General features: G+C 47.6%; 2 protein-coding genes across 2 annotated transcripts; one reads left to right on the top strand and one right to left on the bottom strand.

The window, feature by feature from the left end:
* The first annotated feature begins 26,662 nt into the window (after positions 1–26,662).
* LOC127019750 (rho GTPase-activating protein 20-like) lies at positions 26,663–57,841 on the top strand. Its single transcript, XM_050901954.1, has 15 exons — positions 26,663–26,696; positions 41,626–41,708; positions 44,766–44,936; positions 45,532–45,681; positions 47,268–47,309; positions 48,065–48,149; positions 49,056–49,133; positions 49,866–49,932; positions 50,658–50,846; positions 51,299–51,474; positions 51,997–52,158; positions 53,362–53,471; positions 54,407–54,596; positions 55,237–55,354; positions 55,939–57,841. Exons 2-15 carry the CDS (start codon positions 41,629–41,631, stop codon positions 57,678–57,680), a joined length of 3,360 nt encoding a protein of 1,119 aa, XP_050757911.1. The 5' UTR covers positions 26,663–26,696; positions 41,626–41,628; the 3' UTR covers positions 57,681–57,841.
* Positions 57,842–62,901: 5,060 nt separating this feature from the next.
* Positions 62,902–70,085, bottom strand: LOC127019619 (adrenodoxin-like). Its single transcript, XM_050901761.1, has 4 exons — positions 69,894–70,085; positions 64,511–64,635; positions 63,936–64,065; positions 62,902–63,679 (listed from the first exon to the last, which is right to left on the bottom strand). Exons 1-4 carry the CDS (start codon positions 70,070–70,072, stop codon positions 63,559–63,561), a joined length of 555 nt encoding a protein of 184 aa, XP_050757718.1. The 5' UTR covers positions 70,073–70,085; the 3' UTR covers positions 62,902–63,558.
* Between the last annotated feature and the right edge of the window lie 658 nt (positions 70,086–70,743).

The following is a 70,743-nucleotide window of genomic DNA, read 5'->3' as shown; positions in this document are numbered from 1 at the left end:
ATTTTCTTCTTTCAGCCTTTAAGCAGGTTTCATCTGCCCCCGTGGAAGTCAGTCCAACAAGGCCAACACCCATTTTCTCTCCAAACTGTACCTCTGCATGGGATTTTTTACTCAAGCAATGACGCAGCTGAACGGAAAATAATCGTGGAGCCAACAGTTTTCAACACTGAGCAAAGCCTATGCTGCTGCTGGAATCTAAATTGGACAGCTTGAGGCTTTGGGGCTTTGCAGCAAGGACTCTTTAAATTAGGAATGTGTAAAGACTTTCCTGTGGTTTGGCACATGGGCAGCATTCCATAAATGCACCACAGAAATTAAATATAGAAAAGACCTGCTGATAGGTCTAATCCATGTTGCTTGGACAGCACAGAAGTGGTTCCTATGGGACAGTTTGCATTGTTTGCTCAAGAAAAGTTTAAAATTTCCTAGGTGATGAAGCTTCCACCAATTCTTTTCAGGAAACAATTAACAGCCTAACACATCTCAGTGTCAAGGATTTTTTCTGAGAGTCTTCCTACTTTTTTTTATTTTTGCAACATACAGCTCCTAGATATGTCCTACTGGACTGTTACAAATAATTTCCTTTCCACCTGAGTGCTTACACTTTCAAATTTTTCTGGTGTGCTGCATGAACTGGGCAGAGGACAGGATTATATGTATTGTGATCTCCCAGTTCAACCCTTTTTTATTCCTTCACATAAGCTTTTCCCTTAAAATCCCCAATCAGCAAATTTTTCTTTTCTAGATCCTCCCCAGTTAGATCACTGCTTTTTCAGCAAAATGGTGAAATGGATGGATGAAAGTCTCACAAGCACAGGACACAGCATACACTCTTCAGCATTTTGCCTTCCTTAAAATGAGTGTGCTGTAGGAGTTTTTCACGGGCTGCAATACCCCATGTTCCTGAGCTGTCAGTCATTTTGGCATTTGTTTTATCTTTGACCACAAGTGCAGTTTTTAGTATTGGAAAGTATGCCAAGGCTTTAGCAACCAGGGCACAAGCTCCTCTTCAGTACTTGTTTTGTTCAAGTTCAATGCATAATGTAGGTCTCATCTCGGTGTTTGTGGAAAGCTTACTCACGACATTTAGCCACTCTTTAATTTGGCACGGTGGATAAAAGTTAGCACTGTAGCTCTGGAACGAGGTATGTTGGCAGAAGTGCTGGGTCTGGATCTCGAAACAGAGCAGCAGTTAAGTGCCACAGCTGAAGAGAGGAGGTGAGCCAGGACCTGAGATTACAATGCTGTTGACCAGGACCGCGTCCATCGGTGGGGCTTGCAGCTGAGATAGCGTGGCACCATTTAAACACGGCTGTGCGAGCAGTCAGGGCTGCAGTCAGAGCACGAATGAGTTGAGAACGGCTCTGGTGCAGAAAGGCTCTGGTGGAGAGCACTTGGAAATTTTTACCTTTCAGGGGAAGACTTTGTGATACCTCAAAGGCACTCTCGTCCATCTTTTCTCTCAAGACAGGGCACTCGTCCAGCTTCTCACTTGTACAATGCAAACTGAGGTGTACTCCGTTCTTTGTTAAGTGCTGTGATCTGCAAATGAAAAGTGCTATTTAATTTGGAAAATCAAATACTATTTGCATGTATGTAAATAAAATGCAAAAATGCTATTTCTGAGAAAATAATTTAAGATTAAAAACACCACTAAAGGAAGTCTGTTGCCTTTTGTTCCCTCACCGAACACGAGTGGAACAGAGAAAGTGATTATTCAGTTCCACTCGGGTCTGCTGCTGCTGCATCTGATTACGGGTGCTAAAGTACTGTACAGTGAAGTTAGGTGAATTTGCCTGATGGGGGCAGTTTTTCTATCTTCTGAGAATAAACTTTGTCCTCTCCCAAATTCCTCCGGTCTGGCATCCCCTTCCATGGGCAGTTTGCAGGAAGGGACAAACAGGAATAAAGCAGGACTCACGGGACTGCAGTTCGGTGCAGCCCTGACACCCAGATATTCAGGTGCGTGAGAAGTGATAAACGAGCCCAAGACTGACTGCAGCCCAGAACATATACATTGAGTCTGTTTAACATTTTCTGTGCCCTCTTTACTGATTTGTTTAGCCTGACATATCTTTATTATGTGTACAGGACAATCTGAGGCTTCTCCAGTAGGATTCATGTCACTTCACTAGAAGTTTATAAACGTTTTGACAGTTTTCATACAATTAAGGTTGGTTTTATATTCATACAGTGAACGACACTTGTATATACTTTCAAGTGCTAAAGATTTATTCATTCTCCTTTGCACTTCCTAGAAATGCAGTAGCAATTCCTAAACTGGCCGGATTGCTCTGGGCTCTGGAACAAAGTTTTTCTCTTTCACACAGATACTAAAACTGGTTCAACCCTAAGCTGGAAACCCATATGCTCAGCTTCTACCTTGGTCTGTTAACATAAGCCTTTCCATCAGGAAGACAGTCCAAAATCATGGCTGCTATTGCATTCCCTCATTTCTGAGGAGTTTTTAGTATCCTTTTTTGTTTATTTATGTTTTTGATGAATGGAATCATAGTGGAAAATGATTGATTCAACTGGAGAAGAAACTGTAGCCTCTGCAGACTGCATCTTTTCCTGTCACTCCTAGAGATGCTCCCACCATGCTCCAAGCTCAGGAAACCTTGCTGGGGCTTTCATAGAAAAGATCAGCACTGGGCGCTTCCCAGTAGCAAAGTCTGCAGGGTAAACGGTAGAGAATGGATGTGCTGGCTGCCCACAAACTGGTGGCCATGGTTCCTTCTTCCAGATGAAGCAGTGAACAACCTCCCGTCTCATTTTTTGAGACTGATAGTGATGTGAATCATCCTTCGAGCGGGCAGGCGAATGCAGGCGTGGAAATAGGCAGACGAGTGCATTCCCCAAGGTCAGGCGCAAACCACAGGCAGGAGCTGCAGAAGAGCCCAGGACGCCTGTCTCTCTCAGGCGACCAGTGAGGACGAGGCAGCGCAATGTGCACCTCGTGCCTTTGCTGCCTGCAGCCTGTCAGGCTGCGTGCCGTCGTTAACACCAGCGCATCGTCAGCAGGCGCAGGCAGCCTGGAAACAGACGGTTTCTTCAGGAGGGCTTTGCAGAACTGGCTCCAGTAAAACATGTTTTTCACGCATATTTTGGAGCACGTGAGAAACTGCTCTTTGTCGCAGAGAGCAGGTACCTTGTCCTCAGAGGCATATCAATGCTGACAGCGTGACTGCAGGACCGTTCAGCAGGGGTGGGATCCCACTGACCCCCTTGTGAATAAGCCGCTCTGGGAGCTCCCTGCTGGGAGAGGGCCTGGATATGGCCCCCACCATCTTTCTGGAGGTTGTTGAGAGAGCAAAACCAGGAGGCAGAAAGCTGGGTCCCGCAGCAGTGTGCAGTTTCTCACAACCGCTCCCCCAACACCGTCCTGCTCCCATCCTCTCACCACAACCCCCCCGTCCATGTCGTTCTCCAAGCCCGTATTCCCCTCCATTGTTCCCCAGCAACTCCTTGGGCAATACTGTCTCCCTTCCCAGCGTTGTAGGCAGTCTTGGCCATCCAGTGTGAACTGATGGATGGGCTTGAAACAACAGAACGGAATAAACATTTGCTTCTCCTCAGAAGTTTCCCCCTCCCCAGTGTCCCCACACCCATGCACACGCTGCAGTCAGATGTCTTTCTTCCTACACCCATCGACTCGGGGATGGAGGGTGGGAGGGTTTCAGAGAGGTTCTCTTGTCCCTCGAACAAACCGTGCTCCTGTTAGAGCTGTCATGCAGCCCGGCTCAGCGCTGAGCTCCTGGGCTCTACTCTCCCCCTCCTCACCATTTCTTTCCAAGCATTAGATGTGAGCTACATTTGCCAAGGTTCGGAGCATCTCCAGCCGAAGTCCCAAAGGCCAAATGGAAGCCAAAGTCCTTGGAGTTTATGTCTCTTTTCTCCTCTGTTTTCCTCCTTTATCAGCAAACATCGGTTTGCCAGTGAAGACAGGCAGAAGGAATCAGCAATCCTGAGCAAACTAGGAACGCTTGTTCAGACCAAATGTGCCCAATATTTCCAGCAACCAAAGCCATCTGTATCCTATTTATTTATCCAGAAAACCTGAAAAACTGTGAGAAATCAAAAGATGGTCGTTTTTTATTTTGTAATAGTTTAATTTCAAGCTACCTAAGGTTAACTTGAAAAAAATAGAAACATACAATAGGGGGGGGGTGTTTGTTTTTAACTGTAAGCAAACCAGAAGAAAAAGAAGTTTGGTTTGGTTTCATTTCATTTTGTTTCATTTCTGAAATGATTTGGCCTTGGTGCAAAAAAGTAAGAAAACAGAAACAAGTATGTTATTGTTTTTGTTAATTTGTCATGGGAGCCACAAAAATCCATTGCCGAGATTGTTTTATTCCTAACTAATGTCTATTAACTCTACAGCGTCCCACAACGATCCCATAAAATCCTTGGGAATACGGACAGCAGAAGAGCTGCTCGTTCTATCCAAATGCCGATGTGACGAGGAAGGGTGTCAACACGACCGTCTTGCCACAATCTCAGTTACATTGCTCATTAGCCCTGATGCTCTTACCTGTCTGATAAGCATACTCTGTGCCCCAAGACTTGCGCCGGCATGGACCTTTATTTCCTAATAGTGCAACGGGCCTCACTGCTCAAGGAGGGATGATGGCAATCATTTGTATGTGGGCATTTCCGCATCTTTGCAGAAATCTTCTGGGGATTTCTGGCTTCCTGGAGAGCTCTCAAAGCTACTCCACCTTTGGGAGCATGCAGGACAATGGTGTTAGAGGGCGAGATTAAAATCTTGGAACTCTTCCACGCTCCTTTACAGAGTGAGTGAGGTCACAGGCAAATTAGCAGGTTGTTGGAAGGACTGTTTCTAAACATCTATCCTACGAGGGGTTTTTACCACCCCAATAAGCGACTGTCCAAGGCAGGAGCCGGTGGAGGGAAACACTTTGATCACACTTTGGCCAATCCGGTCCCCAGTGATGCCTCTAAGGGTGAGCCAGCTTTGCAGAACTCCTCCACCCAATTCAAAGCACTGTGACTAACTCTCCTGCATACAGCCCATTTCCTCAAAACAGCAATCACAGGCTGCAGACAGCAGACAAAACCTTCCAACAGGAGACTGGTCATGCCCCAGTGATGTCCTCAGAACAACCAGTTCAGTACAGCATGGCGAAAGGAGCGTTAACATGGGTGTGATACCCTGCCGAGGAATTCCAGTGTCACTAAGTAATTATTTGTAATAACTCAGAGTAACAATTTCCATATGTAGGACCCAAAAACAAGAACTACAGGTCAGGAGATGCCTTCTCCAGCTTGTTAGATGAGAGCAGGATTTCCATCTCCTCTAAAATAAGATCTATCCTGTGTTCTATTCTGGTCTCCATCACTCCACCAAAATAAAATCAGCTGAAGACAGACATGTCAGTGAGCAGAGCTGGAATTTTTGCTCAAGATTTGGGGTGAGGAGGGGTTGGCATGGACTGAGCTCTCAACACCACGATCATATTTTACCAATTAAGGAGCCTGGACAGATGCACCTTTCACTTCCAGTTTAGATGAAAACCTTGACTGTCTCCTCCAGGACGGCGAGTTTGGTGTTCAGGCTTTTTCAGGACTGTCCAGAATGTGGAAATTCATAAACAGAGTGAAACCAGGGGGCGGACACAAACTAAGAAAGTGGGACTGAGGGCTTAGTAAGAACTTCCATCCAAAGAGGTCTGTGTGCTTCCCCGCATGGAGGAATGGGATTTTCCTTTACCCATCCCTCAGAGAGCTCCTTTGTCCAGCTGGGCAGAAAAAGCCAGGAAGGTAAGGGTTAACGCCAACGAGGTTATTTAGCTGAATGGTGTCTTTTTTCCCTCCTCCACCCGCCATCCCACCCCCCCCCACGCACACACACAGCGTCTCGCACACATACACATCCTGAAGCAAGAGGAAAGGAATTCCCTGTGCAGCCGGACGGCAGGACATGGGCCAGGACCTCCGGTGACACCACAAGCCGGTGCGTCCTTCTCCCGCCGTGCCCCCGCGCCAGCACCACCTTCAGCCCTCCCCAGCCGCACTGAGAGCCAGGTCACCGGGACCATGCACAAATGTTTTTCTGTTCCTCGGTCCACAGCGTCATCCTGGCTGTAGCCGGCACAAATCCTCTGGCTCCCGGCCAGGCCACAGGGGTTTTTTTCCCCCCTCTCTCTGCCAAACCAAATTGACTTCTGACACCTTCCCTTATGCTTTCATCCTTTAAAGGGTGGAAGGCTGAAAACCTGGCTTCGCTGTGTTCACTTCCACGCCTTCTCTGTACTCTCCCGCCTGGATGTTAAATAAGCTCTTTCAGGGAGGACTGGGCTAGCCGCTTGCAGGCAGGGCAGCACGCAGCGTGCACGTGCACGCGTGTGTGCCTGCGTGCTGAGGACCGCAGCTGAGCGCCTGCCGGGGTGCCTTCCCTGCAGCCCAAGGAAAGCAGCGCTGCCCTGGGAGCGTGCCCCTGGCTTCCTTTGCAACCACCCCCCAGCATTCCAGCTCCCTGGGCCTTAGCCACCCTGCTCTGTGAAGCGCGGGTAACAATTCTTGCCTCCTGCTCGAACGTTTGGTGAAAAGTGCTGTTTGGGGCCCAGGTGTTACAAGTAAGTGCCCAAAGCTGACAATAAGCAATATTTTGATAATTACTTAGCATTTATTCCTGCAAGAATCCATCCCCACCACTCCTCTAGCAAAACAGATCTTGGAAAGCCGTTCTGGAAGGATCCATTAATCATATTGAACGGGCACAGGACCAAAATATTTCCCCTCTCTGCCTTTAAACCTTCCTGATGCTTTTTTCATGTTGCTTCCTTGTCATCTCAAAAAAACCTGGAAATTCTTAGAAATGCGAATCTATCTCCAGACTTAAACTGTCCAAAAATGCACAGTGTGGGAGTACTCAGGCCTCCCGGGTTGATCCTGGCCAGTCTCTGCAGTGCCAATTCAGTAATTCTTCCAGCAGCTGGGAAAAAAAACCTGTTCAGGACCCCTTTTACCCACCAGTAAAAGGCGCTGAGCTGGGAGGAACAGACCAGTTAAGTGTGCAGTGACTGCACACCCCAGCTCAGCTCCAGGAGGAAGAGCTGTTCCGTACGGGGTTGAATTCCCAGGCAAGGACTGTGGGGCCAAAGTCTGCACCAACAAGCTGTCACCGAAGGCGCTGATGTTGCTGCCCTGGGACTTGCAAAGGTGTCGTGTGATCAGGATGAACCAAAGGCCTGCATCACAAATGTCATTCAAATGATTGACTTCATTCTGACTTGCTGCACTTACGCTTTTTGCTTCAACGGTGCTATTTTCCCCTAGAATATTGTCACATTCCAGCCATTTGACATACCCATAAAAACATCATTTTAGCCTTCTCAACTCATTAACCCTCTAGACTGTAAGCTGGCTGAATTCACAGACTTAAGAGATCTAGAGGATGCTTTTTATCCTAGCCATCACTTGCCTCTCTTTCCTGGAAGAGACTGCTGGACAGCTGTGAAATTACTTTTTCATGGGCCTCCATGCCAGCAGGTTTCCAGCTGGAATCAATGACAAAGCTTGGAAATAAATTGCTGACTGCTTAGAGCAAGAGGATCAGGAAACGCAGCGCAGTTCTGAGCTAGAAAAACAACAGAAACCACCACCACCAGCCACCACGCCGCATACCTCTCGCATCTGTGCGCTTCCCGCAGCCTGTTCTCCTGACTGTTCACAGGGTCGCACATTTTGTTCTGCAGGTGCAGAACAGACATTGTCCATCTCAGTGCCATCTCAGAAATTATCCAAAAGAGGATGAGATTGTTGGCTGTTGAGCAAGGAATGATCAGGGCTTTTAGCATGTGGAAGGCTTGGGAGGTACAGGAGAGTCCTTGCAATAAGGAATCACCTGAGTCATTTAGTGACCCAGAGGGACGTGTATGTCTCTTTCTGTTTTGCAGGCTACACTTGATTAGAAAATTTGTTGTAGGCTTGTACAAAGCTTGCAAACCAGCAGCCCTATTACCATTTGCCTGATGTTCCACAATGGTGGTTGTTACTGATTGAAATTCAGGCTTGATGAACTTGTAATGAGTGTGCTGGGCAGTGATGGCTCAGTCAGTAGGGCCCCGTGATGAATCTGCACATGCAAGGGCAGAACACAGCTGGGCAGTTGGCACTGGAAAGCATTTGGTGGTGGAGTTGGGCTTCAGAGACCATCCTTAGGTGATCATACATGTGAGGTGCTACAGGCATTGCAGCACAGTACCCCAATCGTTACTAGCAGCAGTCTGATGTCGCAAAAGATCTGTACCACGTGAAAGGCAGAGAGCATCAATAGTGTCACTCCAAGAGTACACCAGACCATTGCAGCTGTATTCTGAGAATCATTCACCAGCAGTGTGAACTTCCCCAGTTGGGAGAAAAACACTGGCTATTGGGAGATATGAAAGATGCCTATTAAGCAGTTATTGCTGCTAATACTAACGTGTTCATTTCCAGGACAACTTTTTCAACAGCTTGAATGGCAAATGAATAGTAAGAAAGGCTTTTGCATTTAGACTTTGAACATTTTTAACGATTAATTTTTGGCAGCACTGTGTTTCTTTAGCTTCTAAACCAATAGTATTGAATCTCACTGTGCCCTTTCATGGGAGACAGAAGAACTCAAAAGGAAAAAAATATATCCCAAGATCTTAGCCCTGTGGTAGATACAGGCATGATCATTAATCTCAGTCAGATTTGTTCCATAGTCTGCATTTTCAGTCTTCGACACATAAGAAGACATGTCCTGACAGATCCTTCCACTGTAACTGCTGCATGAGTGCCAGGAAGAGCCTTAGCATCTTCAGAGCTTATATAGAAATACATTACAAGTAACAAATTCCCTTTGTAACACTGGAACGATAATCCAGATCATTTCAAATAAATGTCACACTACCTGCATCACAGGTACAGGCCAAGTAGGACTCTCTAGAAAGTGCTGCTTTTATATCTGCTTGGTGAACAGCACTTCATGATCTTTATCTGTCCCTGAATTTGAATATGGAAAAGTGCCATTCACTGCGTAAATAAGCTCACTAGCTGTCTGCCATTTCAAAGCAGTTTGCTTATCTATGGTGATGTGTCCGTCTGGTCCAGGTTTGAGGACCACATAGCTTGTTCTTAGGTAACTGATCACCAGTGTCAGCACTGGCCTTCCCACCCAACTCCTGCACCACATCAGTTTACGTAGACCTGTGTCTCATGGTAGCAGCAAGAACGAGACGTGAGGAGGAAGGTGACTTAAGTCTGCATATGCTATCTTTCCACCGGGGTTTGAGTGGTTTCCAGTTCTTGTGCTTGGGCTTTTTGTGGCAAACCAGCTATGATGGGCATGAATACAGACCCTGACTGACAAAGCCACGTCGGCAATAACTGTCGAACCGATTGCACTTGCAAAGATGCATCAGTTTCACCATGCCAGCAATATACTGTAGTATAGCCTATACAGTATCTACTCTCGGAGCGCTTAAGCAGTAAAGAAGATCAGGCTTCTCATAGAGATTAAATGCTCCGAAATTGTAGTACATCATAAAACATGGCCAAAAACTATAAATTGAATATTCTCTCTCCATGGGTCTTACTCCTAGGGAAACTTCAGTAAGAGCTAGATGAAAGAAACCAGCGGAGAACTATTTCATGCCGAGACACCTAACAGACATCCCACAGAGTTTGTCTTTTTTGAGTGGTAAAGGGGATCTAGTCCACTGTTCCTTAGATACTTCAAATGTATTCTTAGCTTTGTTTTCTAGTAAAACAAAGCTTTTACTATAAACCCAAATATGTTAATTTTTTCTTAAGCTTTGGAAAAGTTTCAGCCAGCCTTTTCTGGAGTTTTGTCATTTTAAGGTAATGAAGTTTCTACAGGTTCTGAAAACATGAGGACCTGGGTTGAACAGGGAGATCTTAATGCTGTTTTCGTTTCAGAAAAGGATGTAATCTAGTTCATCCCTTATTTGACATAACAGAAAACACAGCAGATTGTGACTGAAAGAGAAACAAGAATTCTCTTGCCCTGTGGATCATGGATCTCATTGTCCTCTTAAAAAAAAAGTATTTATAACAATACTTTACAATCATCTCAGACAAGACCTTGTGCTGACAAGTGGATACCTTCTCCTGTTGCCTTCACATTAGCAGAAACCTAATCTGCTTTATATACTCCAGCAAAACTCACATTCTTGATCTTATACCGTTTGCAGCAATTTTTCCAAAAAGAATAAGAACAGAAAAGGATTGTCCATGAACCGAATGAACTCCGCCTCTTCTACTCCTCCTCTTTGTCTTGCATGAGATTAGGAGGGACCATCTCTTGCTTCGTGCTTATGTAAAATTTAACTCTGTGGTATTATAACAATCCAATTAGTAATAAACTGATTAATAATAAAGGTGATGTCAAATCCAGATGGGATCATCTGACAGTTTGTTTAGCTAACAAGGGCACAAAGGACCAAGTCCAATGTCCACTGGAAGGCAGCTGTGAACATATAAGCAGTCCAATGAACTTGACCTTAACCAACCTTGAGTCCATTAGCTTTGCCATAACTGTAACCAAGATGCATATTACCTGACCTAATGCACAGACGACTAGAAAAGCACTCCGTGACAGACTAGTGCAAGAAAAGTGCCTTGCCAGAATCTGTTCTTCCTTTGTTCCTGGTGCAACTTGTTCTATTGCCAAAGCGGTAATTAACAAGACATTCCTTAGCTGCACACTGCTATGGTGAGGACATCTCATCCCAGTTTGTAATAAGTTCAGATCCTAGAGGTAGAAGTGCCACAAAACGTCAGAATGTGCCATCTGGCCTTGGAAACTGGGAAACAAAGAGGTTATAAATATGCAGGGACCTCCATGTGTTCGTGGGACCACAGAGCAAGAAGACAGAGAAACTCAAACATATATGGAGAGGAATGTCTCCCCTCCTCCCTTTGCATGTGCTTCAGTCAGGATGTTTGCATAAGAAGAAAGTCAGTTGAACAATAAAACCCATATGTCAGATGTTGAAGGGAAGTCTGGAGTCAAACGCCAAAAGAAAAGATTGAGACCAGTTCATCCTTATGATAAGATACCCACTCAAATATGCACATCACAGCATCCTTGTTAGCGGGCCAAACTGATAATAGTAGCAGTGTGGTACTGTACTTTGAACAGCACTTTACAATAAATCCTAAATATATCTTTATGTGAGATGGGAGGGGCTGTAAAGAGATAGCTTTGCTTATTTTGAGCATGAAAAACACACAGTTCCATTACAACACAAAAGAGAAGCTCTAATTCACCTGGAAATTCTGTTTTTAATGAATTTTAATAGAATTATACCCAGTCAGACTCCCAGGCCAGCGGACCTGCATGTCTTCACACTTAAAAAGAGCGTTCCTGTGACCTTTTGTAGTTACATGTTTAGTACTAAAGATGATATTAAAAAATGGACACAAGAGTCCCCACTTCAATAAGCATTTCATTATTTATGCAAAGTGGAACAGCTCTCAGCAAAGCTGAGAGGTCCTCCTAGATAAGGGACAAAGCAATAGCCCCAGAGAGGGCTTTTGAAGACTGAGTTGAATCCCAGGGCCAGAGGGAGCTTTATCTGAAGATGGAGCTACTCCATGGCCAACTCCAGACCTTCACAAAGATGCGAGTGTGAAGAACTGGACAAAAAAGCTCATGAAGGTCAAACGCTCTGCCGTGAGTTCTTGAAGTTTTCCTGCTGTTACTATGGCCGGAAGCGCTGCGAGAGCAACTTTTCTTAACACTTTCTTTGTTCAGGGCTACATTTATTCACCACTCAAATAATGGAGCGGGAAGGAAGGTGTTGTGGACCAAGTGTGGCAAGCAATAATTTGAAACGAGGTCTAGGTACTGGGAGGTTTTACATCTGAGTACTTGAAAATGTTCATCAAATTTTCATCAGATTCATTAGTTTTGGCTGGACAAATGTTGGCCTCTCATCCGTCTGTGTGGGAAAAGTCCTTGCTAATGGGGTTTCTTTTAACATGTGACCCAGAAGTAATTAAGCTCCTAATTAATTAAACTTGGAAGGAAGTTCTGGCAATGGCAGTCCCTGGCAAAGAGAGTCAGCAGTCCTAACTGGACTGGGGTTGTCAGGCATTTCCAGAAAACAGCATCAAGCATCTCTCAAAGTTCACGACCACTCCTCCTGCTCCTTCTGCCCTCCCCACCACCCACCAGCCCCTTTTCATCTTTCATTGCTGTAGGCAGCTCAAAGAGATGTTAATGTCCCAGAAGTGATCCTGACGCCAAGTTTCTGTATTAAAACCATCTCCAGGCAACAATCAGGTTTGCCACATGCCTATTGTCCTCATCACTCTCAGGCAGTCACAGCATATCAAGGACTGGGGCTGGTTTCATTCTATGCCTTTTGCTCCTGCTGCTGCTGTCCCCAAGTTCAGGAAGGGCTGTAAACAATGAAGGGAAGATGAAGGGGTGGGGGGTGCATCTTTCTTTATCTCATCTGGCAGTTAATCCCTTGCCAAATGTATCAAGCCAAATAAGGGGGGGAAGAGGATGGTGAGACAGACATGTGGCGTCTTCAGATTCTGTGGCTTCCCTGCTGCATTTATTTTTCTTCTGTATTTCTATAGCAAGCTTGAGTGAGTGACTATGGCCCTGGATGAGGAGCTAGCAGCAAGGGCTGTTACACTCCCAGCCTTGGCACTGACCACCAGAGGGTTTTGGCTCCCATCCCACCCTTTGCCTGTATTTTCATAGTCTCTTTAAACTGGCATAAGCTAGCTTCACCGCCAGAAGAAGCAGTCCCGATACAGGGTTTGCATGGTGCTCCCAGTGGGGGATCTTATCCCAGCTCAACTTAACCCAGAAAAAAAGCATATAGATTTTACCCTGAGATCAGGCGTGTAAGTGGCTGTGTAAGCCAGCTGACTGTGACTGTGCTACCAGGGCATCTTTTGGTCTTACCATGCTAGAATCTGAACTCTTTGGGATAGGGACTATGTTTCACTAACTGTGTCTGCAGCCCCTACGATGGTGAAGCATTGATTTCAGTGGCTCCTTGGACCCTGTACAGCATCACCGATCCTTCAACGGCAAGGTGCACCTCGCTAATAAAATACACCAACACTAAAGGTAAAGCAAGGACCACTGGGTCTTAAGTGCTTTGTAACACATTCACTTGGGCTCTGTGTGCAGCTGGCACTGCAGTGGCGAGGTCTGGGGCCATGGGGGGTGAGGAGGAGTAAGGGAAAATGCGGATCTGCTGTGAGAGGGCTGAGGAGCTCTGTTATAAATAGTGGTCCCCAATTTGTGTTTGCCTTCTCATGAGTGGACAGTGGTGGAGTGGACAGTGTTCCCGGCTGATGACTGGCCCAGGAGCTCTTCATGGGGGAGTCCTGAGGAAAGAGATCAGAGACACTGCTGGAAAAGTCTTCCAGTCCAGGATGGTTCTGTAGGCTGCACCTTATCATAATACAGAAATGCTCTGTGCTCCAAATCTGCTTTTCTAAGGAAGAGATGGCTTATATGGGCAGTGCCCTGCTTATGATCTTATTTGGGGGGGGGGGGTGTCATCTAGCCCCCCCTAAGATTTGCTTTTTTGGGGTCAGTTCCTTGGCTTGCACAAGCTGGTGTTATTTCTTTGACTGTACTGAAGCTGTTCTGCCTGTGACCTGTGTAACATAAGCTGGTGGTCTCGGATGGTCTCCTTCACTACTGGTCTTCTCCAGCCCTTTTGCCATCACCCTCAACATGGAGACCAAGTGCTTTACCATCCATGAAGACACTCCCTTGTTGTTCTGTTCCCCTCCACGCTCATGCGTTTTTGCAGACAAGGTGGATGTCACAGGAAAGTGTGTGCTGGAAAACTCATTGTTGAAGCTGCCTGTGCCAGATTTGTTCTGGCAAAGAAGAGAAGGGCTTTGAGACCATTTTCACAGTCCTTGGGCAGCAAAGGACATCTTGCCACCACACCTCCCAAGCCTGAGCGTGCCTCTTCCTCTGGGTGCAAGGGCAGGAAGCAGTAGTCTACAAGTAGGAGCAATTTTGGGCGAAGACTTGGCTCTCCTGCGTTGTCTGTGTGGCTGCGCTCAGCAGGACTACTTCCACCCTAAATGTGTTATTGCAGTGAATAAACGGGAGATGGGTGGGGTTGCAGGGGCTGTATGGACAATAAAAGGAAATGCCTCTGCTCTGCATATGCTCTGGAGACGGAGGGTGTCTGTGTGTCGGGCAAGAGGGGATGTTGTGCGAGACAGGGTACGGAGGGGAGGCGTCTGCATGAAAACCAGAGAAGAAAGTATTTGAGAGAGAGTGGGTGGGTGGGTGGTGGCAAGGGAGTGGGAACAGGACGAAAGAGGCTGCGTATGGCTGTGAAGAGAGAGTCTGCTTGAAAAGGACTGGGAGCAGAGGGTGTGTGTGAGCGGATTGCAAAGAGGAGATGTGAGGCAGAATGTCTGTGGGTGGCACAGGGATGGATGCAGCGCCTGCACCACGCTGCCAAACAGAACGCTCCATCCTGGATGCTCTGACTGCCTTTTCCAGTCCCATGGACTACATCTCTGTTTTACCCTGTTAACACTCTATATCCAGTGTCCTTTTCTGAAGCAGAAAAGCTGTGGTATTACAGCCTGGGGAGGGTGCCAAGGTTCAGCAAGAGCTGTCCATTCCTTCAAACAAACAAACATTGCATGTTTTCAAAGCTCTCTTGAGCGAACAGAGAGACTTCAGCGTCGCTGTAGTGCTGATTGATTGAGGATCATTATGGAATAATCTCTCCAGAAATGTTTCTACCGATTTTTGAGTCAATGAGCCATCTTCTTCTTACCAGATGTATTCACGTGTATCAGTGTTACCACAGGGAAAACAAAAGCTTCCTCCTTCATTGCAGTAGCCTTCCAACCGCATTCTTCCATATGACTTTGACACTTTGCAGTTCAAGGCTTTGTTTATTCTGGTTTCAAAAAAAAAAGAAATTGGCTTAGTTTGGAGACTGCCCCGGCCCGCATGGCTTGGACCAGGATGCAACTGACCTCCAACACCCTAGGGTGCTAACATCTGATGTTTAAGATTGGACCGCTCTCTAAGCCGGGTTCCTGAACAACAGTTGGCATGTGCCAAGTAGATTGATAAATAAAATTAACTCATTTGAAGCCAAATAGAGAAAAAAATCAAGCTTGCTCATAAATATTCGGCAGAGAGTGAAAACATAGAAATAGTGACCTAGTAGGAGGCTGTACTCCAAATTCCAGGGGATTGTGGTAATCTGATATTTACACTGACTTCATGAGTTTGGAGTCCTTCCGAAAAATCAGACCACAGCAACACACACTTTGTCTTAGCCCCTGTATGCAATCTCCATGCCTAGCTGTTACAGCTCTGGTTTGCAAAGGGTTTCTGTTTGTTCCCTTGGTGGATTGTAATTGCCCTGGATCAGCTTCAAATAGGAGGGAAAATGTTGAAAAAACACAAAAGGAGTATTCAAAGGTCCTGAACATTATGCCTAGGTGGTGATCTCATGGCAGCAATGATCTCAGAGGTGTGTTTGGCTTGGTTCAAATTCACAGAACTGCCTCTTGCCAAAGATATTTTAAAAGTGGGCCAAAAACATCTGTAAACACACCCGTCCAAAAACACACACCGCATACAGTCGCAAACACGCATCATGTGTCTCCTGTAAACTCACATATGCTCCTCACAGAAAATATGGGGTTTGCAGTCATAGTCAACCTGTCGTTGCTATTTATCATACCGCTCAGGTGCCCCAACACCCAGCTCAAGTGCGAATGAGCTCAGAGAGTACAAGCTCATCAGCCCGTAACCCATGCTGTGCAGTACAGCTGTCTCCTGTGTAGTCCATGGCCCTGGATCCCAGACGGGGGACTATTCCCAGTTTTTATTTCTCTTATTTCAGGTTAAACTCAGTTCTGGGTAAGCCATCTGAACTTTGCCATGCTCCTCACAATTAATCCACTTCCAACAAGAAGGAAGGTGTTCCTGGGGGTCCAGTTTTCCAGGTTGACCATAGATTCTGAGGTCCACAGGCCTTGCCCGGCTCACCTGCTCCCACCTATCCTCAGACAGTATAGGAAAGAGAAACACACGCTGAAAGCTACGTGTCTGTACTTACAGGCGACTTCTGTTCATTGAGCAGAAGGCAAACCAAACTTGAAGTTAAAATCTTAGTCCTCTTCAGACAAAACGGTGCTCCAACAGCCAGTCTTAGTATGTAATATTCATGCTGCAGTAAAGATTGCTGACCCCATTCACTGTTTTGTCCCTGTTGTACCAAGCGTGGCAGACACAGGGACTAGTAACAGCTATGTCCGCATATTTCCAGGATCACATTTACACACTTCTAAGCATGAACATGAACCGAAATGATTGCTTTGTGCATCCCCAAATTGTGAGGAATGCAGATATCCAGATCTGTATTCCCCATCTGACTTCTGTGTTTGTAGCTCAGCAAGTTTGAAAGGGCCACACACTTAAGAGCAAGCAATCCTACAGAAGCCCAAACTGTCATCTAGTACCAATGGGAGAAATAGGACAAATGGTGAGGCTCAGAAAATGCAGTACTCAACAGAAGCTAAATCTCTGGATAAACACTAGGAGCTGATCCTGTAGATTCAGTATGAAATATTGGCACAGTGTCACAGAACCACAGAATAATTTAGGTCGTTAGGGACCTCCAGAGGTCATCTAGTCCAGTCTGCCCCTCAAAGTAGATGCAGCTGGATCAGGTTGCTGAGGGCCTTGTTCAGTCAAGCTTTGAATATCTCCAAGGATGGAGACTCCGCAACCTCTTTGGGTAACGTTGTCTGTGTTTGACTTATCCTCACAGTGAAAAAAAATATTCTTTATGTCTAATCAGAGTTTTATGTTTGGCAGCTCGAATCTGTTGCCTGGCATCCTACCACTCTGCACCTCTGAGAACAGCCTGACTGCCTTCTCTATACCTTCTCCTTAGATACCATAATATTGAGGCATTTCTGCCCTACAGGTGACAAAATATGGAACTGAAACTGCAGCAGTGTGAAAACAGCAAAGGGAGGAGCTGGAAGGAAGGTAATCAGAGCCTCAGAAGAATCTGATCCTAGACACTGACAAAGAGTGGAAGGAAAAGAATGGAAATCCTAGGTTTTTTCTCAACATTGTGCTCCTCACAGCCATGACTATTTGATGGTGGTTGCTCAGAACTGCTCCCAGCAATGACTGCAAGGAAAGCACAGGTTGGTCCCACAGGGAGCCCTCAGTGCTGTGCCTGCCTGCCATTCTTGGTGTTCAACACGTGCAACAAATCATTTTCACAAGCTGCTGTGCATTCCTCTCCAAACACACACAGGATGCGCCGATCGTCTCTTCTTTTCCAAAGGCTAAATCATGTACGCAGGGCCAAGACTGGAAGCTGGCAAGAACAGCCCTGTCTGCGTGGGCAGAGTGCTACCATGGCAAAAGCTCATACTCTCAAAAGCACATATTTTCCCATAAATGGCCAGTCACTAAGAACCAGTCACCACGAACTGATACGGGCATAGGGAGGAGCTCTAATGTCCATTAACGATGAGGGAGCAGCTCTGTGACATGTTTGGACCGCAGGATAAAATTGTAGGTGGCTTCACAGCCGCTGAAATGCACACAGATGGTGCTTGGGGCACTGCAGCCAGCACGCGGGGCTTGAGACTTCCACTTCCCCGGCGTCCCTCGAAGGACACGGAGCAACCAAACCACAGCCATCGCTGCCGCCGGCACTGTTCCCTCTGTGTGCCAGTCCTGCTCGCTGAGCCAATGTGCGCCGAGGCACGGCAAATGAATTTGGGTATCACCAGCTCCTGTGGGAACAGGAGCCCGTGGGCACCACCATGCTTCTCCCCCCGGGTGGGGAGCACAGAGGAGCCAGGACAGCTTGGCTTTAGAGGCCCTTTTTAGCACATGGAGGTTTGCAGCAGCTCCCTGCATGTCCAGACCAAGCAGTGCACACCTCTGACTCCAGCCTCTCTTGGGCACTGACAGCATGTGGTGGTATCCCCCGAATTAAACAAACCCCCTTTAAGTAGATAGAACATACCAGCATACTCTAACAACCATAGCAGCTCCTTTCTAAACTATTTTAGAAAATGCATAGCTTTAATCACCTGTTTAAATTCTTTTTCAAAAGCTCTGGCGCATAGTGAGTGTTGAAAAGGCCCCCTTAGCTTTCTAACATTCATCATATTTTCTCTCAAAGTGACACGTATTTCAGTGTGCTAGTAGGGCAGATACCAGCCACCACCAAGGTAAGGTTGCACAACATCATCTGCTGTCATCCTAAGTTTGCTTAGGATGCCTCCACTGATTATTTGACCTCACGTTTCCCATGCTTGGTCTCTCTTAAGAAAGGTTGTTTTGTTTCAAAACTGGGAACAAAATCCCAGTAGGTATTTTCAAGTTCAAGGAAAGTGAAAAGAAACGAACCCGAACCCCCAGTGTGCAATCCTCCCCTCTGTAAAAATATTGAGGCTGTACTTTTTTCAACAGGCCTCTAGCAAGGAGAGATGAAAGGCAGAGCTCAGGACCAGGTCTGGAAACAGGACTTAATCCAAGGCCACTTAATCTCTGGCTGCAATGTATGTTACATTACACTGACACAGGAGGAGGGTGGAACCTGAAGTGAAATTATTACCAGTGCTTGAAAATTCCCCCTGAGTGTGCTTTGGGGCATCTGTTAGAGTTTTGTAATGGACCTTAACAAAGCTTACTCTCCTCTGTCTTATGGGCCAAGTCATTGCTGCTTCACGGTTTCTGCTGGGACAGTTTGCATGAAGAAGACTTTAACGTCAGCTTCACAAAGCAGAATCCTCAGAAGACCTGTCCTTTATTTAGGAATCCAAGAAATTCAGGGGTCTCCCAGCATCTAGGGAACTCCTGCATTTCAGCTGCACTCAACAAGAAACAGTGTGTGAGAACAGAGTGCTGGAGAGATGCTCATTTCAGTTGGGAATCAAGCCCTGAGTTTTCATCTTTTATTCTACCTGAGACAAAGCAGTCACAATGTAAATAGACATATTCCTGCCCTTTCAAACCACCTTTGTGTCAAGCTGTTTCCAGACAGGCAATAACAAGAACAGGCATGGAAAGAGAGCCTTCCTCATGCCATCAGTATTAAAGATCTAAAGACTTGTTCTCCAGTTCTTTCCCTTTCCGGTCTCTTCCACATCTCTGCAAAACTGTTTAGAAAATACAGCTTTTCTAATCTGGTGGCTTTCTCCTCTGAGTCTGCAGGACTCTAAGTATGAAATAGAAAAAAGGCAAAACCTAGCTAATCACATTGCTTAAAATCATGGCCCAAATCTCACTGGGTTTACTCATGTGATTAATGTTTCATTGAAACAGAGGAACAGGGAGCAACAGATGAGTTATCCCACTGATTTCAGCAGGTCGTGGATTTTTGCATGGGCATTTCCAGCTACTCTTACAGCTAAATGAAGGTTTAATCACACTGGAACTGGCTAGTCTAGTGTGCATAGAAATGCAAATGATGAGATTCCAAAAGCAACACCACCTTGGCCAAATAGCACGAGTGAGGTGTTTTCTAATCCTGTTTGCTTGATTAACGGCGTGGCAAGACACACTGCGTGTTTATATTGCAAACAGGAGCACAACTCCAAGTTAGAGGTGGTTTTAAAAGATCTTTATATTGCCCGATTGTGTTCACGCTAGGAAGGGGTAGGGGTGGGGTACCTGTGGGAGAACGTTACATATGTTGTAAACACATTTTTCTCCTGGCCTAGCAGCAAAACTATGTGACACCCCACTCTAATGAATACTAGCCAAGCAGCAAGGGAACCTGTTGCTAATTGGGCAAAAAACCTTTCACAAAGCAGCAAGTCAGTCATGAGAGCTAAGGCTCATCAGGCTGAGGGTAAGAAAGGGCAATGACTGGAAACTGCATGGGAAATGCATACCTGAAGTGGTGGTGAAGAGGACTGTGGCAAGAAGGGCTGTTATAAAACTGACTTTTTGCCCTGAGGAAGGAAAGAAAAAGGAGTATCTGCCATTTGGAAACATATTGCTTTTAGTAGCCTTCATGCTCTTCAGACATGCCAAATCATTGTACAGACATCCTTATGGTATTTTCAGCCCAGAATGAAGCTACAGCAGACAAAGGAACCAGGCAAACAGGATGCCAGTGAGCCCTGCTAAAGGAAACACGATGTAAATCAGGGAGAGGAGTACACAATGCCTATAGGATGTATTATTTCTATAGCAGGGGCCAGCTCAACCTTTGGCTTGAGAACAAGATCCAGCCCAGGGAACCATGTTAAGTGACATTGTGTAGGGAGGATATGATGGGCTAGTCTTCACACATCAAAGGTTATCATCAAAATTCACGGCACAGGAACACAGATTTTTGTACAGATCTGATCCATGCCCTGGCTAACCCGATTTCCTGCTCTCAGCCCCAGCCTATGACTTAATGCTTGGAGGGAAGGAGGAACTTCCCTGGGTTTCAGCTCACTGACAGTGCAGGGCTAGACATGGAAAAGTTTCTTAGCTGAGCTCTGCACTTGTTCAGCAAACGTCTAACAGGACCGCTGGACATCGGTGCATTACAAACGTAGGTAGCAATGTCAGCAGCATGGCAAACCATGAGTCATGTAGTACTTCTGCAGCACGGTGGTATGGAAAGGAAACCCAGGAGCACAGTGAACATATTTGTTGATCCTGTGTGTTGGCAGACTCTTTCAAACAGTTTCTCTGCACTATCAAATAACTACGCCAAAAAGTTAAAACAAAATATTCCTGTCTGTTGAGAAATTTACTGCTGTTCAGCACTGGCCTGTCTCTGGGTCACTCCTGTCAGACACAGACCTCATCACTGCTGCTCATGCAACAGGGTCAAGGAGATCTGACAGCAGCAGAGCAAAGTTTTCAGCCCTGTCCCATAAACAAGGGAAGTATTCCAAGCCCTTCCCTGCCTGCACAGGAGGATGAGGACTGGACTGCACTGTTTTGAAACAAATCCATAACCAGCAAAGGAAACAACTGCATTGGAGCGGAATCCCTTGGCTGATTCTTTATTTTCTAATGTAGATGGGGCCAGAGGTGTGGAATTGGGTCCGTCTGAGATGCCTCCCATGTGATAATGTACAGTTTGCATCTTTCCAAAGCACAATGATTTGGAATAACAGTTGTCAAGGAATTTATCTGGAATGCCCTTTTGAAAACAAATTCCCAACTGTTGGGGTTTTATTTTTGGGGGGGTGTTGGGTCCTTTTTTTTTTAAGGACTCTCTAAAAACTTACTCTAAGGGCTACAGTTGGAACAAGCTGGTTTTGATCTGTTTGCAAATGGGCTTCCCTGCTAGAAAAGGCTGTTTCAGTGGAGCACTGACATGCAGCGCCCCTTTGAAAGACACCAGGGACCTAAAGACCATCGATGCTGTCCGATTTCCAGGACTGAATTCCTCCCTATAATACCCAGGCTTGCAGCCAATTTGACTGTGTATCTTTAAAAAATGCTTGATGTGTATTCACATTTCAAAAAGGAAAAAAGCCCCAACATTGTAGAGTGATTCAGAAAGATAGGCAGATGATGGAGCGGAGCAACAAAGTCACAAGCAAAGACAACCCAAGCAGAGACGACCTTCCTAAATTCCGTATCACTAATTCTGCTCCTTGGAGAGAGAGCCTCAGCATTGGTACCCTAGCAGGGGGTTTCCTTTCTCCATATGTGATTCTCTATATGGCTGCTGTGATATCATAAAACAAACTAGTTTGAGAAAACAGCAGACTATTTCTGAGCCCTTTCTTATGAATATTAACTGCTCTTCAGAAAATGATCATTCATGGATGTTTCTTGGGCAGGAGGTAAAGAGGAGGGAAGGGGATCTTCTGTCTAAGTTTGCTCAAAAATTTAGGAGAAATGTTGTCTTGGTTATTGACGCGTTTTGCCGATCTATAAAACACAGATATCCTGAAACCCTATGCCCATGCAATGGAGATAAAGAAACATAGCTGAACTCCATCAAGCTACCAGTGGGAGTGTAATAAGCTTAGAGGCTCTAAAGCATTTTTAATTAATATAGTGAGTGTTGTTAAACTCAGAATTCAAAGGAACTTGCAACTGCAAAGGAAACTTTTTCTGCTCGCTAGATTAGGAAGGAGGTGCTTCGGAAAGAAAAGCTCAAGAAATTTTATCTGGAGAGCTCCTTTGGAAAAGGCTGTGCCATTTTACTCATAGTATTGTTGCTATAACAAGACAGTGGGCAGAGCCGTATCAGGATTGTGGATCCGCTTCACCAAACATGGAAAAATATGAATGAAAAGCACTAATAAGCACTAGTATTGTTTGCAATCTTAGATTTGTCTGGCCCATTTGTACCTTTTTGCTTAGAGGAAATGCCTCCTGAGGTACTTTCCAGGAGAATGAGAGCTGATGGGGAGGGACTGCATGGTTTGTAATCCTCCATGAATGTATGCTGGGGGAGGCTGGCTGCTTTATTTTGTCTTTTTAAAGACAAACCACATACACATTTGGGGGGACACATGGCTATTATTTCATTTTCCAGAAGTATCTCTTATGTATCTTATGTTCAAAAATATTTGTAAGGCTTGTTTAGAGACAGAGGAGATGTCATTACCGAAAAATCGCAACTTTTCAAATGTTGTATGCACAGAGAAAACAAAGATCAGACCACAGTGTACCAGGTGGCACATAAAGCATTCCTCATATTTCTTTACTGTTTTTAAAAATCACTTGACTTTCCAAGACTGTGTGACTATGTGGTGCGCTTTTCTTTTTTAAATGCTTCAGTTTATTTAATGCTTTAAGTGCTTGTTTGCAGGACTGAACCTATAACGTGAAACAGATCAAAATATCTTAGCATAGAGTACATTCTCCCCATTTAATGTATTCTTTTCAGCACATCTCCAGAGAGGATTTTATAGCACAGATAGTTCTCAAAGTGACAGAACTGTGAAAGCAGCTGCCCTTCATACGTGGTTCCCTTGGAATAGTCTCTCAAGTGGCTTCTTTCTCAACACAAATAGACTTCCCCACAGAGACAAAATTTCCCTGCCATGCCCATAGAAAACTTTCTAAAGGAAACTTCCTACACAACAAAAAAAAAAAAAAAGAGGGAGCAGGGAGGGAATACCCTTGGCCCCTATTGCTTTTCCTGTCTTCTCAATGATAAATGGTCCCAGATAGTTCAGCCTGTGAGACAGCCACCCAGGCAGATCCCACTTTAAGCAGCGCCAGTGATGGAGGACAGCAAGGAGTTTGGGCTAGTCTCTGAGGGCATTTACATACCTCTCAACTCTGTTTATGATGGCAAAACATTCCCATGACAGGAGCTTTAAAAATCTTGGAGTGAGAACTTAATGGAGTGCCTACTGGCTTTGGCTGCCCAGTTACTCTTAACTTTCAGTGGGACTTAAGCCCCTACTTAGCAGGCTCTTTCAAAAAATTTCAGCCCTGTACATTATAGTAACACTAACAAATAATTTCATGACAGAATCTACTAGCACAATCGCCATTAACTGGCTTCCTTGCAGAAAGATCAAGGAAGAGGTCAAACCAATATAGTAAGGATGGTAAGCAAGCCTTTCCCAAAATGAGATAGCGACTCTCCTCCTACGGTCAAGCATTAAAGGGGGATGATACAGGAGAAGCCCACCTATTTGACCTGCATTGTGGGTGCATTGCAAGTTCTCCTTGCAAGTTCACCTGTCTGCTACCTTCCATGATGCAGGAAGAGTTGCTTAAAATTAAAAAAAAAAAAAAAAAAAAAAGTAGAAAAGAGATTAAGGTTAAAACCTCATAGTAAATAAGTGACAAAATGTTCAAAGCAGATATTTAATAAGAGAAGAGGGATACAAAGGGGAACAATACAGGCTTTGTCAGGGCTCACAAAAAGAGCTGAAAGATCTAGCAAAACTGGTGATAAAAGATGGCTTCCCACAAATATTCACCTCGTACTAACTAGAAAGGAAAAAGCAATAGGCTAATCTGGAAATCAAGAATCTGCATTACTAATCGTCTTTTCTCTTTTACTAATACTCCCTTGAAGACCCACTGTGTTTCTTTTCCATCAGCTCTATCACAGTGTTGTGAACTTGGCACACGCATTTTCTTCAGGTAGCAGGGAGGGCAAATGCGTACCAAGTTCTCCATGAAAGGCACAGAAGAGTGGAAAGTTGGGTGACTGCCGCAGCAGGTTATTTGTGATCCCACGAAATGTGCTGCAATCATGGGTTTTGTCAATACAGGGGGAGTTGTAGGAATAATTTCAGAGAGGAATGTACCTTGTCAGTGCATGCTTTAATTGCTTTCCATAGCAATTTCTGTCCAGCAATCATGGTAGAATTATGGAATTAATGTCCAGAATGTCTACCCGGCCAGGAAGCCAAGGACACTGAATAGCAGCAGCACCTGGTTAATCTGGCAGCAGTGGCTCTGGCAGTATTTATGTCCATTTCTGCAAGCCATCAGGACTCCCAGCACAGAGACAAGCCCCTCCTGGAGACCTGGTTGTCACAGACCCTTAGTCTCCCAACCCAGACGCCAGACATCAGATGCCTTCCTTGAAAGTAGGAGCCCCACTCGCGAGGCCTCCAGCGTCTGACCAGCCCCCAGATAACCGACCTGGCCTGTACTCACAGGCTCTCGAAAAACAAGGTTTTCAGCTGAGAAGCTGAGCTGAGCTGCATTGGCAGCAAACCAGTCCATGCCAAGGCCTTCCTGCAGTGGGCTTTGGCCTGAGTTCCATCAGAAGATTTGCCAGGTTTCCCCCAAATGTGAGCCGTTCAGCTCTTTCCACCGGGGAAAAAAATAGTTCCATTGGAAAATTTCTCACCATCATTTTTGTGTTTGTATTGCAATGGATTGTAGTCAGAATTCTGAGTAGGTTGTGGTCTCTCCCCCAAACAGCGGCAGTCTAGTTGGAGAAAAGATGCAGAAAAAGGGGGAAGTTTGAAATGAAGGAGGTGAGAAAGCTGGAAGGAGGAAGAGTGAGGATCAGGAAAAGATCACAACATGTAGAGGAAATGGCTGCAGTTTGATGGTCCCAAATACTCTGATGTGTACCACTCAGCTGTAACCAGAATCTTCCTCCCAAAGGAGTGGATGGACTGCTAATTTGGACAAGTTTTTTGGGGGCTCTGTATGGAAACGGATGTAAGGAATGACACAGATAGGCTTAGGCAAAGTGGGAAGCTGATTGCTTTTAGGAGAAGTTGGAAAACTGGGTGGGCGCATGCATTGCTGATAGCTGGGGCAGGAGGTCTGGAGGTGCTGGTGAAGGAAGGAAGCAGTGCGGGAACTGTGTATGACACCTTGTAAAGTTACTTTCGTGCCCTCTTGCTCAGGTGCCCTGACTTGCAGGAACAAGTGCTTTCCAGAACAAGAGCATGACTGTCTCGGGTCCCGTCAGTTCATGGCTCTTCCACTGAGTTTGCCAAGAAAAGTTGTCTTTTAGCGTGACTTTCTGGGCAGCTCTTTCCGCGTACTTAGTCCCCGACTCTGCTCTTGGGCAATGCCCACCATGGAACGTGAGGTTCCGCACCACTGGAGGTATTGAGCAAATCTACTGAGCCCCCTTCCACGCCAGGTTCGCTTTGCTTTGCTTTGTAGTTTCCCAGCCTGCACCAACCCGTGCTTAAACCCTGCACAGAAATGCTGGTCTTCAACGAGCAGGTCCTGCCCCTTCCCCCCAGCACAAGCCACTTCCCGCGTGCCTTTTTCCCCACCACGCTTTGAGGACTCCCAGGGGAGCACGTGGGGAGGTGCGTCCACCCCACGCGGGATGAGCCTGGAACGTCCCATTCCCCCCGCTCCGGCCGCCGGGTGACTTTCCCCCCTCTGCCTTCCCCCGCGGGGTCCCTCGGGAGGGAGCCCAGGGTGGAAGCGCCGGCAGACCTCGCCCTCCTACAGACCGCGTTCTTCCTCGGGGCACTGACGCCCCGGAGGGCTGGGCGGGCGCCGACGGGGCGCTCATCCCGGTCTCCCGCCTCCAACGGCTCCGGCCGAGCGGGAGCGGGATGCTGGGCTCGGGATGCTGAGCTCGGGATGCTGGGCTCGGGACGCGGGGCTCGGGATGCGGGACTTGGGATGCTGAGCTCGGGATGCGGGGCTCGGGATGCGGGGCTCGGGATGCGGGACTCGGGATGCGGGGCTCGGGATGCTGAGCTCGGGATGCGGGACTCGGGACGCGGGGCTCGGGATGCTGGGCTCGGGATGCGGGGCTCGGGACGCGGGGCTCGGGATGCTGGGCTCGGGATGCTGAGCTCGGGACGCGGGGCTCGGGATGCTGGGCTCGGGATGCTGAGCTCGGGACGCGGGGCTCGGGATGCTGGGCTCGGGATGCGGGGCTCGGGACGCGGGGCTGTCCCCGCCGCCGCCGCCGCCGCCGCCGCCGCTGCCGCCGCCGCTCCACGTCCGTGGCTGCCGCCCCGCGCCGGGAGGGGGCGCCACCGCCCGGCCCCGCCCAGCCCCGCGCCCAGCCAATGGCCGGCGGGTCCCGCGCCGGGAGGAGCCGTCCCGCTGGCAGCGCCCCGCCCCTCCCGGCCGGGCCGGGCCGCCGGCCCCGCGCCCCGCGCCGCGCCGAGCCCGCTGGCCGGCCGCCGCGCCGGCACCGAGCGCGCAGCCGCCGCCAGCAGCCATGGGCCGCGCCGCGCCTCGGCCGCGGGCATGACAGCGCGGCCGCGCCCCGAGCTGCGCCGCGGGCTCCGCGCGGAGCCAGGCAAGTACCGCGGCCGCGCCGCTGCCCTTCCTCCGGCGGGCTGCGCGGAGCGGAGCGGAGGGAGGGGAGGGAGGGAGGGAGGGGAGGGGAGGGGAGGGGAGGAGGTGTCTCCTGCCCGATCCCCCCGGGGGCTGCGCTGCGGGGAGGGGGTGTCTCTTCGTCCCCTTCGCCAGCGGTGCCTGCACGTCGCGGGGGCCTCCTGCACGCTCCCCCGGAGGCGGCTGCGTGTCGGTGGCAGGGCCGCTCGGCTGTTGGCGCCCGGGATGCCGGCGGGTCTGCGGAGCCGGGTCGGGAGGCGCTGGACAAGTGCTGGGGAGGCACCGCTGCCAGCCCGGGGGGAGGCGGAGGTGTCCGGTTTCCTCAGCCCGGCTGCAGGAGGGGGGGAGGCGGGGGGGGGGGGGGGGGGTCATGGCGGGTGTCCGCACGTGTGCGTGGAGCTGGGGACCCGCTCGGCTTTGGACCGAGGCAGAGAGGAAACAACCTGAAAATCTCTGCAGCGCGGGGTTCTGAGAGCTGCTTGGCTTGAGGCGTGCTCACAGAGTCGCTTTTCCAGAGTGGTGGCGGAATCGCAGCGCTTTTGCATCCCAGTGTTATTGCAGGAGACCGGTCAAGTGCGCATTGCTTTGCGTTCGTGTCAGGACACAGTGACAGGCAAAGCAGTCCTCCTGTTACTGCCTCGTATTTTTAGACTCGCCAGGAGAAACTGCAGTCTCCTCTGGAGTGAGAGAAGCATGTGGCAGTCGCTCCAGCGGAGCAGGGAGCATGCTGGTGGGGAAGAGATGCTCAGTCTGTACTGAATGGCAGCTGCCCTTGGTGATTTTTTAAATGCAACAGAACGAACAATAGAATATCATATTAGCATGGGATTAGCCTGAAATAATGGAAAATAAGAGGGAAAACTGTAAACATTATTCAAAATGCCAGTTTGAAATTCTCAAACAAATCATCCAAAACAAACAGTAGCTGAGTGGAACTATTTTCTTTGCAGGGAGTTTCCACTGGAATAAATAGCAAGTTCTGTTAAAAAAAAATAAAAAATCTGCGACTAGTTGTAATACTTATAGTGCTTGCCAGGGGCTGGAGGGTGCCCACAACCAGAGAGATCCTTATGATCCAGAGTGATGTTTATTGCAGCTTTTGCTGCCAGTTCTTTAGAGACACTTGCAGTGTTGACCTATGGGCCCTACCTAAGACAGAGGTGTCTGTTTTTCCCTTTCCCTTCCCATCTTCTTCTACACTTAGAACATTCCTTAACATTCTTTTTCCTAACCAGACCTCTGTCTGCTGATGCCTTTGTGTAACCCAGACAAAGTGTTGCTGTGATGTGCCAACTCTACATTACCTGGAGAGATGGAAATTGAGGGCCTGTAACAGTATGTTCTTTGCCTCAGCATCGCAGCCGGTTGCCGGCTCGCACAGCCAGAGCAGTAGGGCCACGGACACCTGCTTCTGCAGGAGCATGGAGCTCCTACGTGGATTGTATTCCCTGGGATGCGTAGAGCACCACTGCACCTCAGCCTTCCCAGTGATTTCTTCAAGGACCTGGTCGTCAGTTTGTCCACCATGACTTTAAGCTAATTAAGCCACTGGTACTTGATGGGATACGTATAAATGGCAGTGTTGCTGCTCATGGGACAGCTGCCCAATGGCTTGCTGAGACCTGGCACAGCTCATGCCCAGCTGCAGGGAAGTTCCTGGGTGCGTTTCCTGAGCCCCTGGGCTGGTGCTCTCCAGGGCACACCTAAAGAGAAGTAAAGCATTTTTAGTTTGTGAGCCAGAGAGAAAGTGTCCAGGAAGCTGTTTGGATATGCGTAGACCTTTTAAACCTTCCCACCAAGGTTTGCAACTGAGCAGTTTTCTCAAAGATCTCACTGCCTATACACGCAGTTAGCTTGATTGGGAAGCCTATTTATTTAACGCCCTCTAGTGATGTTTTAAAAATTAACATAGATTCCTTTCAAGAGGAAAACAAATATTAAAGTTTATTGGTTTAAAAAGATTTACATTTTCTGAGAGTCAGCTGCTTCAGAGAATCCCTGTCAAACACAATACCACACTTTGGATGGGTGCGTAACCTGGTTTTGGATAGGCGTCTCTAGCCACGGAGACATAATGGTAGTCTCCGCCTCCCCTGCGGACTCTCAGTGGTGCTCAGTGAAGGTCTTTCCATCAACAGCACTGGACACAGTTCCTTCCTCTTGACCTGTCTTTAAGTGCTGCTGCACTTCAGGTTTTGGCCGAACCCGCATGTCGATCGCTTAATGTGGCTCTGGTCTAGGTGAGCTTGGCATTTGCAGAAGGGACCATTTATGCTTCTTAGTGCTTCACTTTTGTTCATTGTAATTCAGCTAGGCTGGCCCCAGAAATGGGAAGTGTGTGGCCTTGTCTTTGCAGAGGAGCTAGCTCCAGGGGCTAGAACTCTTTTAGATTGTAACCAGGGGATGCGACTCGAGCATCTGTGTAGTCAGATTGGGTTTACTTCATAGGTATGGGAGATGTTGAGGAATGTACCATTGATATGGTTTCTCCTAATTAGCCGGAAGATGTAGTGGATGTTTGTTCTTCATGACTAGCCATGAGGGATCTCAGATCCTCTCCTGCTTGTAATATGGAAGATTCTGATTTGCAGCTCTGATGCAGAGATCCTTCTTGTGGATCCTTTCCTAGTCCCTTGGGGACAGCATTACACCAGCACACCATACTCCACCTTCCTGCCTGCCACAGGTTCACCACCCCTCTGCTGTTTCACCTCTGTCATGCCAGCATCCTCACAAACACCCCCAGACTCCTGTATTTGTTCTGTTCTCCTTCATCCACATGTTACTCACTCCTCCACCCTTGCCAGTGCCACAGTCACAGCAAGTAGCACCCCAGCAGATCCAAATATACACGCATCTCCGAAAATGCCCACAGCGGCACTCGGCCACTCGTGCTGTTACTCGCCTGTGTCCTGTTTACAGCTGCGTACAGTCACTCCTACGTCGGACTGCACCCGTCTCAAACGAACCCCCCCGGCAGCCTCCGGAGCACCAGCAGCACATCGCCCGTTTGGCAGCGCTGCTCAGGAGACAACCCCTATCCTCTGGCTGGAAGCTGATGTGCAGAGGTCGTCTGGAGGTGGTACTAAAGTGTGGTACACATCTGATCTGCATGGCTGGTCTCTCAGCTAAGACAGGAAATCTGCCTTGCCAGCTCCCCACCTCTCCACGTGCTTCTGGTTAGGGACCTGGCATCTCCTCAGCATATTCTCTTTGACTTGTCTGTGAAAGTGTCATCAATATGAGTACTTACGCCTAGTAGAGTGAACAGCAAGTCTGCTTAACAGCACCTTCTCCATTTCAGCCAGAGGTTGAGACTGTGGCAGTCACTGTGATTTAAAAAAAAAACAAAACCAAAAAACAATAAACCCACTTCTGTTCATCTTCCACTTCTCCACATTTTCTCCTGAGGGATCTTAGAGCTGTGGGAAAAAGGACTGGCACAGGGGTGGGTGCACATGGGCGCAGGGGATCAACCCCTCTTGTCTTGTCTCCACGGTGCTGCCCTCCTCGTGTTCCCCTGCGAGCAAATGGCAGGACAGATAAGGACATGAAAGTTTCCAAAACCTGGCGCCCATAGTTAGCCCCTCTGAAAACAAGTAGGGTGGAGTCCAGCTTGTGGTATGTGAGAGAGAAACTGAAGCAAAACAGGATGTTTTTGTGATTTAAAACTTGTTTTTCATAATTCCTATTGCAAGGCTTGTTTTGGTTTGGTTTTGAAGTGGCCTGCCACATTTATGGGGAAATTTATCAGCCAAAGAGCTTTGTGCATGTATGTGTGTGTATGCAGATGTGTATGTGCACGTGTGCTTGCGTAGGGAGAGCAAATGAAGAGGCTACTACTCAGCCTCAGGACAATCTTCTACCTGAAAATTAATAAAACCAATAAGGACTAACAGCTAAGTGATGGAAAAATATAAATTCCATCTATGTAGCTCTTCTGTAAATCTTGCTGGACAATTGTTTTCTGCTCTGAACACCTCAAAATTGGAAAGATTCTATCAAATTATAAAGTATTTATCAAAGACCCACAAAAATGAGGTGTAAGGGGCAGATTAGGAAGCCTTTGGGGTTGTTTGTACCCCATAACGTGTCCTATATTTGGCCTAGTTTCAGCTGATACAGTTTTCACGCTAGTTCCTGTAGAGGTTAAGGCAAAAGTGAAAAAGAAATACTGGGAGAAGTGAAGGCGGGGGATAATATATGAATCAGAATAAGTGTCTTTAAATAGAATGTTTCTCAGGGTTTTCCACTGGCTGCCCCTTCAGGCTGCGCCAGAAATAGAGGCACAGCGAGTGACATCTCCGAAAAGCCCCATGGCCGCTTGCTGTCCCCCCTGCCAGCGCAGGCTGGGTGCTCCCGGGAGGAGGTGCAGCCTCCGTGTCGCAGTGCCTCCTGTCAGCCCGTCTGTCCCACAGAGCAAAAACACCTCCTTGACCCCAGCCTGTGCCCTTGCATGGGCTATGAAGAGTCATTATGCTATCTAGCCTTTGTCTGATTCATTGGAGATGCTGTACCCACTCTTACATATCCTAGCCTCTCTGCAAAGCACTGGCATTTGATCATTGACTTCAGTGGAACAAGACATTCTCTGCCTTAATCGTTTCTTCTCCTTGGCTCATCTATGAGTTTCTGCAGTAGCTTGCAGCAGTTGCTCCTATGGAATAATTATAACAGCCTCGTGTAAGGAACTTGATTCCACTCCTTATCTTTTTCCACCTCTCGTGCCATCGAAGAACTGGGACATGTTCTTTAAGGCCACACAACTTGACTTGCATTGGTTCATAGCAAGAGCTTTCTACTGTAAGAATGTGCATATTTCTTTGTTAGCCTCACTTGGCAAACTATCCTCTGGCCTCCAGGTTGTTTGATCTGTGAGCTCTTCATCCTCCGTGATTCGCTTCCCTCCTTCCCTTTCTCAGTCCGCTGGCAGCTCTTCAGGCTGTGTTCTCAGGCCCCTCCTTCGCACCTTCTTTTGTACATGGGCTCAGCTCACACAGTGCTCCCGCCTGCCTTTCCGTTCTTGACCTTTGCCCAGCTGCTCAGCAATGTCTCTCTCTTGGCCTCTGTCACTGTTCAACCCTTAATGTCTTCCTGCAACTCCAAAAACTGGCAAAAAAGTGCAATTGTTTAAGCCACAGTCTACTTTCATTTGCCCAGCTCGTGTAACTTTAGACTTCCAGCTCCACTGTAATTCATGATGTTTGGATCCTCGTTTGAGGCTAGGATGCCTATTTTTCATTTCCATCAACTGCAAAATTCTGTGGGATTAAATCCTACAATTCAGCACAAACCTATTGTGAGTTTTGAGGAGGAGTTCGACAGTGAATGTTACTAATAAGTGCGTTGCCCGTCCTGATGCTGACAGGCAGATGAGCAAGCAACAGAAAGAGGAAAATGCCTTTCATGGCGTGTGTGCTAGCAGAGGTGCTGCTGATTAACCCATTTTTCAGCCAGCCAGCTCTGAGAATGCCATTTAACAACCCCAACTCTGTATAATGCTAACGGGATGCTTATAAGGCATAAAAGGATTAATGTTGAGCTCTAACGAAATCCAGATGCACAGAGCTGCCTCTTTTCAAGGTCTTTTCCATGGCCAAGCTGCAAATAAAATGATTTAATCATTGTGAATAGATGAGAAACACCAGGCTTGCAACATGCGCTAGGTACTTAAACTCACAGGCACCAAAGGCTGCTGGCAGTTACCCGCTGGAGAGGATGGGGTCACCCACTGACCTCTGCCTGCAACAGCATCATCCGTGAGGTGGGAACTTGGGACCTTTCTCGGGGAGCACAACTCATGCACGTGTTTGCATTAGGGCTGGGGGAAGCTGGCTTGGAAACCAGCCTGCTTCTATCCCTAAGAGAAAGCCAAGGCAGGTATAAAGGTGGTGAGTGCCTGGTCAGTCTCTGTCAGGGGCGTGTTGGTGGACCACTAGCAACTTGGCAGCTTGCACTGGATGTGTGTCCCCGGAGAGGTGAGGATTCATACCACAGCGTTCAAGTGGAGATGCGCCGTCTGCTCAGCGGACCTGAAGCGTTACTGCCTCGTAAACTGTTTGTAGTTTACACTTTCTCTTCCTCGTGCAGTTTGTATCTTCCTATATCACACACCGAGCGTGGGTACTGTGCATTCCATGCGCTGGTAGTTAATCTGGGCCCTAGCAGGGGCTGGACCAGCATATTCAAGCTCAGAGGCCCTGCTTTGGAAAGGCTGAAGTAATTCTGGAGCTGGGCAGACCCAGCTGTCTATGAGTTTTTAATTTTTAATATGGCAGGAGGAGGAATTTTGAACCAAGAGAGGGGAAGAGAAGGGGGTTATTTTAAAGACACGAAGGAATGTGTTACATTTTTCTGTTCCTCAGGTTTGGCTGCTCTGCAAGTTTTTCATTTTGCCAAAGCTCAATTCAGTGAACTATTTATTTGCATTTTTAAAGAAAGAGCATGATTCTTAATTTACTTTGGCCTCAGTGATGAATTTTTATACTGTGAAACCCAGCAAGTTCCCGTCCAATGTTATATATACATCCCACTTTACAACAGAAACTTCTACCCCGAAGTACCAGCCTGAATTAAATGGTTTAAAGGGCTTTATAAAAGTGTGCTCCCACTGATTTCCCACATGAGTCTGATCAGTAGTCACCCCATAATTGTTTGATGCTATGCTCGTAATCAGAGCACGCCGCAGCTTGATGCTAGAGGCCATATATGTGTGTAGAACTATGTAGAGGTTTTCTTTAGAGCTACAGAGGCAAGAATTCCTCGTGAGAGGTTCCTGGGCTAGCTTTCAGCATTGGTTCAGAGGAAGGAAAGGGATGAGGAAAGAGTCCCGCTATAAAGTTCTATCAAAACATATAGGCGGAATCTGTTGCAGTGGGTTTTCACCATGGGAATAAGCATTGCAGGAGAATCCCAACAGGCGGCAGCTGTTTGGTCTAATCCATTGTCAGCAAATATTTCAAATTTACTCAGCCCTGGACATCAGAATTGCAACCAAACCATTGGGACCTCCAAGAAAAGGTGAAGAAATTTTACGAAACAAGGTTTTGCTTTTCCCACCACTTTTGGCGTCCTATGCCAGTACTAGCAGGGGGAAGCGCTTCCTCTAGCGGCTGTTAGTTTCTCGCCAGGCCAGAAGCACAAAGTACAGAAGTATTTCTAAATCAACATCAATATTTATTGATCTCTTCAGTTTCCATCAATTAGCAATTTGCCGTGCTGGCTACAGAGAAGAGACTTGCATTTGTGTTACTCAAAGTTTTTCAAATCGATATCGGTGCAAAAAAGACTTTCTCCGAGTGCACCCTTCAGATGTTCAGAGCCTGGTCCTGTCGAAGGTGATGGCTAACAATCATCCTCACCAGCAGTAAGCGTTTTTCTTGCACTCCTTTTTTTGTTGTTGTCCCAGAATACACAGACACACGCGCTCCTGCTGAACCTTCAGATTTGCAGAGAAAAGACCACCCGTGGATGTTTTCAGCAGCAGTTGCCCATAATTTTCACAGATTCTGTCCACCAACACCGTATCAGTGGGCTGAGGCTTGGAAACAGCAGGATTTTATTTTTTGTTCCTGTGTTCATCACTTTTCAGCTCTCTGTCCAGTACTGGATGCGCAGTGAGGAAGCACAGAGCTGCAGGTGGGCACCCAAGTGTTTACAGAGGCACAGCTGATGAACGGGAGCCGTGGCCTTGTCTTCCTGCTTAAAGCTTTTGGGCCCCTTTTTAGGTACCTGTCCTGCTGTTTGAGTGACAGCTGAGAGTTTCACTTTGTTTTAGGACCCTGGGCAATGCTGTTTCACGGGACCAAACCCTTGTGCTCATCCCCAGGCATGGATGCTCGTGGTGGAGGGCAGAGCCGTGCAGGCGAGGCTGTGTTCAGCAGGCAGAAACACAGACCCAAGCCTTGACAAATTCCAGGTGTCCTGATTTGGGGTCCAGCCCAGTGTCATTTAAGAGCACGGACCATTACAGCAGCCGTTCACAAGGACCCGCTTCAGTCGGGAAGACCTCTGGTGCTCCATGAGACAGCAGTCCCCTCCGTGCGTTGCAGGACATCGTCCCTCACTGCTGTCCGCTGTCGGTGTTGTTCCAGACTCCCGAGGAAGGCAGGCCCTGCAGGCACAAGTAGTCCATGGGAGCAGGGGAAAAAAGTAGCATGGAACAGATTAGTGTGAGTCAAACTATCCCCCAGCCACCTCCGAGTGGAAAACCCACTCGGCCTTTGGCAGCCGAGAATTGTTTCTCCCAGTCCCCCTTATATGAGACATTTTAAAATAAACCAGCAGGGCTCCATTTCTTGGAAGGAAAAGGAAATGTTTCAGAGGGTGTCCTTGCAAACTGATTTACTGCCATCAGGCTCTGCATATTTTAAGAAATGTTTGGAGCCACATTTTAGCAGTAAGGGAGAGGGAAGCAATTAGTGAAACAACACAGGAAGATGAACTTGTGTGAAATGGCTCAGATAAATATTTACACCCAAGTTTCTTAGCTCTGAGTTCACATTAAACCCTGCCCTGTCTCTCTGAAGGGACTCACATCCACAAAAAAATACTGGGCTGTGGTGACCCAACATTATTTTACACTTCCTCCTCTGATTAATTAGGCTAATTATGGATCTTAAGGAATTCAAAGGTTTAAAGTGGTGGCAGGAGAGTTAAAGATTGTCCCTAGCATTTGCAAGGAAATGTTAATGCTTTACTATATGCCTGTGCTGGCAAAATTCACCCCAAAGAGCTCGTAAAACAGCTGCACTTTTTTTCTTCTCTTCTGGGCACTGAATTTTCACCCTATGCAAAATGAAGTAGCACAAACTATTAAAATATAAATGGACAGACACAAATGTCCTTACCTAACATGAAGGAATATGGAAAAATGAGGCTGGATGGATTGGAACAGCGTTGCATTAGCCAGAAAACGGAATGGACTGCCAGAGGCTCAGGGTAGCAGGAGGCATAGGGCAGTTAGCGTAACGTTAATTGGGCTGCATCAGCAGTTAATACTGCTCCTTGTTAGGTGGGGTGAGTCATCTGTGTCATGGAAAAGCTTCTTCTAGCCCCAATGGTAGCAAAGGGACCTGTTTCTTCAGACAGGTAGATGATGGCAAATGTTTAGGTATCAGGAATTCCTGATAATATTCCATGTGATTTGATCTGCTCTGATTCTGTCTGCTCACAAATGATGTTGGTCTGTGCTTTTGGATAAGCTCCCAGGGCAAGAACTGTGTCTGTCTTCTTTTTTGCAGTGAAAATGTCGCAATAATGACTCTGGGGGAATATACCTTACGATCTGAGGAGAAAGGACACCTAGCTTAGACCTCTCCCAGAAGGAAGACCTAGCTTCCAAGCCTAGCTCTGCCACTACTTCTCTGCATCGCTGTGGGCATGTTACTTAAATCTTCATTCTGAGCCACAGTTTCTCGATTTCCAAGCAGTCACTTCGAAACTGGAGTAGAGATGTATGGGATAAGAGTAAGGAAGGGCTTGGTTGAGTAATGACTGTAATGTGTTTTAGAGCCCGCCAGCTGGAAGATGTCATGGTGAAGCACAATAGTTATGTAGAGGGAAAAGCAGAAAGTCACTTTGCTAAGGCCACCACTGTCTCGGAAACAGGCTGTGTCCATCCTCTGGCAGCACTGGCAGCTAATCATGGTCCCAGCAGAGCTCCTCAGTTGGCCACCTGCTCGTGGGCATGTACAGCAGTGGGCATTCCTCTACACATGTAGGGTTTGCTTCTCTTCCCCTATTCACCTGCCCTGACGTGTCTCTAGAGCAGCCACGAAGGCCTCGTGTCCCGCAGGGATGCTCGCGTGGCAACTGCTTGGGAGTTGGGAACGGGGTGGTGTCGCAGCACAATGTGCGGAGCTGCTCCTGCAGTTGCCGAAAACGTTACTGTCCCTGGGGTGAGAAACCTGGTGGCACAGCTGGTGGGTGAGCACCATGAGCTGGATGCCGTAGCCTGCTTCATCTTCTCCTGGCTATTCTGTGTAGCGGGAAAAGGCCCATCTGGTGTCTGGGGTGGAATGTCCGACGGAGGTGTGACATTTGCCTGCAGGGCCTGACTCTGCTCCGAGGCAGAGAGCATGGGTGGAGACAGGCTGACGGATCCTCCTTGCTGTGTGTTCAGTCCTCATGAAGGACGTTTCCACTGTGGACTGCGGGGCGGTATGGACGTACCAGGCTAGTTTTAAGTGTGCTAGCTAGCCCCATTTCTTGGCAGAGGCTCTGCAGAGTTTCATCCTACTATTTCTACACTGCTACTTGTTTTCAGACTGGCTTTTCCATCTCTCTTTCAGTGATGACATACCTAATGGCCAAAGCAGAGCTACCCAGGAGCCTTCTTGCAGTGTATTTTTTCCCTGGGAAATGCAGATTAATTGAAAACAAACATTTTATCGAAACACACTGCTTTGGAATAGCCTTCCAGTAAAATGAAGGGAGGGCTCTGAAGGAACTCTTCCTGCCACACAGGATCTTAAAGCTTCTTGCCAGGCAAGTTTCCACTGGAAAATGTCCTCAATTCATGCCAGCTTACCCTCCCAGCCCCATGGTCTGCAGCTTTGCGGCAGCCCTATCATGTGGATTAACCCAGAAATTCAAAGTCCTGTAGATCTGTCACATCTTACCGTGCAGGTGCATCCAGGCAGCCCTGGCCTTGCAGGTGCCCAAGCCTACCAGCTCCTTGGCTGTGTTTACCTCCCCCATTTGGTCTGGAAGCATCAGGGTCTCTGGTCCATGCCAGCATATCCTACAGTGTTTTGTAGCATCAGCAGCTCATGAGTGGCAGAGACGTGTTTCCCTGCGGCTTTGCACAGACTGACGGAGATGAGTCTGACCGGGCGGCTTCACACTGCTGCTAGCAGAGCGCACCAGTCTTGTCAACTTGCAGCAGATGCTAGGTTCAAAGAAGGTACATGGTGTTTTTGAAGACACAGTGTATCAATGTTTCTGAAACAAATACTTCAATTTATGTTTTGCAGAAAAATTGCACTATTAAAAAATTTTTGTTTTCATTTCTGAATGTGAACTAAACCAAATAGCAGCATTCCAGTGCCACAGACACTGCAAGCTTTGACCACCTATTGACAGAAGGAAAACCCACCCTGTTCTAAGCAGGTGTCGTTATTTTCCAGCTCCATCCCACCTTAACTATCTGAAGAACAACATTCAAGTGCAGAGGTCAGTGGGGCGGAAAAAAACCCGCTCATGCGAGCCAGCTGAGCCGATAGTGTAGGCCATACATGGGTTTGGAATGAGGGGCATTAGACTCAGAACCTCCCCAGTGCCAAGAAATACACAGCTAAAATTGGCAGCTCAGAAATGAGTAATGCATAAACACGGTCCAGAGCGTTGCAAGTGTTCAAGCACTTTCAGAGTATGTTGGGTAAATGAGTATCTGTTTCCATGGCATCGAAACAGCCCAGAGATTACGCCGTGTCCCTTTGGCGGTTCTCTGATTCCAGTGCCTGGTTAATGTGAGCAGAGCTGACTTCCAGCAAAAGCACTCCCTGGCTCTAACGTGGAGGAGCACAGCAAAGTCCCCTTCATCCGAAAGCGATGCTCGTGGGGAGAGCCTGCATGATGCTGCCAGCACCCAGGCGAGCCCCGGGCTGTGGACCACCGGCCGCCCCCTCCCAGCACTGCCAGCTCTGCTCACGCGGAGCCGTTGGGCAGGAGGGTGAGGGGCTGTGGCCGCTCCAGAGAGCTCCTGCATCAGACAGAGGCCTCGTGGTGTTTCTTCTGTGTAGTGAGGTGAGAGGGTTTTTTGCAAGAAAACCTTAAAACTGTAGACCTTAGAAACATGCGGGATTCGGAGCACATTTTACATGGCACTGGAAGAACACTCAAGGTGTTAGGAGACTCTGTCCTTGTCCAGCAGCCTCTTACGGAAACATCATTTACGTGGGCTAGCCCATACAAACCAAAATTGTTTAAAATGGGGTACACAGCTAGGTTCTCCCAAGCAGGAGAGGAGGAAATAAGCAACTATTTTACCTTGCATGGCTATTGAAAGCAAAGGCAGAACAATTTATTATTCCTCTATTAAATATACAAATCAAGTATGTTAATCATGAAATTATGCCAATTAGTTGTGTCCCGTTCCCTCAGTAAGATGCCACTCGTGTGATCTTGTGGCCATCATCTCAATGATGTCCTGCCAAGGATACTTGACTGGCTAGGGTCAAAGAGACTTTGCTGAGGGCGTGGAAGACAATTTTCTGGTTTGCCTAGCGTCTGTTTGGGATCAGGCAACTGGACCTCTGGGCAACTGATGATCTCAGCATTTTATTTGGAGATAGCAAGTATGGGGAATACCGTGTGTCCTGAGGTCACAGCATTTCACTGGAAACCCAAAGTTCTGTCTTTGTGAGACTTCCACGGGTAGTCCGGTGCCTGCTGGAAGTGGTGCTAGTGAACAGGTCCTCAGATTCCTCCGGAGGAGTGCAATGGGTGGGCAAAGACAAGGCTTCTTGGAAGGCATTGCTGCCACCATTCAGATACAATCTGAAACCATTCCTAATGGTCAGGAGAAGAAATCCACCAGTACTGACTCTCTGATATCTCCCCTGAAATTTATTCTGAGTAAAATGTCCTCCTACACTACACTCACGTCATGTATGTCACTGGTACTCCTTACCACGTTGTACCACAGAGGAGACTAGTTTTGGAGTGGCCAAAATGATTGCTTTACCTACAGTAAGGTTATTATGTGCCGTAGGATTCTTCGGCACGGAAGATACTCTCGTGTGCGAGGTTTTATTACAGTGCCGTTCAAGACGTTACTGCACTGGCACAAAGATGCATCCGATCGCCCTGCGTGCCTGCTGTATTCATGCAAGTGACTTTTGCAGCTGACAGCTTCCTGGGGTTTTCCACCAGGCAACCACACCCAGCCTTTCTTCCTACCCTAGGATACTGCATGACTGATGCTTGGCTGTACTATGTTTTGTAGGAACATTTTATCCTATTAAGGCACCTCTGAAAGCCAGATGTTCTGTTTTAGTAGGGACTCTATTTTTTTTAAAACAAACATTTTTGAGCTGGTGTTATTTTTATTTAGTTCTCTCTTGTGAAACTTCCGAAGGCGGATCTTTGCTTGGCAAGGTCATATCAGGGAATGAGGGAGAAATTGCCGTTCCTCTCTCACTATCTACATATATACACGTACAAAAGGAATCTACTTAGAGAGCACTACTGATGTTGCAAAGCTGAATATTCATACATTAGGAGATTGCCTTATTAAATTGCGCTTGCAGTCCCACTCCAACTTTGAGTTACATGATCATACACTCTTTTTCACAAAGTTGTCTGTGCTCTGGAGGGCTCTGCCGGAGCTGGTCAGGGAATGAATCAGGAGTCTGTGTTGTAGAAAGCTCTTGCCTGTAGAATTCCCTGGTCTTTTGTCGCAGAAGTCAGAAGGTGTATTGTAAACGAAATGGGACATGAGGAGGAGTGCCCTTTCCCTGGGACCTGGACTCCCTGCCAGCCTCTGCCACAGATTTCCTTTCTGCAGTGTGGTAAATCACTTCCACCAACTTTTGAAGTGGCCACTAATGCCCTGTTCTTAATTTCTGGGATTCCTCACATAAGTCCCTGGAGACAGACTTATAGCCACGCTGAGCCCCTGTAGCTCCAGCGGCAGTGAGCAGGAACAGTGCTTCAAACCAGCCCCCTCAGCCAACCTTTCTGTCTGCTCAGAAACACCAGGTCCAATGTGTTGAACACCAGGCGCTCAGATTCACTGTAATCGCTTTGTTCTTGGCCTTTCCATCAGTGAAATGAGGATAATACCTTCCTCTAACATCATAAGAATGTCATGTTAATGCGGTTATAAGGTACTGAGCTGTAATAGCGTTGTGTACTCAGAGATGGGACTAATGAGCTCGCATGCAACGAATATTTCTGCATTCAGCACAGAGTTTGAAAAGTATACAGTTAATAAAAGGAACACACTTTCTCCGTAGGACCTCTCCTCAACCAGCAATCCTGGTTTCTTTCCTTCTTAGGATATTCCATATTTTGATACGTTCAGAAGTCAAAAGATCAATAATTCTCAGCATAGTCTAAACTTCCCGGTACTTACAGCTCTAATACAGGCAAATGCTGAAATTAGAAATGAGCCGTGGGACAGATTTTCCTATGCTTACTAAGCAAGAGCCACTGATGTAAGGATTTCTCTCCCAGGCTAAAATCTGTCATCTTTCTCCAGCAGAAAATTCATGTAGCAAATACAAGGAGACCTGTGACCTTCATGTGTATACATTGACATGGATGGTTATCATGTCTAACACACAAGTCTCACCATTAAAGTCACCTCATTTCTGTGTTATACAAGACTTGGTGGCTGTGGCTGTTAAAAAAGATACAAGTGTCTTGAGGTTACACTGCCTGGAGAGGGGCCTAATAACAGTCTATTTGCTGAGTCTGTAAATCATGGAAAATGAAGATAGAGAAAAATCTACTAAGTAACCTCATCCATTCCTTCAGCCCATAAAATATGGCTCCCTACAGTATTATATGCTGTTCATAGCTTTGTCAAGTCCAGTTTTAAATTGGATTTCTATACCTTTCCTTAGCAAACTATTCCATGGCATGAGTGTTAGGAAGTTTTTCCTGACATTCAGCCTGTGGGTTTTTTCTCTGCTTTGAATTTCGGCTGTGAAAACTGGAAGCATTTCAAGTTAGGAAAGTTTTAAGTGTCCCACATAAATGTCAGAGTTGACAAGTGTTTTAATAATAAGGAAGGGGAGGGAGGTGTCTAAAAGCACAGATCATGGCTCTCAGTGCTGAGGTTTCATGAGTGTTAACTAGATAAAAAGAGAACTTGTAGAGTGCAATGAGCAGATCTGCTTTCAAGGTGGCCAGGCTAACTGGAATGTCTTTTTGTCTTGCAGAAGATGAAGCCCATAGTCCAAAGAAGACGATCTACCCCTTCGGCCATTACTAAAGCTCTCGGCAAGTCAAAGTACCATTCCAGGTAGAGGAAATACCTTTCTGACTCCTTTTTCCACCTTTCTGCCTATATGTACTGAAATCAAACTGGTTTTCAAATTCATTTAACGGTGTCGAGGGCAATTTGTTTGTGGGCAGATATGGAAGAGTTTCTGGAATGGCATCGTGCTCAGCAATAAAAGCTGAGGGAAAGGAGGAGGATGGGGGGACATTAATGTTATGGCGTTTGTCTTCCCAAGTAACTGCTACGTGTGCTGAGGCCCTGCTTCCCAGGCAGAGGCTGGACATCTGCCTGCCAATGGGAAGTAATGCATGAATTCCTCTTTTTTCCCATCTTATTTTCTCCCCCTGTCCTGTTGGGAGGGAGTGAGAGAGTGGCTGGGTGGGGGTCTGGCAGCCAGCTCAGGTCAATCCACTGCACAAGGCTAGCTGGTTTTCAATGCAGATAGTATTAGGTCTTGATATTTGATGCCTGTTATATCCAAGTATAAACACACCTGGACAATATTGCACAGTGCGGAGACACCCAAGTAAAATCGGGTACGAGAAACAGCATGTAAGTTTCTGTAGTGTGGTTTCCCTGTTGACCTGGCTGGGATAAATGAGCTCCAACACTTGTGTCCTTCAGCTCGGAGGGGTATGCACAGTGCCGGCAGTGCAGACCTCACCAGCGGGGTCCAGAGAGCGGAGCTGGGACTGGCTGGTAGAGTGCCCTTCCTCCATCCCTTGCAGAGCCATTCCCTGCCATCAGGGCATGAATAGGTCTCTAGGTAAGGAGAGGACCTGCTTTCCTGAGTTGTCAGCCTAGAGTTTTTCCCGAAATTCGCTTTCAGCTGGCAGCCCACGCTGCCTCCCTTTTGCCTGGTAGCATAACCAGTGCAGGGAGGCCAGCGTGCTCCTGCCAGGAGGGAGCAATGAGTCCCAGCTCACACACACAAAGTCCAGGGGACTTTTTTCCTCAGATGCAGTGACCAGGTCACTCATCACCACACACATGCTGTCTTGACGCTGGGACGTCATACCTCCTGAAGGAATAAGAGATTTTCCTTAAATATATATATGTGTGTACCTATGTATACATATATATGTGTGTGGTTTTTTAATATATATGTGTGTGTGTATATATATGTATATATATGTCCCCTGTGCTCGCAAACAGCAGAAAAAGCTCCATCCTCCCCCCTCTTGCCAGACTGCAAGTGAGACAAGCTTCCTCGTGTGCTTCTGGCTGAACAGTCAATGAGTGTTTGGCTGATGGATTCCTTGCTGTTTAGTCTACCCTCTCACCCGCCACAGGCAGTGGTATGAGAAACAGAAACAGAGATGCCCTAAGAAACGAAAGAGCCGATGCCACAGGAAGGACAGACAGAAGCTGCCGCTTCTGGGGAGCATCCTGGTGTTCCACCCCAGCATGTCCCTGCCCGGCCACCCCCTGGGGACTCGCCGCCGGAGACCTCTCTGGCCCCTGCTCCGTCTGCTGGACCACCGGCGGGAGGGCTGGCCCTGAGATCTGGCCGTGTCTCAGACGCGGATTCATCTGGGCACGTGAGGGGCCGGGGGCTGCCTCTGGGGTTGGAGGGAGCGCTGGGAAGTCTGCCCACAGCCTGCCAGCGCTGTGTAGGGTGGCATCAGCTCGGGATGTTTGGTGGGAGAGCCAGCAGATCCGGCCGTCCTCCAGGACAGTCGCGTCCCTGTCGGATGACGGCAACTTTCCCTTACTACCAGCTTGGGTAGTGAAAAGCTCCCTCTCTTGCCTGCGACTCCAGAGCACGGGGTGCTCTGCTGACGCTTTGCTCCTGCAGTTGTAAAGCACCAGGAGCGTCAGCAGATAGAGTCAGGTACAAACATGTCAGACATGCGGATCTTCTGTTGAAATACCACATGCTAGCCACGAGCCGAGCTCCTTGGTCCTTTAGTGGGAGCTGAGCCCTCTTCGACATCATCCCATCTTCCTCCTGCAGCACTGTGTAACTACTAGACACAGATAAGGGGATGCCACGCTCCTTTCTGCCTTGCTCTGATAGCAATCTTATAAATAACATTTCCTGAGGGATTTGTTTACTTTGATTTTTTTTCTTTGTAAGAAAGAGATGATAAAGCTGAACTGATTGACATTTCGATCCACATCAGCCCTCCTGAAGAATACCCCTTTTATATCACACCATAGGTAATTGATGCATAGTACATCCTGCTTTTCTGAAACAAGTGTGTGGGGTCAGTCTCGTAGGATCATTTAAAATAAAGGGCAGGACTGATTTTCATTTGGTTGTCTTCTGACCAAGTTATGTGGCTTCTTTGTCATTCCCCCCACCCCCTTCTAAACTGCACTAAAAAAAAGTAAAGAAGAGAAACAAATTCTTGACTTTATTTGGCTGGAGAATATCCTCATGAGGGAGGGAAGCTTTAAACGTTTCTCGTGATGGATTGCTATGGAGGGAGCTGGTACGATGCCATCTTTGCTTAGGCCACCAGAGTATTGGTGAGATTTTTTTTGCTATCCTGCTGTTGTGTTTACAAAGCTGTGTAACTCCTCCAGCTTTAGGAAATCCATTGCTGAGACTGTGAGATGGTGTGGCTCCCGCTGCTCAATTGACGCACATGGAAAGCTTTTAATATCAAGTTTAAAGGTGATTTAGCTTCTCACTCGTAGAGGCAACAGATGCATAAGCCAAGAATTCACTTGTTGGTGGCTGTGGAGTGGTGAGAAGGGGGAATTTCTGCTTGCAGGAGTGCAGGTGTTCCTGTGACTGGGGGATCATTTTAAAAAAGCAGCTACTGGCTAGCTGTATTAGCAGGAAATAAGGGTTTTACCTGAGTGAGAAATGACTCAAAAATTAATATTTCAGCAGCTTGACCTCCCCAGATTTGGTGTGGGCATTTAGGCAGTTTCCCATCTGTCCGAGGCTGGTAAAATTAATTGAGCAGAGGCAGGCAAATGCAGGTCATAAACAAGAGCAATAGGGGCAGTGCTGGGAGAAGCACGGGGCTATCGGGCTGTTCCAAAACAGTCGCCTGTGTCCAGTCACAAACCCCTGTGAGAAAAGCTTCTGACAAAGTCTTACGATTTTTCTTCCTCCTCCAGGGACACTACCCTTTCCTCTTCCCATTCAGACAATGGGCTGCCAAGTGGGGTGTTCAGCAGCCCAGGCTCCACTTTCATCCTGGACGAGCGAGTACAGCTAACCGTGGGCCTGCAGACACAGGAAAGACATTTGATCTTGTTCAGTGATGTGCTGGTCATCGCCAAGTCCAAGTAAGAGGAATTCACGCTCACTCCTTCTCCCCAGTATATGCTGTTGAAGCTAGGCTCTGAGCTGTTTGTGGAGCAGGCATCAAAACAACTCTTCTTTACAAATGTGGACCTAAAATGTGGCATCTCCCCCTTCCACCTCCAGAAATTCTTCTTGGTATTAATGTTTCACTCCATTTTCCTGAAGGAAAAGGTTGTCTAATTGGTTTTGCCCTTTCCCTTATGTGGCTTCTTAAAGAAATAGCATGAGGGCAAGAGGACAGAAAACTGACTCCTGGTCTGGCTACTTCTGCCACACATAAATTAAGAGCTTAGGAGACTTCAGTTATTAGCATAGACAGTAATTAGCCTAAATCACCATCTACCTGCATGTGGCTCTAGTGAATCACATTGCCCTAAGCCGCAGCTGTCCCACTGCAGCCACCAACCCCCAAATCCACTTGCAAAGCTTTCTTGTAGTGCCTCCACATGCCCAGACGTTTAGTTCTGGGGGGCTTGTTGCTGTCACTGCATCTGCATGACTGGAAGGTGGCATGACCAGACTCTGGAGGTCTAGATGTTAGGATCTGGCCTGAGAAACCCATAATTTGAATTGCAGATCCTCCTCCAGCCTGAAGCTGAAAAAGCAGGTGCATCTGAGTGAAGTGTGGACCGGCACGTGTCTCAGCGAAGTGACAGAGAAAAAGATGGCTCCCGAGAATTCGTTCGTCATCGGCTGGCCTACCACCAACTATGTTGTCACCTTCAGGTATCTCATCAGACACCAGACCTCCCTCTGCAGCCTGGGAGCTGCCCAAGTCTCCCACGTGTCGAAACAATGGCCGAGGCTACAGGGCCCTGAACTCTACTACAACCCTTCTCCCCTTTGAGTAGAGGACTTCCACTCACATTAGGCAGTGTGGTAAAAACTTAGATGTTGGGAGTCAGTCATCTTAGAAAGATATCTGCAGGATGGTCCCTGAGAGCCTTTTAGAGGGCCAACCCTTGCAAGTGTTGTTATAGCAAGGGCTAACCCTGCTGCAGAAGCATCCTGGAACATCGCAACCGAATCTGCCGTAGCAAACCGGCTTGTGCCATCATGTAACCTACAGGCATGTTGTTTCAGCACCTGCCAGCAGCCATTTCTGTAGGAGATTAGCCCTAGTTTGAGAATTTTTCATTACGAAGGACAGGTTAGTTATGTCAGTGAAAAACACTAAATGGCCTTGTGCCAGGATTAAATCCTTTATCCACCCCTAGCGTGGCATGGGCAGCTCCTGGGCAAACCTTCCTCCTGCCCTTGTCTGCCAGGGTGTCCCAAGCCCACAGCAACAAACTATAAAAATGGAGAAGTTCTTCAGGATGGCTCTGCACAAGCAGCACGGTCCAGAGCTTGCTTAGCCCTTGCTAACCCCAAAAATAGAAATGCAGGAGAGCATGGAGCAGGCTAGAGAGTAGCCCATTCATGTCCAAATGCCATCTCAAAGGCTGTCCCAATGTTGTGCCTGAGCTGATAAGGCTCACCAAAAAGCAGGCGAGCTTTTTATTACCTGGAGCTCAGTCCAGCCTGGCTAAATTGAATCTAGAGCTGGTATATCCACAGGGAGCTCAGGTCACTGCTGGCTCAGGCATCTCTGCTTCATACTCTCTTTTGCAAAGCAGAGAGGTCAGCAGTCTTCAAGGGTCGCTCTGTCCTCGGGGGTTCTGCTGGCACAGCTAGGAAGGGCTGATCTGGCCTGATGCTTTTCCTTCTGTGGGGCAGCTGCCTTGGTGGAAAAAGAAATGGGAACCATGCCATGGTTTCATACATGCTGTCTCATCATTTCCAAGGGTCAGGATGGTCTCTCCTGGGTGATGCATTCCTGATTAGGATTCATGCTCTGACATGCAAGCTGCCGTTTGTGTCTTAGTCCAAACTCAACAGCAGTTGCATTTCCTTCACGTCACTGCGACCTGGGTAACCCATGTTGGCAGCAGAAGCTTCTAGGAACGGCAGACCCTGGGAAGGAAATAATAGGAGAAAGAAAATAGCCATTAAAGGTCACTGCAAAAATAATAAGGGCCTCCAAGATGAGTTAACTCCAACATCACAGAAAGATATTTGTCCCTTATCTGAACACTCGCCAGCCTGGGCAGGAAACGTAGTCCAGTTTGTTGCTGGGATTTTTTTGTTATTATTATTTTTGTTATTTGTTAAAATAGGACAGAAGCAGGAAAGGACTGTGCTTTTGTTCCAGGGCTTTGCAGGAAGGAACTTTGACTTACAGCTATATATAAATGAAACTGGGTAGAGTTTCCAAAGGCTGTTACCCACTCAGCACTTGTTTGATGATCTGCCTCCCTTTTTATCTTCAGCTCAGCTGACGTGAAGGAACGATGGCTGTCAGCGTTACTGTGGTAAGTGACCCTCCTTTCATCCCCCTCCTGGGTGGTTCCTCTACAGTCCTCAGGGAAATTTGTCATGCTAGGTGCCGAGTTGCCCTCTGATTTTCAGCACATTAAGTGTCTAGCTACTGTTTGAAAAATCCACCTTTGAAACCTGAATGTAGAAGCCCCTGGGTAAAAGCAAAATTGGTGTTAACAGTCCAGAAAAGATGAAATCCACTAGAAGATAACATTGTTGGAGCACCTTTTTTCCTTTGGAGCTGGAGGTTGACTTTGCTAATCACTATGGAAATGTCACAAGTGTTACTGATTCTTCAGATATTTTTTGATTCGAACTAAAGTTTGTGTTTCATGGCATCTAGAGGCTACGGTTGTTTCTTTTTCATGTTATGTTTTTATATGTTGTTTCCACTGACATCCAGGCAGAAGTGTTTATATAGGTACAGAGAGGGGAAGAAGTCTCTTGATTTGTGGAGAACAGTAATGATCCTAAGGATGCTGGAAGGTGTTATGCTAGACACATCTATCTGCATTAAAGTACTGCCATGTGGGGTTTTGCTAGTCTGGGGTCTCCAGAAAGATAAAGAAGCCAGTAAGAGCATGTGACCACACTATGAACATTGCATGTTATTGTTACTGTCATAATTAATCTGTATTTATTATAGTGCCAAGGAGCAGGTCCCTTGGACGTCTTGGATCCAAATCTTAGGGTCCTTCTCAAGTTTGGTTGGGAAATTATATTCCCTCCCCTTTTCTTTGACTTTCAGGCATATCAGTAAGGTAAAACAGAATGAATATCTGAAGAATCTAACCCTTCAGATCTTTGTGCTGGATGCTGACAACTGTTCTTCTGTAAGTAAAGCTAAGAACCTGCTCATCAGACCAACGCCACATGGAGGTCTGTGGGGTGGGGGCGGGAAGGCAGGGCTGTGGTGCTGCTCCTGCTGCTATCCCTGTTTAAAATTCAAGTCCCACCTGAAAAGGTTTTAGAGAGTGTGCATCTGGGCAGCTGCATCCTTCCCACTGGAAGCCCACTCAGAGTTTTGGTTTGGGAAATCAGGAGGTAGCCAGACCCTTACCAAAGAGCAGTTAATTCTTAAGATTATTCTTGGCCTCTGGCTTCTTTTCTCTTTTCCTCCTGGTTCACTTCATAATTGGTGGTGGTTTGTGGTTAAGTGCCCAGTCATTCCTATTTTCAGTGCAGTAAGTTGAGGATATTGATCATGAAAGAGTCACTGGTGTGTTCTCCTGAATTAATTTAGTGGAACGTGTCCCAGTCTCTTCATATTAATAGCACACATTTCTAGGCTTCATGCCAAGCTTGGTGGGTCACATTTACCTCCTGGGGACTCCTCCCTCAGGGGGCAACCCCAGACACTCGTGGTTTATTAGCGTTGTGCCGTGTTCACCCTTTGGAGTGACAGTGGCACTACTATCAGTCAAATACTGATGTGATCAAATACAGCATCTGAACACCACCCACTTCCTGTGATTTCTACTGGATGAAATCTTTGGATGGTGTAATAAACCCATGACAGAAGAAGTAGCAGAGAACAGTTTTCACAATGTATAGCCATCACCCTTAACAAGGATTCCAATGTAGTTCAAATTAGTACAACTTTTCTAACCATGAACATTTAGTAAAGACCATCAATAGATAGATGAGTGACATTTTCCCCAGATTTTGCTACAAGAAACTGCAATCAAGCTTCATGCCTTCTGATTAGCTTCCTATATTTTCTCTGTTTTACTTTCTAGACTACCGCAGTCAATGTGTCCAATGTGGAAACTGCAGAGAGTGTGATGAAGAAGACCCTCCTACAGCTTGGACTTCCTGTAAGTGGCAGTTGCGTAGTCTGCCAGGTCTTAGCTAAGGAAGCTGGCAACGTCTGGTTTACAGGACAGTGCAGGTGTGGAGAAGTCTAGATTTGCTGCAGCTAACCAGTAAGGCATTAATACCGTCTGGACTACAAGGTGAAGCAATCTGTTTGTGTGGGTGCCAAGTATTAGAAACACAGACATGCTTATATGCCTACATTAAATTCAAACCTTGTATAATAAAGTCCTTTGGATTTCAGAGGACTTCAGTGCTTGCAATCCAGCATTAGGATTGAGCCAAGCTTGTCAAAGGACTATTAATATAGCCATGAAATACTGAACAAATCAGTGGTGTTATCAGATAAGCCTTGCCCATTGCAGTGGTCCAGCCTTTCCCATTACAGTGTTTAACAGGTAGCTTTGACAGTGTTCCAGTAGTTTAATACCAAGGAAGGTTGTGGAACATATTGCTAAAATAGGCCGGGAAACCATCATGTGGGTTTACATCCTGCTGGCTCTCAGTCTTTTCTTCTCCTGAACCTTTCCCTTCCGCTGTCAGACAGACGGACCCAGAGCGCTGTCCCTCCCAGCCATGCGGCTGTCCTGGGGACAGCCATGCATGTCTGGCTCCTTGGCCTGCTCAGCCGTTTGTTGCTGTCTGTTGCTTTCTGAGTGGAGTGTAACCTCGTGGACCCTCACCCTGGCCCCCTTCACCTAATATTTTTCTCTTCTCTGTTCCTCAACCGCCAGGGCAGGACAAGTGAACACCACCTCTGGGTGATCTCAGGAAAAGATGACCCTGCTTACCCTCTCATTGGTAAGAGCTCTCCCATTTTCCCTCAATTCTAGCACCACAGTGGTGCAGCCATTGCTCAGACTGTTTTGCCCTGTAGCATACTGCTTAGTTATGCCAAATGAGTAATCTCTGCATTAACTCTGCATGGTGTTTTCAGTGATAACCCAATAAATACATCCCCAGGCTCTCCAAGGAAGTTTATGCATGTTGGTTTCTGAAAGAGATCTTGCTCCAAAAACCATGTTGTCGTAGTAAGACTATTATTCTGGGGCTCTTTAGACTGCACATGTTTATTTGTGGGTGTTAATTGGTGTTTTCCAAGTCATCGTGGCACATGCTTACTTTTCGTATTCGTCCAATACATACTAGACTGTCGTAGGAAGCTAACTCCTACACAGAGCAATGCTTACAGTATTTTGGTAGTGCAGTGGGGCCCATAAGCCTATTAGTAAGGGCTTAAACCCAGTTAATAGTGCTTTGTCGCATAATGTTCTGGAGAGCTGCTAATGAAGAGTGGCTGGCCAGGTTTAACTGGATGAACGTATTTGTAAAGCAATGATCATATATATGCATAGATGTGCCCTGGCCTCTTTGGTCCACAGATGGAGGTTTTGAGCAACATTGCTTAGAGGCCCAGCTGCAGTGGGAGCCATTGGATGTGGCTGTTTCCTCCTGCCCAGATTTGGAGCTGTTTTCACATAGCTCTGCGTCTTTGCTCACCCTTTACACAACTCTTTGCTCAACAGGGCACGAGCATCCTTTCAGCATCGCATTGAACTGTCTCCGGGACTCTGCTGACCAGCAACAAGGAACCAACAGTAACACCCTCCTGGCTGATGGGACAGAGGCTTCCTTCTTTGATCAGCTCCCAAAGGAAAAACAGTGTCAGTTTGTCCTGAAACCCAGGCTCCAAGCTCCAGTGCCGCTGAGGAGAGGTAGGGGCTGCAGGAGTGCGTTACAACCAGGCAGAGACTTTGCTGCTTTCCATGGCAGTGCCAAACTCTTCCTAGCACCGTATACGTATCCCAGAGTCGCTCTCATACCTGAGTGTATGCAAAGAGGAAGAGATTGCAGAGGGCCTAAATTTTTCTGTGCAAATGTTCAGAATTAGCTTTCGGTCCTTGATCAGCTTTCAGTTGCAAGCCATTCTTACATTGCACAGACAGCAAGGTTCCCAGTGATTGAATAAGAGTTTTGCTGATGGCCGAGAGATGAACAAGTGGTTTCACTGCTGTATATCTGGCCGTCCCCATTAAGAGTGTAGTTATTAAAGACACGATGGTAGGAAGTCCTTGCTTTGCTGGGAACTCTGCCTCCACTGTAGATCACTCACTGGCCAGCAGGAAGGACAGACAGATGTGTAATGAAGGTCTGTGTGTTCTTTCAGAGTCACTGCAGAAACACACCAAGAGGAAGAAGTCCTTGATTGACTGGGCCCTGCGCCGCAGCACCAGCACCCCCACCGGCAGCCCTCCTTCGCAGTCACCTACCACCCCACGGAAGCTCTTCGGCCTGTCTCTGTCCTCTGTCTGTCCTGACGGGATCCTTCCCAAGCCAATCATGGTAAGGAGCAGCCTGGACTGTTCATCCTGACATAAACTTGATGTGTTTAGCGCAGAATTTAAAGCCACTTGTGGTATTTACGAGGACTGGATGGGGAAGGCGGCCATCATTTGCTTGTGATTCAGATCTAGCTCAGTAACAAGGGTGAGAGCATCCCTCTCCTGTGTGATCCATATCACTTCATGCACAGATATCCATCCTGTTGCAATGGGTGTCTCCAACCACGTCATCACAAGCTGACAAGGGGCAACGTCAGTGGACTATGCCATGCTACATAGCCTAGACCTCATTCACTACAAGAGTCCACTGGGCTCACACTTGCCACAGGATAAGCGTACCCACATGAACTGTACCTGCAACTTAGCTGACAGGCTCTTGTCCCTGGTGAAATCATGACATGTCTGTCCTCTTCCCGCTACTGACTGGGTCTTACGCTAATTATGTTATAATATGTGAGGTGTAATATACACAAACGACAAGGTAAAGTGTTAGGCTCTTAAGCACAACTGGGCTTTCTCTTAGGATATGCTGCTCCTGCTGTACCACGAAGGTCCCTCTACTAGGGGTATTTTCAGACGTTCTGCCAATGCCAAGACTTGCAAGGAGTTGAAAGAGAAGCTGAACTCTGGAGATGATGTCCAGGTGGATGGAGAGTCAGTCTTTGTGGCTGCAGCTGTCATCACGGTACGTTTGGCCAAGTAACTCGGCTGTCTGGGCTAATGGTACCTTCCTTATTTAAGGAAGCAACATGAGTCTTTATGGGGAGGGAAGATTTTGGGAGGGAACAGAAAGCATTTTCCAGCAAGGCACATTCTGACCTGATGGCTTGGTCCGTCTCTGTGCACAAAGGTATCTGCCTGACCCAGTGGTGCTTGTTTTCACATGCAGGTATGTGCAGCGGCCCTCAGGCCAGTGTTTCATTTTGCACCTCCCTGCACAGAACAGCCTCCAGCAGGCGATATAGTAACGTCTACCTCCAAGATAACCCTGGTATCTATACAGTGCCAAATAACATGCCAGAGTCTGGACTCAGCAATTCAGATGTTGCACTGACATGGGCATGAAGCCCTTTGGTGGCAGCAGCACAGATGCTCTTTGTCCTTTCTGGACACGCAGAAGAGACTGCAGGGAGATACGGGAGGACTCGTGCCATTTAAGTGCAACTGCTCTGCATCCCCCTGAAACAGAGAGGCCGTGCTCAAAGGGGCTGGGCTGTACTATCTAGACCCTAAGCCTTAACCCTCTAATCAGCCAGCAAGCAAGAGGGAAAACAGCTGCCAAATCCAAGCAGAGGGGTTGTAGTGGGTGGGGGACGAAGCTTGCGATAAGACGCAAGTTTTAGTAAGGAAAAGCTTATCTTTTGCACTGGCAATTAAATCTGGTCAGAACAATTCAGGCACCTAAAGTGTCAAAAAACATCCCTGTCTCTTGCTCTTGTTGGCCTAATACAAAAAGCTGTTGACTGGGAGGATATTCAGGCACTTTCCAACGCAAGACATATATTAAGTTGTTAAATAGTCCCCTGAGAAAGAAGCAGCAATCCTGGTAGCTGAGAAATGTTTCAGACAGAACTATGCACAGCCGTAGGGATGAGTCCTTTGCCTGCCGCCGCAGAGATCGGTCCTGTTCTGGAGACGGGGCAGGGCGCGAGGGCTGGCTGTTCACCCTCTGCCGCCAGCAGCTGCAGCACAGTCCTGCAGCGCTGCAGTGGAAGAGCCCTGAGGAGGACAGCTTGGTGGAAGTGGGGAGGGGAGGAGAAATGTATTTGTGTCATGTCTTGCTTTGTCTTGTGCTTAATATGAATAAACAATGACTGTATGCATCGTGAAACCAAAACAAGGAATTCAAAACTGACCAGACTGCTCTGCATATATATATTTAATTCAGGATTTTCTCCGAAATATACCTGACAGTGTTCTATCCTCAGACATGCACGGACTGTGGATGGAAGCTGTGGACACGGAAAATCGGGCACATAAGATTGAAGCTATCAAAAGGTTCGTAAAAGCCTTTGTAATAGCTTCTTTTTGTGGGAGAAGGGGGAGCGTATGGCCCTGAGCATAGACTTAATCTTCTGGGAGACTCCTGGCAATGCTCCAGGCCACAGTAGAGCTATTGCTGATTGCCAGTGTCACTGGTCAGAACATTTTCCTTTCAGTGGTCTTTTATGAACATTGTTAACATTTCTGACCCCAAAAAATGTCATTAGAAAATTCTTTTCTGATGACCAGTTCCAATTACCAGAACCAGCAAACTGAAAAAGCACAATAATTCAGCCACCAGGAGTACATCGAATGTTAGTGGAATTAGATCCTTAACAATGGTAACGTTTTTCTTCTGTGCACAAAATGAAGATGATCATCATATTGGCAGTTGGAAGAAATAGCCCTGCCAAGATGGTGACTGGGATCTTGAAAACGGCTTTACTGCCTTGAAACTGCTGCCCGGAGCAAGAATAGTCTATCTGCGTCCTGCGGGATATGCAGTATTTCAAACCTCTTCTTGTCAATGGCTCAGCTCAGTTTTTGTACCTTACCATTTGGCCTGGGCCTCCTTCCTCCATTGTCTCTATAGCATGGGACACAGGCAATGGCATTGTCTCGTGTGCTGCTGGCCCGGAGCTGTATGCATCTCCTTTGGGCGATCATTGTTTTGTTAAGGCATTATGGACTTCTACCCACGTGTTCTGGACCTAAGTCCTTTGGTCCCTCCAGCTCTGTGACCAGAGCAGGTAGGCAATAAAGAGTTAAAGTTGTGGCTCTCACATAAGTTGGTAAAGTGACACAGTCTAACTTTATTATCAAATGTGAATGTCTCAAACTGGTTGCAAAAGGGCAGAAGGATGCAAAAGCTTTGGGAAGCAACTTCTGATATTTGAAGAGCAGGTTTTTGTGAACAGCACTGTTTTCCTTTGTTCCCACTCCCTGAATAGTCTAGTCAACCAGCTTCCAGAGGCCAACCTCATCTTACTCAGACACCTCTTTGGAGTCCTCCATCATATTGAGCAGAATTCCGGCGTGAATCAGATGAATGCCTTTAACCTGGCTCTTTGCATAGCACCCAATATGCTGTGGCTACCAAGTCCTACTGGGCCTGAAGAGGAGAGCAGGTCTACAAAGAAGGTAATCTTTCATGGGTTTGGCCTCGTGCTTATCTTCCCCTTCTACTGCTTTTTATGGGCACTGTATTTTGTAGACTAAAGGGAGGCATAGGATCAGTAACAGTGCTGGCTGAGTGGCATCCGGGCTTCGTCCTTTCCCCTGTGCAGCTGTGCCCACGCTGGTAGGGGAATTTAGCCACTCAGTTTATCCAGGGTGGAAAGGGAAGCTGTGGTTGCTTTACCAGATGAACTTCCAATATGGGCAAGCAAGCACAAGAAAGATGGAGCAGCTGAAGTTAGACACTGCCACTTCAGCTGGGTCTAAAGCCGTCTTGCAGAGACAAAGTAAACAATGAACGTGGCCGTGCATCAGAGGGGAGGAATGCCTGCTTGTAGCTTATGAGGTGTTACCAACAGTAAAGAAAATTGTAGAATGTGCTGTACCCGGCTCACTGTACCAGGTCATGTAGCTCATATTCTTGCCCCAGGTGTAGTTCATACAGACGCATTGCCACGTTCTTAACAGCTTCTTGAGCAAAAGGTTCTGCAGGAAATTACATCTTTGTCAAAGGAAAAGGAACATTCTGGGACTGATTTGACTTGCTTTATATAGCTGGCTATATTTTCATGAAACTGACTCTGTAAATTCATGTCTTTGCTAGGTGGCCTTGTTAGTGCAGTTCCTGATTGAAAACTCAGGAGAGATTTTTGGAGGTGACATTGCTTCCTTGTTTCAAAGACCTGACAAAAAGAAGTCCAAAAACTCAGAGGGATCTCTGGGTAAGTTGGTGGTACTGTATCTTCCAGAAATGTTTAGAATCTTTTAATAGGTAAACTCCTCGTGCAAAAGAGTTTGCTTTCCCTTCATGTCTCTTCCAAGGAACAGCATTGAAAAACAGTTGGTTTTGATTTTCCCTTTGCCTGTCAGGCATAGGCAGGAAGCGAGGGCAAAGCAGAGGGCTGAGGGGCATCACTTCAAATGCATCCCTGAGGATGATTGTCTTTCTGTGTGGCTGCTGTTAAACCTATTCCAGCCATCACAAGAATTTAGTGTAGCCTTAGCAATGCCATGTCCCAGCAGTCTTTCCTTCCAGATTAGTTCTGTAAAGCTAAACCAAATGGTTGAATGGAAAGAGATCGAGTCATCTCTGTTAGCTATCCTATGAATACAGGCCAGTGGTGAAAGCTCCGGTCATCAAGCCAGAATTTTTGATATTGTTCCCAGTCCTGCTCTGGTCCCTGTGAAAATAATGGATCATCTTTGCTTTTCCATGGACTTGATAATATTTCCCTGCCTTGGTTGTAAGGTACTAGATGGGGTTAGGAGACACAGGCAACAAATTAATTTGCGTTCTCTGCCCCAGGCATAGGCTTGGCTCAGCATGATGATTCCTCTGATGAGCTGGAGTTTTCTGCTTGTGACCCAGAAGGACCAAAGCACCACCTGGTACCTGAAACAGATGCCATTTTCGAACCATCCGGCAGCTTGTTACTCGATGAGGATCAGGAGGACTGGGACTTGTTCAGTGAGATCACAGCCTGCTACGAAAGCAAAGCCCGGAAGAACACCAGTGCAGACAGCTACGACCTCCTGGAAGAGGAGGGCTCCTTCTGCTCCATCGGCTCAATACGCTCACTCAGCCCGGCCAGGGACCGGTGCTCATCAGAGCCCAGCGTCTGCCTCAGCTCCCACCTTCCTGCTCAGAGCCACGAGCCGGTGGCCCGCCAGTCCAGCTGCGATGCCACCATCATGCACAGCCATACAGACTACATCCACAGGCTCAAGCAGCTGCAGGTGGAGAGCCAGAAGTTGATTGACGAAGGCCTGAGCCCTGGGGTTCATAAGGCCAGGCAGAACTTGTGGCAGTCGCCTCAGGCCAGCTCTACGGTGAAGAAGCTCAGCCTTCAGAAATCCAGCCTGTCCAACAGGTCCAGCTTCTCTAGCCTGTCCTCTACCACCACCTCCCCGTCTGCCTCCTCACTCAGCTCCTTAGACAGTGCTTTCTCCTACTGCTCAGAGTCATCAGCCATCAGTCCCACAGATGTCTCATCCCTGCCATTCATGTTCGGCACATCTGCCAGGCTTCATGCTGTGTCGCCCAAGATTGCCAAGAGGTCCCCGAAAGAGTGGCACAAGTCCTTCACGTCTCCTGTGCCTTTACATCCGTGTGACCTGGACAGTTTCCATGAGCATGAACCCAAGGCTGTAGAGAGCACTCGTTGCTTTGGAGACAGGAAAAGTTTTCCATCTGTCAGTGGAGCTGCTATGGGAAGCCCACTAACTGACATTGACTGGGAAGAAGAGGAGAGACAGCTGAGTTGTGTCGGGGGCCCTGGTCCAGGGCTCAGGAGCCGGGATTATACCAAAGAGTTTGAACAAAACCCTGAGCTCCCAGCTGCCAGCCCAGCCAGCGAGAAATCCCCACCCATCAGCCACCAGCAGCAGAGGGAGAAGGCAGTGAAAAACATAGAAATCAAAAGTGTTGATGCCTGCCCTCCAAGCCAGGAAAGCCTGAAGCGCACCAAGATAACTTTTTACATGGCCCCAAATAAAGAAAGCTCTCGGGGGTCTCCAGTGGAAGAGGAAGAGGAGAGACCCATGGCAAACACCAGCAGCAGTGACCCGCCCAGCAGCAGCAGCGAGCAAAGCCTGTCCAAGAGCTTGCAGACTGTGAGAGTCCATATCCCCCAGACAGTTTTCTATGGGCAGAATACCCCCCTTGTCCTGCAGTCCATCTCCAGGCGCTACCACCGGGAACCAACGATCCCATCCCCGCAGGCAGAGCACAAAGAGAGCCCCCAAAGCGCCTCCGCTCCCGAGGAGCTGGAGAGCAAGCCAGTGGAAATGGCGCAGGCGCCAACCCAGAGCAAGGGCTTCAACACGTTCAGCCACACCATCCGTATCATCCTCCCCGCCTCCATTCGAAACACCGTCAGGGAGTATTTCAAGCACGATGAAACCAAGACCTGTCCCACGGCTGAGGCGGAAGCGGTGGAGAACGAACTCCTTCGGAGCAGGGTGGAGTGGCTCAGGAGCCAGCCACTGGCAGAGGTGGCCACAGAGGAGCGTGATACAGTGGCGTTTGCAGAAGAGACGTTTGTCTAGGGGGGGTGGATGTGGAAGAACTGAATATTTTTTTGTGTATGTGCAGCAGAAAATATTCTGTAAGATATGAGCAGGGTGTGAAGAATCCAGCAGGCTGCATGGGGCAATAAGTGTAAAGTGATACTAATGTGTATGTAATGTTGGGGTTTAACATTCGTTTTGGCTGGGGGCGGGGGGGGTGGGGGGCGAGGGGGTGTTCTTGTTTTTTCTTTACACCCTTTTTCTACAGAAGAGACTTCACTGGCTGGGTGTCTAGTGGGCTGAATGCCACCAGACTCTCCCTGTCTGTGAATTAGCCGACCTGAAATTAGCCCATTTCTTTTTAAAGTGGGAAAGGAGAAACTCCGCTTTGTTCTCTCCAGTCAGCTGCTGATGTGTGTGGATGACCAGAGAACTGGGACAGCTAATGCTCCATCAGAATTAGTTAAAAATCTTTACGCTTGCACGAAATCCTCCACTATTCACTGTTCATCACCACCATTCATCCAAAGGAAGACCCTTCACCTCCATCCCAGAAATCACTGCTGCTTCTCTCTGCTCATCTTTTGTCCGCCGGTTGGTCTAGCTCACAGTCTGCGTTCGTTACTGTTTGAGGCTGGGTTCCAGAAACACCGAACGGAGCCCAGAGCCCAAAGCCCAGCTTTCACTGACAGACGGCATATGTAACATTTTAACCCCAAGATTGCTTTTTTCCCCCAATTAATTGTGCATTGATTCTCACTTCTCATACCTCTCCCAAACCTAGCATTTGACAGAGCCACAGTTACTATAAAGGATTTTAGCACTGCCACTGTGGCAGGGCTATGAACATTTCTCATCTTTGGTGTCCTCTGGGAGGAGCTGGTCCTTTTAGTCCTAGTAAAAGGTGACATTATATTCCTGTAAATGATGGTGGCATTTCAGAAGGCCCTTTCCAGAGGCAGTGTGGATGGGGCAACTAATCAAATTCCTAGTCATGCTGAGAGGGACTTAAGCAGGATTTGGCTTTAGCATGAGGTCAAGGAGTTGTGGAAGTTGTCAAGAGTGTTGTTGAGTGGATGCTGAAGCAAAGTCCCATCTGGCCAGAAAGTTGTCAGACAGTACATAAGCTGAGACTGTCCAGGCTTCCACAGCACTGATGCTGTCTCAGAGAAGCATTGAGTTCCCACTCAGCATAGTACATGGCCCAGTGTGCTCCAGCAGAATTAAGCTTGGAGAAGTGCCAGGCAGGGATGTGCTAAGCAGGCTGCTTGTGTTGCATCACTAAAGAAATGCAGCCAGTGGACTCTTTGGAGCATCCCTGTGATTCCACTCCAAGCAATGCTCAGAAGCACGACAGCCATAATGGGGCTTGCTTGGAGGGTTGTGATGCTGGTAGCCGAGCTCTAAAAAGAAGCTGACAGCACCATGTTAGTTTGACAGGCGTTAAGAAAACGATGGGAAAAGTCTCAAAGGTTAAAAGGGTCAGGATGTTTCATTTGAAAGCTATGTGAAAGTTTTCTAAGGTGGTTTCTCTCAGAGACACTCCTTTTACTCAATTAACAGTGAATGGGTGAAGGACAAGAGAAATACATGAATCCTAACGACTGAAAGGTAGTCCTTGTGGAGTAAGTGCCCCCCGCAAGTTGCTGAGTGTCTGCAAATAGCCATACCTGGAGTTGCTTGACACCTGCACGGTTCAGTCCGTGCACAGAGCAGGAAGCCACCTCTGTAAAATGACCTAGTAGGTATCGGATGCCTCCGCTCGTCTGCCAGGTGCCTGTAACCGTGCCAGGAAGCTGGCCCAGCACTCCAAATTCACACCATCGAATACCGGGGCAGTGGGGAGAGGGGGAAGCCCAGAGCCCGCTTTCCAAGGTGTACAGAGTTTGATTTGTTGTACGCAAGGTGTTTAACTCTCAGATGTGGCACTCACTGTCCCAGATCACCTTGGTGGCCCTCGTATGATGAAAGGTGTATATAATTGTAATACAGCCCCCCCTCCGCCATCATTTCCCTCACACATGAACACTGATGAGGCATTCACAGTCTTTTTTTTCCAGAGCTACAGTTGTAACTATTTCAATAAAAGACACACAAGTTTGTTTGTCATTGTGGTGCAGCGATCACCTTTTGTTCCCTTGCTCTTACTTCCCTCTCTTCTGTGCTTGGGTGGCGGCGTTTGCAAAACACCGAACCGTGCTGTGAAACACTCGTGCTGTGAAACACACGTGCTTCCCACCCCAGAGCCGCGAGGCTGGCCGTGCCGACGAGGAGCCCTCTTCCAGCAAATCAGCTCAGGCATTACTCTTATTTGTGTCTTTTCAGGAAGGTGAAACAGCACTCAATATTACGAGAAAAGTCTGTCTGTACTTGGAAGAGAGATTTTTCTGTTTTCTAAACATGCTAATGGATTGTAAACTGGCTCAGTGGCTGGGGCGGTCTCAGTTCAAACAAGGGGGACCTGGACCAAATGCAGAGTAAGAGCTCACGATTTGCGTCACCTAAAAGACTTACGAGCAAGTTAGAAAGAGATCAGTTTATAGAAACACTGGGAGAGGCAGGGCAAAACACACATTTTCCTCTTCTCATCTTAGGCTGCCTAATATGGGCACATTTCCCTGGATAGTTGCTCTAACCCAGCTCTCTATTAATAATCTTTCTTCATTTAAAACAAAACAAAATCCTCCAAAATTTATCAGAAGAGATGGCACAAACCACTGGTCCCTTTAGGAGCATGTGGCTGCACAGCAGAGGCAGGGTGCTACACAAGACAGAGGGAGACTTGGTCCCCAAAGGGCGCAGAGACCTTGCTTACCTGCTGCCTCTAGGCCTGGGCATGGGAACCTGCAGCACTCCCCTTCAAGGAGCCCAGCAAATAATGCAATTCTGAGAGTCCAGCTTGCTGGAGACCGAGATGCTCCCCATATTTTGGCACCCAATCCTACATCCACTAAGTTAGCAGAAGTGTTCCACTTTCTTCCAGGCCATCAAAATACATGTAGCAAATTAGTCATAGATTTCCTAGGGATAGCAGACCGGGAAACCTGTGAGCTGTGCCACCGTCCAGCACGCTCCAAGTGTAGCTGAGGAACAGGTAAGTGCCTTAATGTAATGCCCCACCTCTAAACCCCCCAAATCCTGGCCACAGTCCCCATGGGACTGTGCCATAAAGACAAAAAGGTCCCAGAGCTCCTGGCTTCTGCTGAACAATAATGCCAAACTACTGCTTTTAGTCCCACGAAACTCAGGGTCACGAGTATAAATTGCCCAAAATACAAATTCTGACTTAATTCTTGTGAGAGCACCCTGCTTTCCCGTCAGTCCCTGGCAGGAGTCACCCAGCAGTGGGTCACCATGCCACCTGGGGCTGCGATTCACCCCACGCTCCCACAGCAGCTTGCGGATGTGCTGTCAGTGCTCCCATGGGTGCGGGTGTCACAGAGGGGAAAGCTGCACAGCAGCTGACAAGTCAAGATAAGGGTGAAGAGGAATGCTCTTTGCCTTCCTGCAAAGAAGGAAGGTGCAACTGTTCTAGCTTTGTCTTCCTTGTAAATATATTTTTCTTTCATCTTCTGTCATGTGGTGGGGTCTCTGGACTAGCACCCCTGGAAAGTGCAAGGAAGACAATTACAAAACCTTCAAATAAGGGCCCCTTTCCTCAATAGGAAAGTACCCCATAAGTACCCCATCCTCACAGTCGTTGCCTCTGACACTGATTTACACCTGCTGAGAACACGATCGGTGATGCCTTAGGGTGCTGCTTGATGTCATTTTCCTGTCACATATTATATCCAACTACGACCAAAACTCCTTTCTCAAAACTCCCAAGTGGGATGGGCCCTCCCTGAGATGCAGAGATGTATTTGGAAGTCACCAAGCACCAGGATGCTTAAACGTGGAGCTTCCAGCTCTTATTTCAAATCTAAAGAAGGACTTGTACGTCTGAAAGTGTTTACCCTCCTCTCCCCCCAGCTACACCATTTGGTCTAATGAAAGATACTACCTCTCTCTCTATACAAAATTTGTTTTTCACCCATCTAATCAGGTACTATTGTCACAGGCTGAAACACCTCAACTTGTGGAATTTTACTTAATTTAATTTATTGCCAATTAGCATAAACTTTTAATTACTGATTCAGGTATTGAGGGGGAAAAAAAAAGATGACAAACAATTAAACGAACAGGGACACACTTTTCCTCATCCTTCTGTAAGCTCAACTTCAGTCAAACCCAACTCTCCCCCAACCCAATTCATTGTCTCAACATCCCTTGCTTTCACCAGTCCCTCCCAGTCCCTTCCAGTGAGGGAAGAGGTGGCACAGGAGGTCAGGGTATGTGCCTAACTTTCTTTCTGCCAGTCCTGGCTTCCTACTCATTTACTTCCAGTCCTCCTGGTCTCTTAATTGCTACCTCTGCTCAGTGTTGATCCTCCAGGGGCCGCAAGTCCCCCAGGGGTGTCCCTGCCCTGGCATGGGCCATCCATGGGCTGCAGCCCCTCAGGGTTGTCCCTGCTCCTGCTCCAGCGTGGGTCATCTATGGGCTACAGTCCCTTCAGAGGTATGCCTCCTCTGGGACAGAGCACCTCCTTCCACGACTGGGTCACCAACACTGTCCCCTTCCACCTGCCTCCTCCACTCCCTCCTCCCGTGCCAACTCCCACGTCTCCTTTTGTGCATGTTCCTTGTCTCTCCTACTCCTAGCGGCTGTCACCCCTTCTTAAATATATTTGAGCACAAGTGCCACGTGCTCCTCTGACTGACTGAACTTTTGGTGTGCAAAAGGGTTTTTACGCTGGTTTCCGAGCCAGCTGGAAGGGGCTGTGACAGGCATGGAGCAGTTCCTGGCCTCCCACACAGGGCAGTCCTGCCCCCCGGATCTAAACTGCAATTTATGCCAAATAAAACTGTGAACGCTCTAATATAAAATGAGCATTTTTTAAATGTATACATCTTTTATGGGGTTGATACCTTGCCTAAGAATAGTAACTCGTTGGTTTAAATTGGTTGCTAAACATAGCCTGGGTTTTAACTAAATCCACAGGAAAGGTTTCTGTGCAGAATTCTGTTTGGAAAACTCAGTTACAGATCACGGGTTCTCTACGACATTTAGATGGCAAGTTTGACACATTCACTCAAACATGAGGGGAAAATCCAGTGCAGTAAACTGGGGCAACAGGATATTACACCTAAATTTCCATCAAACTCATTCTATTCCAACCAGGCTCATGTTACCAGAAAAGTGCATCTCATAGGTCTAAAAGCCTGATTATTAGAATTTTATTTGACGTATGTGGTAGTACAGCAATGGGAAAATTTAATATTTGGAGAAAGCAGAAGATCATGGCACATAACAATTCAGTGACATGTAACACCTCAATTCATAGAAAGTGGTTCCCTCTTATAGGAAATGTCAGCATTCAAATGGTTATCAGCATGTTCTTACTAACCACACTCAGTTAGCCTATATCATCAAGCCAATCAGCACACCGTGTTCTATTTGGAACAGCTATCTCTTCTTCAGCTTCCCAAATAGGGAAAAATCTGCTCTACAGTTAAAGAGCCAAGCCTTGCAAAATTCCCAGCAGTTACTTAGAATAGCAGAATTCCTTAAATTTCAAAGGAGAGGGTGAGTCACATACAGCACAGATGTTTACTGTCACCGCCCAGGGAAATGTAAAGCCATACGCTTAGTCCAGTTGTGTTCAGCAGAGCACTTAAGCACTTAACTTAAAACATGTACCAAAGACCCTAGCATTAAGCTTTGTTTAAATAGGAGATTTGCCCAACAGGCATTTATACTGAATCAGACCTCTATGGTCTACTGCAAGCCAGCCACGAAAAGCAATAGTGTTAACCAAAAGCGAAGTACCCTGCCACACCTAAAATGAGGACGTGAGTTGTGCAGGAGTCATTTCCAGCTACTGTTTGCTTTGCTTTCCAACCTCCAGCTGTCTCCTGATGTCTGATACATCCATGGGGACCCGCACCGTCAGACCATCCATCGACTTCTTAATGCACACCTGGCAGCCAAGGCGAGATCTGAGAAGAAAACATCAAGTGAGGCTCACCTGTTCCCACAGTAAAGGAAGAAATTCCCCACCCACATTGGGATGTCTGGTCCAGGCTGGGTTTTCACTAAAGTTCCTGTTAAAGGTCTCCTGTGCCCCAAGAGAAAGCAGCTCTAGAGGCACAACCGTAACGCAGAGTAAGTCCTGTCCCCTTGGAAGCAGGTGCCAGGTGCTGAGAATCTGCCTCAGAGGCTTGAGAATCTACTGCGATCAGCAGGGAGGCTTACGTCTCAGTGAGTCCATAGGCCAAGTCCAGCATGTCCAGCTCTTCATCTGAGATGGCATCCAGCTTTTGGAAGGTCTCCTTCTCAAAGATGAGGTGACAAGTGGAGCAGGCTAATGTCCCTTCACATGCACCTGGTGGAGAAACGAGGGAGTGACAGCAAACCAGAAAAAACAAGGGGGTGAGAGAGAGCATCTTTGGGAACAGTGTGAGAAAAGGTCCTTTAACAGATCTGGAGCATGTCAAAAGAGATGCCAGAAAACACGATAGATGGATGCAGATTTCAGCTTGCCTCTTCTCTGGGAGGCTCACAATCAGTTTTCAAATTTGTACGTCAACTCTAACCAGCTGAACACATTGACACAGGCCGCTGGAATCCCAGCAGCGACGGTGTGGAAGTCACACTGCCGTCTCAGTGCGGTAAGCCAGCCCAGCAAGCAGCTGTTGGGGAAGAGAAGCTTGCTTCATGGTCTCACCAGAACACAGCGGCATGTGTACAGTTGCACTGTTCCCAGGTACCCACTGGTCACAGCACAGACACATAAATCCTAAGAGCACACACTCTTGTGCAACACCTACCAAATCCATCAATGGCCAAGTTTTGATTGACCACCACTTCCAGCAAACTCTCCCCTTCTTTGGCTGTGGCCGTAAGTCGCTCTCCATCCCGATTTATAAAATGCACCGTCACCTGGTCCGCAGAGCTGTAAGACAAGTTTGCAAAAATCAGAGGAGCCCACCCTTTCCTGCACACCCACTGTTGCGGTCTTTTGGCTGAGCACTAGAGACATGGCACTTGGAGGGAAACGTGCATACAAACACTTCCTAGAAGGGTTACACCACGCATGTCAGAAAAGATTCAGATTGTCAGTTCTGAGTGGCCGGCAAATCTGAGTTGACCCAAAATATTTCCCACTTTATCAAACGTCCCTCAGAATAAATGTTTAGCTGCGCATGAACAAGTGCAGATGCTCTGCACCCACTGCCTCTGCTGGGGCGGGCTGGCGGAGGGCGCGCTTGTAGGCAGGCAAAGCATTTGCAAGTCCTGGGCCTGGGATGTTAATCCTGGATGGCGTGATGTAATAACAAGAAACATGACCAGGATCAGATACTAATCATGCAATAAGGGCTGCTGTCATTTACATTTTGTTTCCCCTTCCCAAGGGGATTACTTGATGACTGTTCCTTTTCTGCTGCTTGTTCTTTCATGAAGTGCCCACTCCTTCCCTGAACTCAATCACAGGGAGCCTTGTTGTGATGAGACATGCTCAGTCCCAGCTTACAGAGCAACTGTGCTGAGTAACCTCCTCTGAGCTGACGTGATCCTTGCTCAGGAGAAATTGCTAGTTATTTTGAGAGCCTGCGAGATTTAATCTGGTAGAGAGTTAAGAACAAGGCCACCAGCATCTCTCAGTGCTGACTTGCGGAAACCGCATCTACAAATAAGAGGGAAACAGCATCCACTTCATCTTCTCCAGACCAGGCTCTCCCCACCAGTGTGGAGAAGGCTGCCACCCTGAACAGCGGTGTCAGGGATTTCTCACCAAGGCAGTATATTCTCAGACCATCTATTATATTTGCCAGGGGAAGCACATGAGCAAACAGTGGTTTTTCTTAGCGTACATACCCAAATGGTCACTTAGAAGCAGGAGGTCCCAGTTACCCAAAGGTCCCACCTCCTGTGCTGAAACAGGGCAGCGCCCTGGAGGCAGTGGGTATTTTGCCCGGTACCTCTCAACGTGGCACTGCCCAAATGCCCATCACCTCAAAGCCCAGGACATTCTCCAGCAGCAGAAGCTGGGTCCACCCTCTCCTCTTCCATCAGGCCGACAACACGCACCACTCTCTCCAATCTCTGGAAAGATCCACCTCTGTCTCCCACAGCTCTGATAAACTCCTGAGCACTAGCAGTGTCAGCGCTGCCCCGTGGCCTTGCTGCTGTCATTTCTGGCATAGGAAGAAAGAACTACAGACTTGAAGATAGAGTGAATTTCGCAGTGAGAACTGGCCAGGCTCACAATCCCCTGATTTTTCCCACTTACACAAGACTGAGTGAAGCAGCATCCAGCTTCTTCCAATAAAAGTGCTGTTTGGTATAAAGCTTGGTAACACTTCTCCTGGAATCCCTGGGGCCAGTGAAACAAACAGCAAGTATGGCTCAGAGCCCTGAGAATTTCTAATATTATCTCCTGATCTCTTGCAATGTATTTGCAATATACACCGAAGACAAACTGGCACAGCCCCAGAGTCACACGTTACAGCAAACCTGCCAGCCGAGGAAGCACTGCAGCACCTATGCTCCTCTGTGCCAGGCACCCTCTTGGAAAGTCACAGAGATTGGGAGGAGGAATTGGTTAAATGGGAATTGTTCCTGGGATAGCGACACCAGCAGCTGAAAGGACTTACCCTGTCTGCTCATCACTCTCTGCTCTGTGGCAGATGAAAATGAAGCATGTGGAGATCTCTGCTGATTTCCCTTTAACGTTAAGCACAGAAATATATAAGGATCAAGTTTAGACAATTTCCTTTGCTCTTTCTTAACTCACAAGAGGCAGAGGTGGAGTATGGAGGATGTATCCAGCTGAATAGGAGACAGGAAAGAATTCCTGTAAAAACGTACTGGAAAAGGGGGAAGAAATGTTCTCCTCTTTCAAGTTTGCAGGTCTTGTTCATTCTGCTTCACATAAGTCACAATCACCATCTAGTTCTAATCCCATTTACCTGCTGACAAATCATCGCAGTACATCTCTAAGCAATTAAGGATGCTGTTTCTTAAAATGTTGCCACGTGGACTTCATCAGTAAGACTTCAGGCGCAGAAAATTCCAAACAATTATCTCTTTGGAAAGCCAATCCCCATATTCCATCAACATTTGGAAGTGGAGAAAAGAGATGAAACAATATTTTTTGCCTTCTCTGCTCTGTTGTTTTCAGTTGTGTCTTGATTCAGCTAGCAGAGGCAGAACACAGGGGCCGCTGCACCTTCATCTGAGGACGCCGGCTTCCTGTTTTTCAGAAAGCTTCAGCAGCAAACAATGCCGGGGCCATTAGTCTTCAACAGGGTCCCCTGGTTATGAAAACAGCTGCGAAGTTCGCACCGAGACCATGCTGCAGAGGGAAGAGTTTCCCACGTGCAGAATGGAAGGATCACGTTGCAGTCACGCGCAGCCAAGCAGGACCACCCTATTTCCCAAAGCGAACAGCCAACGAACATCTTTAAGACATTTCGGTCTCCTTCATAGAGACACCCACAGACATTTCTTTGCAAATAAGCAATTTAAAGACTAGTTCTCAAATGTCAAAAGAAAACAAAACAACCCTCTCTACATTTTGATGGATTAGACCCATTTATTCCATTTTTATGGCAAATAGGCAGGTTTCCTGGCAACGCTGGTTTTACAGTTACGGGTGAAATAATTTGTTACACAATAGAAATGGTAAAGTCATAGGACTTCACGTAATGCTGCAACTCAATGCATTCTTCAACAGGATAATGCGAGCTGGCTGCCTGCAAGCAGAGAGCGCTGGATCCAACAATCCCCAAAGCTGCACACATGTTTACTGACAGAAAAATTCATTCGTGTTGTCTTTGAGGCACCTAGAGCTTCAGCCAACATCAGTCCCAGGAGGATCCCCCCACCAGGCTCCCGCGAATGCTAGGGGGACTTGTTCCGTGCAGTTCCTCCTGCACACAGCCCTGCTTTGACTGTTGCTGCCGGCTAAATGAGCCCTGAGACAGCCGAGTTGCAGCCAGCGACAGCACACAGGGTATCCAGTCAGATATAAGGAAGTACAGAGCCCCTGCATGACTTTGGACAAGCCTGGGTGCAGCAGTTCACCCTTCTCGAGAGCAGGGATGATGCCAAGCACTCCTGACCACGACACAGAGAGCACCTATCAGCAGCTCCTCTCTCTTCGCTGGCTGTAGGGGAAATTTAAGCTGTTTGTCTGTGTTCTTAGCATAGGTGCCTCTGTTGGGGGCATAAACCCAGCCTGATTACTCCCTGTTTTCACTGTTCTGTTCAGTCATCTCCCACAGACCCACTCGCGTACTGGCCTAGTTGTCTTCATATCCCCCGAATCAGTCCCAGGCTCGAGTCTCCTCTGGAGGCCACCTGCTTTGGGTACCCACGGCTTCAGGACAGCCTGGAAAGAAAATCTGTAGCTTTTATTTTCTATTTACTTTTGAAATGGTTTATTGGCGTTTTTGAAACTACAAAAAAATTCCTTTCACATTTTGTTAAGAAAATAATTTTGAATCAGGATTTTAAAAACAACTTAAAATTGATTAGATTAGATTCAATTTTGCTTCACTTGGGCTGAACTATTTTACAATGGCGTTACTGTCACAGGACACATGGTCAGACCTTTGGAAAGATCTTATCAAGATGTGACAAACTCAGCACTGCAAGTTCAACGCATGCCAATAATTATTCCCTTTAAAAAAAAAAAAATATCAAACTTTCTGTGACACTGGGAACTAGTGAAGGGAGTTTCAAGAAGGTGGTTGTTCTCCCTGTCGGTGTTTTTCCTTAAAAGATACTTTCCAAGGCCATACGAAACAGCAAGATGCCTGCAAGTACTGCCAGAGATAACTTCATAAGCAACAAACCAATTAGAAAGAAAACCCATTGATAAGGAGTCTTCATAAATCCCATTAAGCAAGGTTATCAATATAACTTTTCTCTAAGGTCAGATAGCAAAATGGTTTATTGTCTTTTCTGTGATGTTGGTTGGGTCTTTTTCTCAATGTCTAGCAGATTACAGTCTGACCCAGATCGTACTGGTCTAGGAGACCTACAAATTCCTTTCATTTTGCTCAGAGAAATGCAATCTCATTTTGAATTATCCCTAAGGACTACGCAGAGGAAAAACTGGCAGGGAGTCTGCAGTAGCTCCTGCTGTAGAAATACAGATGAGCACTCTGCGCCAGGCAGCCTCTCCTGTCAGCCCCATCCTTTCGGCACACGGGGACAGCCTGCTCCTGAACCTTTAGGATTTCCTTCTTGAAGAACGCCCAGCCTTCCTGGACTCCTTTGCCCTTCAGGACTGCCTCCCAAGGGACTCTGTCCACCAGGCCCCTCAACAGGCCAAAGTCCGCCCTTTCAGATGACCAGCGGGGAGTCCTGCACCCTGGCAGGGACCAAACGCATTTAGAGGCATTTTGAAACAGGAGCTTCTGACCAATTTCCGCCACAGAGTCCAACTCACAAACTCAGCCACCACGATAAACTGTGCATCCTGTCCCGAGCAAGCGGTCTCAGCAAAGCCCAGCACAAGTCACTGGCCTCAGGAGCCTGGCAGGACACCAGCGCCGTGGGCTGGGACAGCCCCTCGTGCCAACAGCCACCATCTGGGCAGCCGAGCGCTTGAGCCAGCTCCTCCGTCTCCCTGTCGAGAGCAGCACGCCAGCAAGGCACGAGAGCTCGCAGCGTGGCTTCCCATAACCTAAAGAGAGCATTTTGCTCCCTGGAGCTGCAGACATCATCAGCTCCCTACTCTGCCTTTGCAGCAGCAGGGAGAAGAGAATTTGCAATTCCCAGAGCAACCCAGGGGTCATCCCAGCTTCCCCACGGCAGGAATACAGCAGGCTCGTGGCCCAGCTGTCCGACACACCTTGCCCACTGTCCCCATTCCTCAAAGGCGGGTGACTGGGCCCCAGTGGTCAATGGACTCTGTTGCCATGTCGTCATCTTCGTGCTCTGGGCCCAGGCCACTAGCTGTGGCCTCCACAGCTCCAGAAGCAGGGAGCAGCAGCTCTCACAGACTGGCTCCCTGCACCGCCTTCCTCCCTCAGCATCCGCTTAGCCTGCACCTCCTCGCCCACCACCTCCCGCAGGCCATGCTTTGCACTGCCCTCTCTCTTCTCCCTTCTGTGGAGCAAGGCAGAGAGAGGTAAGTGCGCGTCCCTCCTGAAAAGGCCCTTCCAGACGCAGCAAGGTGGGGTTCAGCATTTTACTCACCTCGATTCCCCAGGGGCATCCTGGAGCTTGTGCGTGGAGCTGAAGGCTCTTTCTGACCCCTGCTTAGCTGGAGTGTGGTGCTGCTCAGGCACTCCACAGAGATAAATAAAGCGAATTTTGCTCACATTCAGTCCGCTTAGCAAGGGTCGCATGAGCCCCGAGATGCCCTGAGCTATCATGCTATTTAGCGTCCTGCTCCGTGTCTCCTGGGCTGTCGTTTGTTGCAAGGCCAGCTAGATTAAGAGTTATAAGTACAGCTGAGAGGGTGGAAAAAAGAAAAAAAAAAAAAAAAAAAAAAAAAAAAGAAAAAACTAGGACAGCCTCCCTGGGGGTGGAGGGAGGGAGGGGAAGGAGGAGGGAGGGATGGACAGAGCGGTTGTGCTCAGATCTTGCTGCAGTCCAGTCCATCAGGGCATGGGAATTGGGTGAAGCATGGTAACATGAGCATCATCTCCACGTACCAGTCCCCAAGCAATGCTCACCTTGTTTTGCCTTACAGACTTCCCTTTTAGGAACCAGACCTAAATCCAGTTTCAGGAGCGATATTCATTGCAATGTCTAATCATACAAGGGGTTGCAACCTGAGGGCTGGAAGAGTAGAGTGGCAGGAGCACGGACAGAAAGAGAGGGGCATGCCAGTTCTTAAAGCAACAGGGTGAGAGTAAGACTTACGGATTCTGCTCTTGACATGGATGTCGTCCAGCCACATCATTGCCTTCCCCAATACTGCAGGCTCCCAGGTCTAAAATGTGAATATTCCTTTACTTCGCAGGACAGTGGTGACAAGTGGCCACACTTTGCTCATTTGCTAAATTCTCTGCTGAAAAGTGCCATAAAGGCACAGATAACT

The sequence above is a fragment of the Gymnogyps californianus genome, chromosome 9 (genome assembly GCF_018139145.2).
Source record: "Gymnogyps californianus isolate 813 chromosome 9, ASM1813914v2, whole genome shotgun sequence".
NCBI classification, from domain to species: Eukaryota; Metazoa; Chordata; class Aves; order Accipitriformes; family Cathartidae; genus Gymnogyps; species Gymnogyps californianus.
The sequence above is the reverse complement of the archived record's forward strand: the minus strand, read 5'-3'. Positions and strand labels throughout refer to the sequence as shown.

Bases quoted from the DNA above. Each gene is read 5' to 3' on its own strand.
- LOC127019750 (XM_050901954.1), top strand. From the start codon at position 41,629: ATGAAGCCCATAGTCCAAAGAAGACGATCTACCCCTTCGGCCATTACT. The intron at 47,310-48,064 runs GTAAGTGACCCT...TTTGACTTTCAG, and splicing joins TGGCTGTCAGCGTTACTGTG to GCATATCAGTAAGGTAAAAC. The intron at 54,597-55,236 runs GTAATCTTTCAT...TGTCTTTGCTAG, and splicing joins AGAGCAGGTCTACAAAGAAG to GTGGCCTTGTTAGTGCAGTT.
- LOC127019619 (XM_050901761.1), bottom strand. From the start codon at position 70,072: ATGATAGCTCAGGGCATCTCGGGGCTCATGCGACCCTTGCTAAGCGGA. The intron at 64,636-69,893 runs GTGAGTAAAATG...CTTGTCTTACAG, and splicing joins GATGCCCCTGGGGAATCGAG to CTCTGCGGACCAGGTGACGG. The intron at 63,680-63,935 runs GTAAGCCTCCCT...TTTTCTTCTCAG, and splicing joins GCCTATGGACTCACTGAGAC to ATCTCGCCTTGGCTGCCAGG.